Source organism: Aricia agestis, chromosome 14 (genome assembly GCF_905147365.1).
Source record: "Aricia agestis chromosome 14, ilAriAges1.1, whole genome shotgun sequence".
In the NCBI taxonomy this organism is placed as follows: domain Eukaryota; kingdom Metazoa; phylum Arthropoda; class Insecta; order Lepidoptera; family Lycaenidae; genus Aricia; species Aricia agestis.
The window spans coordinates 2,277,730-2,338,755 of NC_056419.1; the positions used below are offsets into that span (position 1 = coordinate 2,277,730).

Sequence of the window (61,026 nt, forward strand, 5' to 3'; positions counted from 1 at the left end):
CCCGCATAGAAACCTATTACAATCAAACGGTAACTTCATCATGCATAGATCATATTTTTGTACGTAACTCTCAAGGTCACAATATACATTCTGCAGTGGTAGGTACCGCGCCAGCTGATCACTGCATTATCGGATGCGCGCTGACGCACCCGGCCGATGGCGACCGCTCGCTGGTAGGTAAACAAGATCGACAGCTGATTAAAATAATTGATAACGATAAACTGAACAGCGAACTGCGCGCCATCGACTGGAGTGCGCCCCTTACTATGACTGACCCCAATAGTATTGTCGAATATATATCTGAACAGTTTCGAAACGCATATTTGAAATGTCAACGTACAGTCACTAAAAACTTTAGTAAGCGCTATAATTGTTTATGGGCGAATCAGAGATTAAAAGAAATGTGTCGAAAGCGTGATGAGTATTATGAAATTTGGAAAAAGGATAAATATAACTTTACTAAGAGGCTATGGTATAATTCTTACAGAAATAAAACTAATAAATATGCACAACATCTAAAAAATAATTATATTAAGTCTTCGGTTAGTGTTAATTTTACAAATACCAGGCTAGTTTGGCAAACCATAAACAACTTAAGCGGTAAAGCTTGTAACAGTATTGATAAAACATTATTAAAACATTTTAATTTAGAACCTTTAAAATTAGCTAATAAGTTTAACTCAGAATTTTATGATAGCGTACAAAAGATCTGTAGTTCATGCCCTAAAACTATATTAGACCCACAATCTTATGTGAATAACCCCGATTGTTGTATTAAAATAAAGAAAGCACGCGAGGCTGACGTTAGGTCAATAATCAAACAAATGAACCCTAATAAAAGTCCAGGATATGATAATATACGAACAAAAGATATACAAGTAATTTCTACTCAACTTACCCCGGTAATAACGCATTTAATCAACCGTTGCCTAGACACATGCATTTACCCTGACTTACTCAAAACTGGCACCATCCGACCCATTCATAAAAAGGGTAGACTCGATGATTACAACAACTATCGCCCGATTACAATATTGTCATGTTTAAATAAAATAATAGAAAAATTTCTATGCCAACAAATTAGTAAATTTCTCGAGTTGAATAATATAATAAATCCCAAACAATTCGGCTTTCAAAAGAAAAAAAGTACCACACAGCTGTTAAGTGCAATCACAGACGAAATTAATGAAAACTTAAATAATAAAAAACATATACTAGTTTTATTTATAGATTTCAGCAAGGCGTTCGATGTTTTAAATTACAAGATCTTGTTTAAAAAATTATCACAAGCTGGTTTGCAAGGACCACTCTTAGATCTGTTAAAAAATTATCACATTAACAGATTTTCAAGGGTAAAAATTTCAAATAAAATAAGCGATTCGATACCTTGTAGTAGAGGCACGGCCCAAGGTTCGAATATAGGACCCTTAGAATATCTCTTATATGTAAACGACATGATTAACCTGATGAGAGGTGCCTCGGTATACCAGTTCGCAGACGATACTTGCCTGTTAGCTAGTGGTAACAGTGTTTACGAAGCTCAAATAATCCTGCAACGTTGTTTTACAACGCTGTGTAAGTGGGCACACGACGTCGGTTTGGTTATTAATGCACAAAAAACAAAAGCGATACACATACATTCATCGCATAATAAAAGTAATTGCTATCCTAAAGTCATCGCTCATACTCACAACTGCCTACACGATGAGAACGTAATCAGCTGTGACTGCCCCCACATACAATTTGTTAACCAGCATATGTACATTGGTCTAATTATCGACAGCCGATTCAATTGGCAACAACACAAAGATCATGTTTGCGCTAAATTAAGGTCGATTATGGGTAAAGTAACCATTCTCAAATATAAATTACCTTATAGTACCCTGAGACTAATATACATGGCCCTTGCTGATTCGGTCGTTGGTTACGGTATCAGTAGCTACGGCAGAACATACACGACTTACCTACAGGACATATACGACCTGCAGGTAAGAATCCTTAAGTCAATTGTACCTAAAAATGTAAAGGTTAAGTATAAAAATGATCCAGAGGGTTTGTTTAGGTTTTGCAAGGTCATGAGTATATTTAATAAATTTAAATATTCAATTTTAACTGAATGTCAAAATAAAGATTTACTTATACAAAAAGTAAGACCGAAAACATTACGCGAAATTACATACAAAGATAAATATTTAACATTTCAATCTAACAATGTATACGGTTCTAGAACATTAAAAAATATGGTACCAGCAACTGTAAACAGCCTGCCATCAAAAATACAAGACATTCACCAACCTAAATTTATTAGGGCTTTAAAGAAGTATTTACTAGCAGGAAATGACTAAAAAAAATGAGATTGTGATTTGTGAGATGTATCTTCAAGTATATTATATTATATTTGAAGCTACATCTCATAAAATATGTTTAAAATATGTAATGTTACATAATATTTATATAGTAGGTACTTTGATGAGACACGTATACTTGTCCATAGTGGAGTTTTGAGTTTGGCTGGAACAGAAGGTTTCAAGACCTAATATTATTATGTTCTATTCTTGACACCGAAAGTTATATTAATTTATGTAACAGATAATTACTTAGTAATTTCACAACGTAGTCTCAATTTGTTTTGTTAATTAATTTCGTTATTATGTTTCGTTAAGTACAATTTTGTATCCAAAAAAGCAAATCGTATGTTTTATGCGATACAGTGCCCAGATAAACTGATCCGGTTTATGGCGCACTATTTTATGTTGTAAAAAAACTGTGTTTCTAATAAAAAAAAAAAAAAAAAAAAAAAAAAAAAAAAAAAAAAAAAAAAAAGTACCGTATGTCAGAAAGAATGTTCTATATTAGTTTCCATCTTTGAGTATTTCATCATTGGTTTCCATGGTTCATTTCGTCCTGAGAAATTCTGTTATTCGGTTTTAGTTTTTAGATATTATCTGTCTGAGAATTACGTACTGATACTTTTGATATTTAAATATTAATTTCCACCATTATTATTATTTACACATTCCAGGGCGTTGAATGACTCTTTCCCTGTTACAACGAGGCTCAGCCTACCTAGCATACGCCAACGAGATATCTCACTCGCGAGATAATTAAATTTTGACATTATGAGACGAGTAGTTACTCGTCTCATAATGTCAAAATCTCGACATTATCTCGGCCAAACTCTATAAAAATGTGTTATTTCAATGATAGATCTACGCGAGAAAAAATGTTTGTCATGCTAGGGTCAATGGAGATGAAGAGACAAACCATCAAACATCGAGAAAACATGTAGAGTGAGATATCTCCAGTATATAATAAAGTACTCTGTGGATATCTCGTTCAGTGTTGCAGAAATGACATTTATGAAATCGGTGTTGCTACCAACTAAAAATCGGGAGAAATAGGGAGATTGCTGCCTAAATAAATCAAATTATAACACGTGTTAAAGTTATTAATCATTAGCCTCCTTCTTGCTTAGACAATAGGCGTAGTTTGCATATTTAATATTACTGCTTGCCTGTAACCACCCAGCAAACTCCGGGCGTGTTTCCCACTCTTTTTTTATATTTTTGTAGTATATCTTTTTCTTTTTGTTTCGAACGTACCACTACTAGTGGTTGGAAAATCACTGTCTGGGTCTGAACTAGACATTTGATTTGCGTTAATACAATATGGGAAGTTGCGTATCTGACGAATGATGCGAAAATTAAAAATTGAAAAATGAAAAATTGAAAAATGAAAATTGAAAATTTGAAACCTGTCGCATTCATATCGACGTATTTAAAAAATATATTCCCCTACAATAATATTCAACTTTAGTGAGTATGAATTACAGCCTAAATTTGCTTGTTTATTGAAAGGCCAATCTAATGCCTTGCCCCTTGGGGAATAACCCTAACTTGGGGAATAAAATAATAATAATAAAAATGTTAAATTTGGTATTTGTTATGTTTGTTTGTAACAACAAACTACAAAATGAATATAAATTAAGTTTAATGTTCTAAGATTGAGTAAATCGGGAGATTATACCCTAAAATCGTTTTATCGGTATTTGTTTGCCAAAATCGGGAGATCTACCGATAAATCGGTAACTTTTACAACACTGATCTCGTTGGCGTATGCTAGGTTTTTTTTTTTCGAATATATACGCTATAATAAATACGCTAGCGGCCCTGTGTGAGAGGGCCGTTTCAGCTTCGTCGGTAAGGAGACTGCCGTTTTGCAGCCTTGAGGTTTAGTTCGAAAGGGGTCAGGAGACCCCCCGTCGCCCCCTAATGGGCGACGTAATCCGGATATTGGGGAATAACGGATAATTTATTTAGGGTTGGTACTAGGGGTACCGACCCCGGCCGCACACGCTGATGTGTGAAGCCGCTCGCGCGCGTAGCAAAACCTAACGGCGTACGAGTGTTTATCGCGATAGAGTAGCTCTGTTATTTTAATCTATTTGACTAGGAGGGCCGGCCCTCCCCCCTCCCGCGTGCGGTCGGGTGGACGCGCGCGCGATTGTCCTTATGTCGAGTAAATTGTCCGCAGTATTGATAGAGCTCTCTATATCAATGTCGCGAACGCGATTAATGTTTAGGGTGCCTAGTCTAGCGGAATCCGAACTCGTTCCCGGTCGCGGGTTCGGTTCCGTGTCAGAGTCGGTCAGTACGTCTGTACGTGTGTCCGTGTTAGCTGTAAGACATCGGGAGTCGGCGCCGGCGCCGTCTCCGGTGCGTGTGTAACGCGGGTGCGTGTGATTTGTGTTTACGTAGCTGTACACAGTACGTTACGTATTCTGTTATCCTGTCTACTGGGTCGGCTAAGATATACTTAGGCCGTTTATGGGGATTCCTAAACGTATTATAATTGACATCATAATCAACTGCCCCTCTAACTAGGGGGTTGGGGTAATCTTTGCCTCTCTCAAAGAATCTTTCTACAAGTTCTTTGATGTGGGCTTTAATAGTGATTAATTCGAAGTCCTCATATACGCGGGTGCTCCTGTTGCCATACGCAGGAACCGGTTTTGGACTTTCTGTAGATTATTCATCTGATCTTCACTTATGTGTGCGAAAGAGGCACACGCATAAGTGAGTATTGTTCTAACACAAGTTTTGTATAGCGTCAGCTTGTGCCGTAAGGGCATCTTACTGCGCGCATTTAGTAGTGCGTATAATTTGTAGAGTACAAATTTCGCTTTTCGGACCGAGTTTTTAATATGTCTACTGAAGGTCATCAACCTGTCTAGAGTTACTCCGAGGTATTTAACGTGGGTGACTTCCAGAAAGATGTTCCCGTGCAGACTGACAGGCTTCAATCGGATATTTGTTCGGCAAAACTGGATTGCTTTGCTTTTTTCGGGATTTACCTCGATTCTCCATTTAGAGAACCATTCACCCATCTGGGTGACGGCCTCTTGGAGCCATATTTGGGCGTTGCGGATATGTCTGCTGGCACAGAACAGAGCTGTGTCATCAGCAAACATGGCCCTATGCACCCTAGGGTGTCGGGGGATATCTGAGGTGTACAGATTGTATAGGGAGGGCGAGAGGACCGAACCCTGAGGGTCTCCGGCCTCTAAGTCTCTTAGGGAGGACAGTGCGCCTTCGACTTCTTCTTGAGATAGTTGCTGATAATCAGCACTAAGCTGTCGGGTATGCCGAGCTGATATAATTTGAAAATTAGGCCTTTATGCCAGATTTTATCGAAGGCTTATATATATATATATATATATATATATATATATATATATATATATATATATATATATATATATATATATATATATATATATTAAAAAAAAAAATAGTTTGTTATTATTTTTAGCAATATTCCGCGAAAACAACTTTCACCTTTAAGTAAATGAGTGAGTGTACGCATAGACATGCGTACAGCACCTCCCTCCTCCCACACTGCCTATGCGTACACTCGCATGCAAGAACTTGCAAACACCACCACCACACAAGCAATGATGTTGGCAAATCCGTGCAAGGCCCCTCACCACCATGCAGGTTGAAAACCTCGACGCGCGTTTCGCCCCAACACCGGAGCATCCTCAGGATGTGGACTCTACGAACAACGTCCGTTAAGGGACGTTGTTCGTAGAGTCCACATCCTTCGTCTCTTCGACTATATATATATATATATATATATATATATATATATATATATATAGTCGAAGAGACGAAGGATGTGGACTCTACGAACAACGTCCCTATATATATATGTTTCGGGGGCGATAAATCGATGTAGCTAGGAATCATGTTTAGAAAATGTCATTTAATTCGTGTTTTATCGAATACCGAGCAAAGTTCGGTCAAATAGCTAGTAACTTTTTAAGAGCCTATACCAGGCTGCAAATAATATATATGCAATTCAAGCATTACTTAACTATAATTTAATGTAGAAAAAATTATGTACTTCACAGCAAAATTAGGTAATTGTTGATGATGAAAAATGGTTACGTAATTTTTAAATTTCTCTGAGAGCTGCCAAGGTTAAGCACGAATCACTTGAAAATAGTTGATCCAAATAAAAATAAAATATACAGACGATGAACCGCAGCAGACACATGAAGATAATTTCACTCCTCACCAACTCGGAAACGTTGCCAAGACGTTAACATTAGAAGCACATTGTACACTATAACCGTCGCTGTGCATTTACTTCAAATTATACACTTACTAGCGACCCGCCCCGACTTCGCACGGGTATAAAATATATAGTCTGTCATTCATTGAAAAAGTAGTTTTTAATTATATTCATTACCTGTGGCCCGCATTGGTCGGTAGTCCAGGGTTGCCAGATGTCCCGATTTTGGCGGGACGTCCCGATTTTTTTCATCAAAATTAAATGTCCCGCGCGGGACTGGCTCAGTCCCGCGTTTCGGGGAAAATCCGAACGTACGTGCAGCGTGCTGAGAAAGAAAGGTGCGTAATGAAGATAAGAGTGTGGGAGGTAGAGGGGTGGATTTTCTTTGGCTACTTTTATAGCTAACTATTGTCACGAAAATGTTATTTTAGCGCCAATAAAAAGATAAAAATTCAAAAAACTTTTGATTTCATACCTTTTTTTTAATTTGTCCCGCTTTTGACTAAAGAATCCCGCTTTTTCACTCAAAAAGTTCCAAAGTCCCGACTTGGCTCAAAAAAAATTTGGCAACGCTACTCGGTACCGCCGCAAAAGCCATGTCCCGCAATTTTTTAAATCTGTAATATCTTCGAAAATATTCATTTAAATCATATTATGCTGTAAAGGGCCATATAGATCAATATTAAATCAATCATGTATTTAAAGTATTTAATTGAATAAGGATTATTGCCATATTGGTTAAAATCGCTCCGAAAATTAGCCATTATTCGAAGTTAAAAGTAAATGACAAAAAATGTTATTGTGGGATATCCATAAGAGATAGACATAATATACTATCGAGGAGTTTTCTGTAGACCTTTTTATAGTGTACAATACTTACTTAGTACTTACATTATTTTGATGAATCTCTTAGAGTTCAGCCTGCGTTTGCAATCTAATTATTTACGACATTACATTAGAAACCTCAAAATTAACAGTATTTCTCCACTCTTTAATGAATATTATTATACTTATAAACCTTCCTTTTTGATCACTCTATCTATTAAAGAAAACCGCATCAAAATCCTTTGCGTAGTTTTAAAGATTAAAGGGAACAAAGGGACATGAAGGGAAAAAAGCGACTTTGTTTTTAAATAATATTATGTAGTGGTCTAGTTATAAACCTTCCTCTTTAATCACTCTATCTATTAAAGAAAACCGCATCAAAATCCGTTCCGTAATTTTAAAGATTAAAGGGAACAAAGGGTCATGAAAGAAAAGGGGACTTTTTTTTTACTATGTAGTATATACGCCAGCCTGTGCGCGCAAGATGACGGCTACACCGCGAAAGTACAAGCAAATATAAACCGTTGCGCTGTCATTTACATACATATTTTGCTTGCAATATCGCGGTGTATCCGACAAACCACTTATTTGGGCGGGCGTAACGGGGAGGAAAGGAAGAAAACGGGGAGGAAAGTAAAGGAGGAACTATTAAAATTAAATTTTATTTTCAATTTTTACGTTTCATTGTCAGTGATTCAAATAAGGTGTTGTATTTTAAAACTTATATCTTATAAAGTAGAGAATAAAGCTGAATTTTGAATCGCTACTTTGAAATAGTTGCCTTCTCAATATATATGTATACATATATGCTAATCCTAACACTGTTCTAACTACTCTTATATACTATTTAAGGCCCATCTCCATTATCGTTAAGATACCCGCTTACAGCTGCGAGTCGTGAATTTGTGTGAAAGCTCGCTCATTTATCGTGGCGATTAGAATTGAACATTATAGGAGTGAGCACACTGAGACGGGCCGTGCCGGGGCTCAGCGTGCCGGGGCTCATCGCAAGAATCCGCCTCCATACAATTTGTATGGAAGCGGATGCGCGTATCGCACACTGCGTCGGGGCGCAGCGGATTTCCGCTTCCATACAAATTGTATGGAGGCAGATTTTTGCGATGAGCCCCGGCACGCTGAGCCCTTGCACGGCCCGTCTCAGTGTACTCACTCCTTTAATCCACATACTAAACATTATTTACGTTTAATCACTGACAGCTATAAAATTCGGTGTTTTAGAATAGTGTTATGCTTGGTTACTTTCCTAAGGAAATTGATTCAGGGCGCTTTTCCTGCCATGCGTGGCATAGCCGCATGCGAATACAACAATATGCTCCTGACCGCACGCGTGTTGCCCGTATGACATAAAAAAATTTATATGAAATGATGCGGGCAACTTTCATGCGGAGCAGACCCGCGCGCGGGCGATGACACGCATGACAGGACACAGCGTAATTTGGTCGTGCTACTACAAATTACTAAATAGTAAGTAGTTACTATAGGTACGAGCTAGGTCAAGTCCAGCCGAAAGGTAAAAACGATTATGTCTTTGATTCAATTAATAAAAAAAAGAACAAATTACGTATGAATGGTATGGTCTACCAGGATCTGATGGCAAATTTGGATGGCAAATTTTCAAAAAATATCCTTGATCATTGGATAAATTTTTATATTTGCATGTTTCACACGCAGAATCAGCCGCTATAAGGAAAAAAAAGGATGAAAATGCTTTATTCTAATTACCTCGGTATTGCTAGAGTCAATTTATTTTCTCACTTTTTGCCATCAGATTCTGGTAGACCTATAATGTCTCTGATAGTGCTTTGGGAAGTAACTAAGGAAAACGACATCAAGCCAAGACGTTTTCTTTATCGCTTCTTTGATCGGCGATTCTATATCGCCGATCAAAATGAATGGAATTGACAAAAGCGTTCGATAACATGAAGTCGACGTTCGACATTGTCTAATGTCAATTCCATACATTTTGATCGGCGATTTTATTAAGAATCGATAAAGAAAAAGTCTTGGCTAGGGGCACAGAATATATATTAGTAGTACCAACTAGGGGCTCCGTTCTTCCATCTGCCTAATGCTTATTATTCAGTAGTAGAGTTCCCGTTTTAACTTTTAAACCACGGTCCACGAAACCCTAAAAATGTTCACGCTTAATCTCCCACCTACAGATCTCAGTTAAAAAATAATTCTCGTAGCAAACTTCTCCGAGATGTGGCTCTATTTTCCACTTTTAGAACTATTCGTGAGTCATAGCGAATTCAAACCGTGTCGGGTAAGAATTCCAACTTCATCTACAATGATTTATTTATGATATTCCAGTACATACTCGTAGTTTGGAATAACTTGGAATAAATACAGTTTTATCTTACTACCCTAAAAGTTGAAGTTTGTTGAGAGTTTTACGTGTTAAATACTCTTAATAACGCTAACGTTAAGAGGATACACCAGGGGCTAGAGAAATGAAAAAAAAGTACGTGTAATATCTATAGCTGCCTCCCTTACCTCAAGCCTATACCGCAGAACGCGATAGAGACAACTGCAGAAAATCAACGATTCGTTGTCCCCTAGGATTCCTTCTCCAAAACTTAACCGATTTAAGTACTTTTTTCATTAAAGATGAAAGAAAAGCTTGAGCTGTGCTCATATGTTTTATTTATTTTTTTGTATAATCTAGCCAAATCTGTTTTCTGGATGTTTGAACACAGCGGAAAATTTGGCCATTTTTTTGGGTTTTTGAACGTATCTTATTTAATAATTAAATTATGAAAACATAGGGACATTGTATTAGTGGCCGTAGATATTCAGGAAAAAAATTATAACTCTACTACATAGCATTATCCAGGGAGGAAACAGGGGACAATGTTTGTATGGAAAAAAGGGCAGTGTGGACTCCTCTTAAAACCTCTCAAGCACGATGACCGAATACGCTGGCTTTCCCGGAAGGATACTGTGACCTCAAAGAAAAGTGGCGTGGAAAGTAGTTGATGTCTTCAGTAGAATGAGAGTAGACAGAAGTAAGCTAGTTCTTTTTACTCTGGTAGAATTATGGTTACTGGCTGCTGTAAAGAATCTCTCCTTAATTTAGTAAGATAAGCATCTTTTCAGGTAGTTTTCTTACCAATAACAATTAATTTCATCAGGTTTTAGGTATTTAGATGTTTATGCACCTATATAACACAATACTATGATTTTAAAGCCTATTGTATAGGGATAGTCTCATAACATTTGCCTCGAACATCGATTATATCATTTAACCATTCAATCACAATATATTATGTGACATTATTGTTATTATGTCTGTACCATAAAGTTAATATACCTTGCGGAAGGTATATTAACTTTAATTATAATATATGTAAATAAAGACCTAACCACCGTACTCAGAGACATTTAAATATGATTAACCTTGAATTACTATATATCTAAATAAAGACCTAACCACCGTACTCAGAGACATTTAATTATGATTAACCTTTAATTTAATGAAGTATGAGGCATAAGTCAATTTTTTAAATTAATTACATTTAAGTACTTAATTATTGTTCCACTCTGAGTACGGCAGCAAGTTCTTAACTTCACTGAATTGAAGTGAAGTATTTAGTAAACAAGCCTCGTATTTCTGTGGAGAATACACGATAAGAATACATCAAAACTGTAGGCAAAGAGACTTTCATGAGGGGAGATAAATTTTGAATATAGCTATGAAAAAATAACTCTTTATTTCTTATCATAAACAAGTCTTGTCCTCAGGTAATAACAAACAATGTGTTGATGATACAATTTAATATGTTAATAAACATGACATGTGATATGTTAGTAACCCTAACCCCAATATTGGATACACAGTTGCATAAAATGCTGCATCGCAGGTATATTGCAGATGAATCATTGCAGAAAACTCGTGTGGAACACTTAGCGCCAAAACCTGCGTTCTATTTTTAAATTTACTTTTTTATAGCCAGCCAGTTATTTTTTCTTTTTTAATTTACATATTTTCTCCCAAGCACTGAAATAAATCCAAAATTCCGAACCATAAACAATTTTGTTTTTTTTTTATTTGCTGTTGTTTAACTATTGATTGTGTAGTGTGTACCCAGAGTTAATGAATGTGGATGATTGATACGGGCAAAATCCTGTAGTGGTGATATAATTTGGAAGTGAACCAGTCGGGATCAACACAGATGCATATCAACAAAATTCTTCTTGTCCTTGAAGGTGGCGCCCCAGACACCGTAGTTCTTCTGCTCCTTCCTCGGCGGAGGGACAACCGGTAGACTGGTCACGGGTTTTCTGGAAAGAGAACGTGACATTTAAAATACATATAATATCATTGATGCTTAGCGTTTCTTTTTCTTATGAGGCTACAGTATTTTATTTAGCCAATACATTCGTGCCAAAGTTTGAGTAGCATAGCCTTTAGGTTATTTTGCTACCCTTTAGCCTTTGTTTGTCAAAAAGTTGCCAACCTCTGCTATAATAATAATAATAGCTCCCACACCGGTTTCGGTGACGATGGCCGGTTTCATTGAAATTTGAAACCAGGCCAACTACGCAGGAGTAATTTTATAGTGCCCAAGTATGTGCGCAGTACACAAGAGCACTCTCTTTCCTTTACTCTCATAACCCAGTGAGATCAGGCGCAGGACCGACTTTTTACATGCCCATCCAACGCATGGATCATCTTACTTGTCAGACAATCAGGTGATCAGCCTGCATTGTCCTAACCAAACAAAACAGCAAATAACATGTTTCCAACGCGGGAATCGAACCCACGACCTCCGAATCAAGAGCCGCGCTCTATACCACTAGACCACGGAGGCGTCATCGTCTGCTATAATATTATACTATCAAGCAATTTTTAAAACGCTAACGCTATACTGCTGGCTAATATTATAATGATTTTAATTTATAAAACAGGGAGCGTAGTACTTATTAATGTTATGTCTTGCTTAGTAATATTGAAACTTCCTCAAAGAGCAACTTGTAACTTATTTATAAATACCCTCCAAGGCCGGATCTTTGTTTAATTCAACGCGGGTAGGAAGCAAATGAGTTTCCCCTGGAAGTTCTAAGTTTTACGTCGTTGCCATCCAAAAACGAAACAGTTCATCTTATTTTTATGCTTTTTAGTATCAATGCTATAATGAATAAGCCTGCCGATGCACGATGTCTTAACCAAACTTGAAACAACTTTAAATAAATAAAAAAAACTAAAATTTTAATGTCGATTTTCGAATAATGTTTTTTATACACTTACTTCATAGGCGCGGCCACATCGAACTGCTTGCAGGCGATGGTGGCCTTGGTCGCTGTTTTGCATTCATCACCACGAGCCATCTTGACCGTTATGAGAGGGATGGATGATGAGGGAGAGAGACGGAAGACCAGTTGTCTATGGTACGTGCTGGATGTGGGTTAAGACGGCGTGCTCGAGACGGTTGCCCGTGTTAGCTCTGCGGCTCCCTTTTCTAGTGCATAAGTTTTTCTGGAGCCTGGAATTGAAAAGGGGAATTAAATTTAGGCTTTAAAAACGTTTTTCAGCCGCACTCAGAGACATTTAGAGCGCTTACAAACGAACGGCACTTGTCGACGGCACGCGTCGACGGCAGCCGTCAACTGTCGACGGCTACCGTCGACATTGCCATTTGAGTTGGTAAGAGTTATTATGTTCTGAAACTTAGGGCTCCCAAAATATGGAATGAATATTGTTGTTTTTAAGCGAAAAATCAATTTTATTGTTGATTGAAATCTGTTTTGTTGATACACAAATATTGTTCTGCAAAATATTAACAGTCGAAATCATTCCAATTTTAAAATTTACCAATTGGGCCAGTGGCTACCGAATGGTCGGCGTAACAGAGGCCGACCCAAGAAAAGGTGGCGCGACGAACTAGATGCGTTTGATAAAGAGTGGCCAACAACTTCACAGGATCGTGAACTTTGGAAAGAGAGAGGGGAGGCCTTTGCCCAGCAGTGGGACACTGTAGGCTGATAATAATAATAATAATAATAATAATTGGGCCAGTAGCCAAATAAAAATTAAAGTTGCCAATTTTTTAGGAATATGCTGATAGCAGGTCAATAATAGAGCTTATGCCAAAAACATTTTTGTCTTTCGTTCCCTTTTGGCCAAACCTTTGTCTAAAGTTATTTTGTTTTTAGGGTTCCGTAAAGGTAAAAACGGGACCCTATTACTAAGACTTTGTTGTCTGTTCGTCTGTCTGTCTCCAGGCTGTAACTCAAGAACGGTAATCGCTAGAGAGTTGAAATTTTCACAGATTATGTATGTCTATTGCCGATATAACAACAAATACTAAAAACTCCCATACAAGAAAACGTGATTTTTTTGGCTTTTTTTGCTCTAAGCACGGACGTAAAAAAAATACGGACGGATCGCCATTAAGAAATGAGTGAAGCACCCTTAATAAGCCAAGGAGATCATACGTACACATCTTACACACACACTCGCACTGTAATAAGCTGATCGTACCGCCATTACGCAATTAAACTGCATCGCGGTGACACGTCTTTGTCATTCATAAATAAAAATAAATATGCCATCTTGTGTTGTAAAAAAACAATACAACCTTACACAAAAAACATCGAGGAATAACCTTTCATAGGTAAGATAACATATTTTTAAAGTATTTTGATAAAATAATGTAAATATTAATTCAACTTCAACAGGTCAGTAATGTCCATAACAAAGTGGGGAAATTTTCCCCAAACTGGGGAAAATTTTAAATTATTTTTAAATAATTAAATAATTAATTTTATTGTCTTTTATTAGTATCATGTAAGTATTTAGCTTACTATTGACCAGTAATTAGGCAGGAGTACAATAATAGGGGTGTAGACAGTAAACGAAATCTAAAACAAATTATTGTTTTTTGAAAAAAAAAATTAAGGAATATATATTTCCCATACAAAAAACACAATTTTGGCCTAATGGTACGGAACCCTTCGTGCGCGAGTCTGACTCGCACACGTCTGTGACCGATTATTGTGTTCTTCCTAGTACTAATTTTCATACAGTTAATAATAATACAATCCAATAATAAAATATTTTATGCATTTTATTATTATAGGGATAAGGAAAACATGTTTTATGATATTACCATTGTAATAATATAAATAATACTGTATTATCAAACTTGTATAACTGGATGATGCAATCCTCACAAAAGTGTCATCAGATTCATTTAAATATTGTTTGTGTTTTCCCTTCCCATAAATGCATTATACATTTTAAACACAAGCTATAACTTAGGTATATGCATAATTTATATATTTTTGCCTATTCAAATCCATATAATTAATAAATACAACCAATAATAATTATGATCTTTATCTTTACAAAATCTGAGACCAAAAATTATAGTCATTCTGCAAACAAAAAAATGTGCCGGTTTTATCATTTTTTATTTACTTTTTTAAGTAATACTTAAGTATATCTAATTGAGAGTGTACCATAAACCTGTAAGGTTTGTCTGGTACAGCTTAGAAAGCTTTACGTGTGTGTAAAACTAAGCTACTGTACGTATGAAAGGTAACGTAAAGTAGTGTAGTTTACTGCATGCGTGTGCGTTTATTACCGCGGGCTAGCTTTTTATTTATATCTAAGTACTTAACGATATTCCTTGTTTTAGTAATAAAATGTATTAAATTTTAACATTATACTGTTAAAAGAACAAAGAAGATAATATTATTCAAAATTATATTATTTTAAGACTGTAGTACTGGCGCACCAAAATTTTTGCAAAGCTCGAACTCTACTTTTCTAAGCGGGTGACCCTTTTATTATTTATATATAAATTATATTATTAAATTATTGATGTGATCACGTATAAACACCGTGATCGCGGCGTGGTCAGCCCGTGGTCGGATTTACATATTTATATAAACCTGTTCATGGCTTATGCTATTCCAACTATAACATAAATTTCTCGGCCTCCTTGATTTACTTGTGTTATTTTTAAAAGTAAAGTCCCTGTTGGAAAGACGTATAAGAAAATACTGACCGATTTTGTAACTATTTTGTATTTTACCAAAAACTGAGAAAGATGGAAGTGCTCGAAGGAAGCTTTTGTCATACTCAAGCAAGGATTAACGATCTTATTAGTTACACACATACTATCCATATAAATAACATAAATAATATAATTATTTCTTTCCTTTTTGTTTTTATAAAATTTGACATGAAGCCGGATTTCCGAGCAATACACAAATTGTTAAATAAGTTACAAAGTGCGGGCAACACCTACTTAAAATGGTTATCGAGTAGAAAGTATGTAGGCAATTCTATCTGGGGGCACGGGGCAGTAAAAGATTTTTAATATTGATATGATAATAACTTACGTACTAACTTGAGACATAAGGTCCCCTAGGTAGGGACTGAATAAATTAACCGACTTGGTAGGTATTGCATGGATCTCATAAATTTTTACGGTATAAAAACTGAGTTGCGAGACTTGGTTTTTTTACAGGATGTTTTTGATGGGATTTATTTTACTTTTTATTATATATTATCTTTCTGGTCCCTTTTATATGATCGCAATAATTATGTTCATCAGCACTCACGCGCCGAACGCGCCGGATTTTAGACGTGAGAGAGCCATGCTTCGGCACGAATGGGCCGGCTCGAACTGAGAAATACCACGTTCTCACAGAAAACCGGCGTGAAACAGCGCTTGCGCTGTGTTTCGCCGAGTTAGTGAGTTTACCAGAGGCCCAATCGCCTACCCTATTCCCTTCCCTACCCTCCCCTATTCCCTTCTCTTCCCATCCCTATCCTCCCCTATTACCCTATTCCCTCTTAAAAGGCCGGCAACGCACCTGCAGCTCTTCTGATGCTGCGAGTGTCCATGGGCGACAGAAGTTGCTTTCCATCAGGTGACCCATTTGCTCGTTTGCCTCCTTATTTCATTTTAAAAAATTCGTTGCATCAAATGACGTGAAACCTCGCACATTCATCCGCACCGAACGCGCCGCATTTCGTAAACTATGCGGTGCGTTCGACGCGTACGGCGAATAATGTACGATCGTTTTGGTTTAAATAAAGATTTACTCGAATCGTCCCCGAACGCGTTCAATTCTTTTCTACGGTGCAATTTCGGACACAGTCACACAGTTTACAGTGTCATAAAATTAAGAGAAGAATATCAGATTTTTTTCTGTAATTTATCTTTATAATTTGAAATTAAAGGTTTTTGTAATTTAGTATCACTTTTATCATTTTCAATATTTTGTACGGGTAGAGTCAGTGGTATTGTGCCAAAATAAAACCTGCCTGTCTCGTTTGAACCGTACTAACTTCATACTTGTTTGAAGACGAATCAAAATCAAATAATTTTTACTTATTCAGTTATTTTTTTACTTTTTTTTCTGAGCATCGTAAATCCATAAAATTACTAGGTATATTAACTTTATGCGTAAATCACTGAATGGTAAATTTTTTATTTTTATTTTTTTAAATGCACAAAACACATAACGATCCTAACTAAACATAAATATTTTATACATTTAAATGTAAGATCTAGATCGCAACGTAACGAATATGTGCACACTTAAAATTAGCACATTTTTTGGTTTTTAACTTAACGCAGTACATTTGGACGTTACTATTCACTCATAAGTTGTAGAGGTAAATATGCTATGGAGGATGTCTTTGACGATTTTAATATATTTATTACAGTTGTGTTCAAAAATGTCCAACTTTAAGCTGTCTTTAGCTAATTCATTATATTGTCTAACAATACGTGTTAAAGGGTTAAAGTAAGAAATATTATTCTTGTAGACTCGACGTAAGGCAAATAAATTTGTACAATGAGCTGTACGTGCACTAAACTTGGTATTAAAACTAATTTCAGATAGTATCTCCGACGAATCAATAATGTTATTCACAATTTTATAGAATAAGAATAAGTCGACAAATATGCGTCTAGTTCAATTATTACTTTATTTTGAAAATTTTGAAATGCATAAGCCTGTCGGTAATTTCATTTCATTTCATTTTCAGGCTGATTCAGGCTGTGTTTACCTATATTATGTAATACATCTTTTCTCTATGTTTGATGGTTTGTCTCTTCATATCTATTGACCCTAGCATGACAAACGTTTTTTCTCGCGTAGATCTATCATCGAAATAACACATTTTTATAGAGTTTTGTCGAGATAATGTCCAGATTTTGACATTATGAGACGAGTAGTTTTTAATTATTTCGAGAGTGAGATATCTCGTTGGCGTATGCTGAGCTGATGACGCCCGCAACTCCGTTGCGCGAAAATTCGTTTATCGCGCGGGAACCGTACATTTTTCCGGGATAAAAAGTATCCTTTGTCCTTTCCCGGGACGCAAAGTATTTTCATGCCAAATTTCAGCACAATCGGTTCAGTGGTTTGGGCGTGAAGAAGTAAGAGACAGACGGACACACTTTCGCTTTTTTAATATTAAAAAATATGGATATGTATGTTAATTAAAAACAAATACACGCACATTTTTATGATCTTTCATAAACAGATAATGATGGTTTCTCTGTTTATATACATTCTAAAGTTACGGTATAAATATTATACCGTTTACAATAAAAATATAGATTTCATTCATACAATTTTCTTACTAGTTACTGCCAAAAACTTCTATAGAAGTCTTTGGTTACTGCCCCAAGATAGACGCCAAAGTTTATAAGTAAGTTCATTTTACATACTATATTTCTTTGAATTCTAAAATATTAAAGGAAATGTGCATTTGACTAAGCCACAAATATAATATAAAGTAATGAAATTTTATAGTTAGGGTATATAGTGAAGGACCTTAGGTTAAGCTATGGACAAGAAATAAGTAAGTCTAATAAAGATTACTGCTGACAATGGTGAAAAGGGATGAAAAGATATCAATTTACAGAAAGTTTTTATAAGTTGTAGTAAAAACTATAACAACAAGTTGTTTATTCATCTAATATTAGTCTAGTTTTCTAATAATGGGAATTATTGTGTAATGTGTGTTTTGATGGTGACTTTCACATGGAACGGATATCTAACACCGTTTTCTATATATTTTGAGGTTAGTTTTGTTATTTTGCTACAACTTGCTGTTATAATAATACGTCCGTTAATTGTGTAAGCTTTATAGCTTTGTTTTAAAGCTCTCTTTTTATGACTTAGAGTTACAAGTTTTCATTTAGAATACATAATATTATATGTTTTTGCCACTATCGAGGTTAGGGTGATTTAGGTGTGAATAACAAACATTTATTTCAACATTGATTGGATAATAACTTTTAAATATCACCATAAAGGTTAGCCTAATTTAGGAAAGTATTTTCTTCACAGTGTATGGTGTTTACTATAAGCAACTTTTAAAAACTAACCTATATATTAGAATGTGGAGATTTAAGTCTCGGGATATTCTTAATATACATTATTATATCCCGAGAACATTACTTGAAATACAAAGTATATATTTTGCTAACCAAAAAAAGACATGAAGTGGTAATATGCATCCCCACATTAGACTATCAATTAAAACGCTTCAGTGGTTTCAATGTTTTAGACAGACACACTGAACATTTTAAATCATGGATTTTGTATTCAGAACAGTTTTACTTTTTTAGTTGGTTCTTTGACCCTAACCTCAGGGTTAACGATTGTCGCTTAGCAACAAAAGGTGTGTGTTAAGTGTGCTGTGATTACACTTTAGTAAAAAAACTAAAACAAAACTAACCTTGGGAGAAATTTGTCGGTGATCGCAAATTTTCTTTTCAATTTTGTCATTGACACATAAATTTTGGTAGGTAATGTTAAAACGACACTCCGAAAAGCAGCCAATTGGTTAGAGAGCTCGAACAAACTGTGGACAGGCAGGCTGAACCGGTATATATAAGTAACCTTACGTCACGAATCACGATACAAGCTCGTCCCGTGGAGGTTTCCATATCATGCGGCCTACACCTGATCTATTTTGAAGAAAAGAATTCCCCTTTCATTGACGTAGAATCAATTCCAATTAAACCCACTTTTTTAGTATTGTCATCGGTATGTCCTAATATCTTACTGATGCTGCTTAAAAGCTCTCCTCAAGATTAAAATTCATTGTACTATTATTTCTCTCGTCGATATTATTTTAAGTTTTCCTCCCTTACTTTACAAGATATTATCACAGTGCGTATAACTATTCATGGTCGGTAATGTGACTATTGTGTGTGCAATAATACAAAGATAAGAAGACATTGTAATTGTATATTTCTTGCTGGTAAATATTTAAATTATTAGCAAAGAGGTTAAAATATTTTTTCGTTTTAAAATCACTATGTACGAGCATTGGCTTGCCTATTGAGGCATGATGACTATTTTTTTTTTATCTTGAAGGACACTTAAAAAATAGAAACATCGTTGAAAGAATGACTCTGATAGCTTAAAAATTCACCAAGTTATGACAATTCAAATATCTCATAAAAAAGACCTGCCCGAAACGCTCCATACAAAGTGCTACGAAAGACTGACGTCAGTCTTTCGTAGTTTGTACGCATCGGGAGACAACTTTGTTCGACAGGTATATTAGTATTGCGTTTATGAAAGTGGTTTCATAACAAAAGTTGCTTTTAATTGCATAAGTTATCGAATTGTATACAAATATTAAGAAATTTAATTGAAAAAAAATCGACTTGAATATCCAACTTTAAAGGCGCATACGGCATAACTAAAAAAATACAAATGCTATCAAGCTGAAATTTTGGAAACACTTATTTTTCACCGTCATTTCTTTATTTTATTAACAAAATTCGCTAATCTTTGACCTTGTCATCATCCCTATTGTAGGTGCAATATCTTAATATGATAGATACTAATTGGTAGTCTTGTCATGTAGATCTTATAGCACGTTCGTTGTAAGAAGGCCACCGTAGAGGATGTAATGTTATCTTCCTTCGAGAGGAACCCCAAAAAAAATAGATTAAAAAAAAACTTCCTTCCAGATCTTCAATATCCTAAAAGTTCACATACCACCAGCAAGTGTAATCAATTTTAAAATGTTAAACTTGATGGTACAACAAATTTAATGTCGTCTTATGAGACGGTGCAGAGCCCCTCATGTTTCCTCCTTATTATTTAAAACGACCACCTGTAATAAGATTTTGAAGACACCGAGAGAACACTTTTCATGGCTCTACATTATATTGTATCTCGTCAAATCTGTTTCCTTCTTCGTGACAACGATTACTTTCAAGTCATATCGTTGTTAAAGTCGTATAGCTAAACTATCAGATTTAATAGGCTCCTAGTAATATAAAACCAAATCAAGAGCTTGCTATCACCTACGGTGAACGTGTATAAGATCACGTAGACATAAAGCGGCTAACGACATCCGTGGGAAAACTACATTCGGAACATCGGAAATAGTGGGGATAACTTTTGATCTTGCTCATCGGCTTATAGAGAAAAATATAAAATGCATACTTAATCATATCTATTTCCGGGGGAGGCTCCCGAACGAAGCGCGCCACGTCGCCGAAAGAGACTTTACGTGATAAAGTGTAGTGTGATTGTGTGTGTGAATGTGTAAATAATATATATTAGCATAAAATTGTTCGGCGTGCATCCGTTGTCTGATTGCCATAACACAAGTTTTACTTAGCATGGGATTATACGACGTGATGTACGCTACCTAGCTTTTATACTATTGTATATTATTGTATGCTTAATAAAGAATTTGAATTTGAGTATGTGTTCTCTATACCCAAATATTCACCTCATGTTTTACTTAATCATACTTTAAATTCGACAATCTTGTATATTATGTACCTACGGGATTTTATTTGAAATCTGAGCAAAGCACGTGATCATTAAACAAACTTGCAGGCACCGTACACTTTTTCGCGATATATGCAACTAACCTATACCTACCCTTTCCCGAGGCTAAAAGTATCTTCAGACAAGATTTTACTTTCATGGTTGACCATGATAAAGTCACAAACATATAAACATAAAAAATGGGTATGTACTTAAACAACTTGTATTCAAAAACACCTTGCGTGCGTGCTAAACCGTAAGCCAAATCCCATATTTTTTCTAAATTGTAATAATTTATCGAATGCAAATTGACTAAATATCCTGTGTAAAATTTTCCTCATATTCGAATACCGTAACTCACGCCCCGGACACGCCTCTGCCACTCGTATAATTTATTAAAAAAGTGGATTGCATAATGCTAAGCGACTTACACGTGTGTTTCATAAGTTTGGAGTTTGGACGCATGCTCGCCCGACTAGTTCTAGTCACTTTTGGTTTTGAACTCGCTGTGACCTTGATTGATGGTCACGTAGGTCTTAGAAGATAGATAGATAGATAGATATATTATTTATTGTTCACATTAAATTATGTACAATCAGTTACTTAAACTAAACATAGGAAAATAAATGTGGACAAGGGCGGCCTTATCGCTATAAGCGATCTCTTCCAGCCAACCCTGCAGGAAAGGATAAATATTAAATCTAAAAAAGTATGCGGGGTAAAAATTACAGTTATTTTTTTTTATGAAAGAAACGAGCAAACGAGCAAACGGGTCACCTGATGGAAAGCAACTTCCGTCGCCCATGGACACTCGCAGCATCAGAAGAGCTGCAGGTGCGTTGCCGGCCTTTTAACAGGGAATAGGGTAATAGGGGAAGGTAGGGATGGAAAGGGAACGGAATAAGGGAGGGTAGGGAAGGGAATAGGGTAGGGGATTGGGCCTCCGGTAAACTCACTCACTCGGCGAAACACAGCGCAAGCGCTGTTTCACACCGGTTTTCTGTGAGGACGTGGTATTTCTCCGGTCGAGCCGGCCCATTCGTGCCGAAGCATGGCTCTCCCACGTCAAAATAGTAATAGTTAAATTTTAAATAACAGTAATAACTGTCACCAATGGATTTAATTATTAAAATACTGAACTGATCACTACACTGATCAAGTGATCACAATGCACTTAAGAGGATACACTAGGGCCGTTTTTCCATACAAACGCTGTCGTCTGCTTCCTCCCTGGATAATGCTGGTAGAGTTATAATTTTTTTCCTGAATATCTATGGTCACTATAAGCATGTCGCTATGTTTTCTTTCATTTCATAATTTAATTATTAAAAAAGATATGAACGTTCAAAAAACCAAAAAATGGCAAGATTTTCCTGTGTGTTCAATTATCCAAACAACAAATTTGGCTAGATTACATAAACAAAAAAAATAAAACATAGGGACACAGCTCAAGCCTTGCTTAAATTTCTAATGAAAAAAGTACTTAAATCGGTTACGTTTTGGAGAAGAAATCAGGGGACAACGAATCGTTGATTTTTTGTTCTTTTATTAGAATTTTTATCGTGTTGTCTCTATCACGCTCTGCTTGAGTTTAGGGAGACAGCAATAGATAGACAGCAAATACTTGTTTTTAAATTCTCTAGCCCTTGGTGTATCCTCTTAAAGTAATGTAATTATTAAAATAAATATTAAGCTTTTGTTAAGTGTTCTAGTTTGTTCTTTCGTATGAAACTTTCCATTCCTAAGACTTCGTTCTTCTTAAATAAGAGATGTTTTAGAAGAGTAAGGTTAAGGTTTTAAGGTTTTCGAGTTAAGGTTTTCAATGTTGATTTTGTCATTACTGATGGTCTACATCCCAGTCTTATATTAGGCTCTGGTAAAAGTGTCCACTTTGTTCTTTCGTGTGATACATTTTATTGTGTCATTTTGTTCCTCGACTCAAGAGCTACGAACTCAAGAGATGTTTTAGAAGAGTAAAGTGTTGATATTCAATGTGCGCCTCCTAATTTTTAAATAGATTGAGTTTTCCTCTAGTTTTCTTCTTTATTTATTGTGTGTGATGCGTTTAATGATCAAGATATAAAATGTTCTCTCATAAAACACTGACATTTAAAAAGAGAGCGTCGATGGACAATAATTTCATTATCCGAAGCTATAGCTTCGAACTAACTCCTTTTCGTTCTTCGCAGGTAAGAAAGTAATAAATGTTTAAACGCATAGCTGTTTAAACATTACGTTATATCGATTATAGGCAAAACAGTGTGGGATATGTGAGTGGTGGCCAAAAGAAGATCATCCGACCGAGCGAGGTGTTATGCTCGGTCAGGCCGGAGCCCACGTGATACATTTCAGCTGTCGTATATATACCGACGCGCTCAGAAAACTTCAATAGCGCGATGCAGGAATGTTAGGCGAATTGTGGGTACCGCCACAACAGTTCTAAAACTCATTTTTGTAGTGTTCCGTACCCAAAGGGTGAAAACGGGACCCTATTCATGAGACTTCGATGTCTGTCTGTCCGTCTGTTTGTCTCCAGGCTGTATCTCAAGAACCGCTTTAGCTAGACACACATGATTTTCACAGATTGTGTATATCTGTTGCCTCTATAACAACAAATACTAAAAACAAAATAAAATTAATATTTAAAAGGGGCTCCCATACAACAAACGTGATTTTTTTGGCCTTTTTTGCTCGATATCAATAATGGCAACAGGAAGGCACTTGATATTTTCACAAAGACCATAATTATATGTCTACTTCAATATTTAAGAGTAATATTGAAATAAAATAAAAAATTAAGTGGGCTCCCATACAAAAACACAATTTTTGGTCTATGTTTGCTCTACAGTACGGAACCCTTCGTGCGCGAGTCCACGGAATATCGCGAGTCCGACTCGCACTTGGCCGATTTTTTTTCTACAAAACAAATGTTGATTTTACCCATTTCCATTAATTTTCCAGACTTCAATAATCATGATGATCCATGTCAAGTACATTACAACTGGTATAACCAGTTAAGCCCTACACACTTATCCCTAACAATAACAGCTCTTTAACATACTGGTTTCTGGTACTGACGTTACTTTGTAGAGATTATCATCATCATCATCATCGTCATAAGTAGCTGACGCACAGGCATAGCCTACGTGATTTTTGGCAAGTTTTCCCCGAGAATATGAATTAAATTATGTTAATTCATTAGTAAATCTACTTGATTTTAGACAAAACTTGCTTACGTTTTATAAACGTGCAAATAAGAGGCAGGTCATTTTATTTTAAAGGTTAGCTTGTCCTGCTAATTTGAAGGACAATATCTCGGATTTTGTTTACACTGGTCCCAAGGGGGTTTTGAGACGTGGGAGAGCCATGCTTCGGCACGAATGGGCCGGCTCGACCGGAGAAATACCACGTTCTCACAGAAAACCGGCGTGAAACAGCGCTTGCGCTGTGTTTCGCCGAGTGAGTGAGTTTACCGGAGGCCCAATCCCCTACCCTATTCCCTACCCTACCCTCCCCTATTCTATTCCCTTCCCATCCCTACCCTCCCCTATTACCCTATTCCCTCTTAAAAGGCCGGCAACGCACCTGTAGCTCTTCTGATGTTGCGAGTGTCCATGGGCGACGGAAGTTGTTTTCCATCAGGCGACCATATTGCTCGTTTGCCCCCTTATTTCATAAAAAAAGGGCCATATCACACTGGCGGTTTGTGGGTGAATTGGTGGAACGCACAGAGTTGAACGGGTCCCTTACATCTAGCGAGCGCATCAAACCGCCAGTGTAGAAGCTTTAAGTGTAAGATTAGAAAGAAAAACATTAATTATTATCACAAGCCTTTATTCTGCTTCGTAGGATCTCTTCCTAGAGAGGATAGTAAAAAGAATGATATCTCTTTACTCCATGTAAGGTTTGATGACGACCTGCTCGACCCTCTTCACTCGTCGGCGGTACAGCCACTCCGCTATCAGCACCGCCGATGCTGACATCACACCTGAAAGTTAATAAGGGTGGGTTGGACCAGAGCCGTGGTTATAGTTACAGTTATGGTCAAAGTTATGGTTATAGTAAAGACTAACTTTAACTTTAACCTTAACTTTGACCACAGAATTTGACAGATGACAGCTGTAGCCCTACCATGAGTTTAAAGCTATAGTATTTTTCGATACTCGATACCGACTGGCGACTACCGTAAATTTTTAGTATGGCAAATTTTTCAGCGGTTACTTGCGGAACTAAAATCGAAATACTAAATATTTACGTAGTCAGTATCGAGTATCGATTGATACTATAGCTTTAAAGTCATGGTAGAGCTACTGGTCCGACAAGGCTTTAAATGAACGTGGGTGGGGGCGCTGCTGGTAAAGGAAAACTGTCAAAAGTGGCGTTTTTGTATGATGACAGCGTTAGTTCCTTCTTTCGCCACGTTCATTCAAAGCCTTGTCGAGCTCAAGGATATCGTTAAATATGGCGTCTATTATTGACTTTAACCAAAGATTTGACATTTTGCATTGTAGTTAAAGTTATAGTTAAAGTTACAGTTACAGTTAAAGTAAGTTGGTGCAATCCACCCTAAGAGTACAAAGCAAAGTATACGCCTTTTTTTGAAAGTGAGCTAATTATTATAGCGAATTTATTTCTGTTAAAGCAGGGCTTCCCAAAGTTATTTTGTCTACTGCCCACTTTAAGAACAATTTTTGTTTTAGCGCCCCCTTTGTTTCAATTTAAAATGAATCCAGATGAAATAAATCACTTTAGACCTTCAGCGACCACAAGGGGGTGTTATCGCCCACTTTGGGAAAGGCTGTGTTAGAGTAATGCTGACTGTCTGCTTGATTGTCTGTCTCTCTTTATATTTGTCTATAACCTATTCAATGCTCATGCTCAAACCACTGAACAAATTTAAATTAAATTTGATGCGAAGCTGAAGACTTTAAGCCCTCAGAATGACATCTAACATTTTCAATCCAAAAATAAAATTCATCTAATTAGTTTCATCCTAAAAAAACGTGCTCGCAGTTGAGGGCATCATTTGCTTCCAAATAAATATACTGGATTTATTTAGAAGTAACGTCTACTTCTAAATAAATCCAGTATATTTTGCGGATTAAATCATTCAATCAAATAATATTTTATTTACTTTTTTTGAACGTCGGAGCTATGGTGCCTAAACCGGTTCGGGGACTAACCCGGCGACAAGAATCGGCGGAAGAAACTCGCACGGGGCCATCTTTTATCAAAAATATGAATAATTCATCATTTCACAAAATAATATTACAACAATATTATGACTTATGTATATCTATAATTACAATAAAATTATAATAGCCTATATGGGGCCACCCTATTCCCAAGGGCCACCCAATTCCCATTATCTCATCACACAGCTCGAAGATAGGAGCCCTGGATGTCACTGAGGCTGACGGTATGGTTGTTTACTTCTTGCGCCACGCCAGGTGTGCGCCAGCAGCGGTCGCGCTTCGGCGGGTAGGTTGATGATCAAGTGGCTATCAACCTACCTGCTGATGAGTCCCGCTTTGTGTTAAATTTCGGGCAAGCACTCATACAAATTACCAGGCCATCTACTAGTTACCCAGTAATAGCACGAAGAAGGATCCCTGCATGTCGCTGAGGTTGACGGTGTGGTTGTTGACCTCCTGCACCACGCCGGATGTGCGCCAGCAGCGGTCGTGCTTCGGCAGGTAGGTTGATAGCCAGGTGGCTATCAACCTACCTGCCGATGAGTCCCGCTTTGTGCTAAATTTCGGGCAAGTACGCTCATACATAATATATACCAGACTATCTCATCAATTACCCAGTAATAGCACGAAGAAGGAGCCCTGCATGTCGCTGAGGTTGACGGTGTGGTTGTTGACCTCCGGACCTGCACCACGCCGGATATGCGCCAGCAGCGGTCGTGCTTCGGCAGGTAGGTTGATAGCCAGGTGGCTATCAACCTACCTGCCGATGAGTCCCGCTTTGTGCTAAATTTCGGGCAAGTACGCTCATACATAATATATACCAGACTATCTCATCAATTACCCAGGAACAGCACAAAGAAGGAGCCCTGCATGTCCCTGAGGTTGACGGTGTGGTTGTTGACTTCCTGCGCCACGCCGGATGTGCGCCAGCAGCGGTCGCGCTTCGGCAGGTAGGTTGATAGCCACTTGGTGATGAGTCCCGCTTTGTGCATGTGGTTCAGCCTGGATCAGTAATTGTGAGGTTTGAATACGGCATCGATTAATTAATCAATCAATCATACATTATGTTTCAAGGAAACCATGTTATCGGCTAGGAAGCTCCTACGTTAAGAACGGGTATTAACTAGCTAATAGCTCTATCAATATTGTATTCAGACCCTTACTCTTTATTGATGACAGGCAGATACGGGCTTCCAGCCGGCACGATCATTGCAATCTTCTCGTCTATGAATTCTTCTGAACCTAAGGAGACATTCAATTAATATGGTGATTTGTATAGTAAAATGTAAAAAGGCGCTAGAGTTAAATAGACTTCGAATTTAGAACTGGAGCTCTTGCAATAAGAGATGTATCTTCTTGTGTAGCAAATTGGTAATGAAATCAATATCTGTGTCAATTTTCAATTTTTACTGATATTTAAAAATTGAGCCATAGCGTCTCTTAATAAGCAGACCGTAATTTATATGAGAAGTAATTAATTGCGTATGCCATTTAAAAATTTGGTTTGCAAGAAATAACAGCTAATAAATCATTTTGGTCAGCATACAAAGATTATGTTAGCAATAATTGAAATCAGGCTGCAATTCGTGTTCTGTAAATAATCATGACAGTGGTCAGCAATTTAAACACATAACTGGCAGCGAGTTTTGTTATGTATCTGCAAAATAAACAGTCACTCGGCAGAATAATTACTTGGTCGGCAAGATTATACATTCGGTCAGCAGAGAAAACATTTCAGTATTTCATTATTAATTTATTCATTTTATTAATTAATAAAGACTTACAGGAGGCCCACTTACCACAGATACCGAAGTGAGGGGACCGGGGGGGGGGGGGGGGGCTCGGGGGGCACAGCCCCCCCGCCAAAACAAAAACAAACACAATCCAGAAAGTCCAAAAGTAGGTTAGGTTAGGTTAGAACTTAGAACACAACACAGAGGGAGCCGAGCGTGCTGCGGCAGCAGCCGGCGACCGTCATAAAACAAAAGGGGGGCTCGGGGGGCCCCCCGCCAAAACAAAAAAATAAATCCAGAAGTTTTTGCTTATTCTCTGAGTGCTTACCAAAACTTTATTAAGTATAGGCCACTCATTGCAGCAGTCAAAAAAAAATACTGCTGTTCAGAATGATATATATTGCAGACTGATTTATAAATATTTGCTGAACACAAATTGCTGTCATCAATTTTAGCTTACCAATTACATATTTCTGCTCACAATTTTTCCAATACTTTGCTAATCGTTTAAATAGCACCCAATTTATATTCATATAATCTATAAGTACCTGGATGACCGAGCTTTGCTCGGTATAGCAAACACTCATTGACTTCGTGTTACTTAATAACGCCATCTGCTGGTCGTTAAAACAATTAGTCGCCAACAAAATAGTATTATTATTCGCCAATAGATGTCAGGAAGAGTCATATTTTTCAGTTTATCGATTATCGATAAAACACGAATAAAAAGACATTTTCTGAAAAGGATTCCTAGCTAGATCGATTTATCGCCTCCGAAACCCCCTATATACTAAATTTCATGAAAATCGTTGGAGCCGATTCCGAGATTCCAATTATATACAGTATGTAACAAAAATAAGTGATAATACTTTAGGGTGTGTGCGTGTTCCTTGTAGAGAGTTCACTGTGAAAGTAGCAGCTCTGAAAGACGAAAAAATTTTTTCACTTTTGTATGGGCAAGGGTCCGAGCGTCACGAGTTACCCCATACAAAAGTGAAAAACAATGTTGGTCTTTCAGCGCTGCTACTTTCACAGTCAACTCTATACAAGGAACACGGACACACCCTAAAGTATTATCACTTATTTTTGTTACACCCTGTATATATATATATACAAGAATTGCTCGTTTAAAGATATAAGATTATGATCACAACAATTAGTACTCAAAGTAAGAACACTATTTGTGAAAAAGTCCGCAAAGTTTTAGGGGAATCTATGCGGTAGGTCGAGGCCTGCCCTAGACAGTCTCCAAGCTAAAGTACTCACTGATAGAGAAGTCGCACATATCAGTCCTAAGCGTGTGTGCTCGCATGAGGTATGTGAGCCGCATGCGCCAGTCGATGATCGCGTGTCTTTCATCCCGAACACGCTGCAGCAACCGCTCGCCTGTAACGCTGATACTCATCATCATCGATTGCCTAGCCTAGATATGTTAGCAATGTGGATGAATAATGCTACTATTCTGAATTATATTAAAGTTTTTACAGCTCGGGAGAAAGTTACTACTCATCGTCATCGACTGTATAGTCAATTAGCCACTAGCCTGATACGTTTATGTTTGAGAGAATAATATTATTGGTGTCTTAATCCTGAGTAGCGCTTTTTCAGATTGTGGGACATGCGTAGTGGCCGCAAAGAAAGATCTTCCAATGACCGAGACCATGGTCAGAAGCCCACCGACGGGCGACGTATAATAATATAATCTCAGAAACTTCGATAGCGCGATGTAGAATGCAGGATTATGACGCTAGTTGTGTACCGCAAGATGTTTAATACTTCCAAAGCTTTAAGACTCACTAACAGTATTAACCGCTCTTAAAGCTATGGCCTGTCTGAGTATTTCGCTTGTTTGGATATTTATTTCTACTTTTTTTGACACGATGGCTAAAAAATTTAAAGCACAGAATCTACAACAGAATTAATAAGTACTGTGTTTAAACAACTCACTGGACGCGACGATGGCTTCGATGTTGTTATTGCCCTCTGTCAGCTCGGCTCCTCTCAGTAACGCTACGTACTTCGGCTGGTCAGAGTTCTAGAAGAGAAAGTATACAATGTGTCCCAACACCGGTGTCCGATTCTTTAATATTATGGTGTATGGCATATTTTATTGACAAATTGGCTCCCAAATTTTTTCTCTCTCTCACGGTTGTAAAATGGCAGCCATTTTAGTTTTTCTGGGGCTTTCACAATAATCTGACCAATGCTCCTCATGTAAAGGTATCATTTGATAGCTATGTGATAATGTGCCCCACATTGTATAACGTGAAAACTGAAAACGTGCTGTTCTCATCACCATTTTGCCTTCCATAAGATTTTTTTTAAATAACAGCATACCTTCAACTCCATCTCCAAGTAAGATCCCTTGGTGATCGACCACGTATAAGCGTTATTCTCCAGCAGATCGCTCACAGTGGTGACAGGCACCTCCAGCTTGGGGAAGGTTAGAAAGGCAACCAGGTTGCCGGAGTACGTGGTGACTACCACTAGCACGACCAACCACCATGTGCCTACCACGAGACGACCACTGTCCGCTCGGGGGAGGTACATTCCTCCTGAAAAGTGAGGTGGGGTTAAGTTTGTTCAGTAAGAGCTCGCTGTATGGGAATACAAAACTGCAAATTCGCATCGCATCGCAAATATTTGCGTTTTGTCGCAAATATTTGCGATATAATAAAAATGACATTGTGATGCGAATTCGCACGAATTCGCAGTTTTGTGTGGGAGCCCTATGGGTGTAGTTTTTTGGCTACCTTGTATGGTATGTAGCTAGCTGCACTCATAAAAGTGTGCAGTCTGGAATCTAACAAGTTGTCGTTGGGAATACTGATTTCTTCCAATACAAAGATCCTGTTTTAGACATCACCTGTTACCACCAAAACGCAACCACTATAATTTTAACACACCATAATGAGGGCTTGAAATGTGTCCAACGGAAACTCATTTCAGTGACTTCGCTATCTGTCTAACCATCAGAACTCAGAAGAGTAGAACTTAGAAGCCGGACACTTCTGGTCGCCTGCCGCTGCCTGTTTGTCTGAATTCTGGTGCCGTCTATCTGTCTGTGCATAGGAATCGCCTATATTTGTCCTGTTTAAAACTACAAAGGTCCTAATTTTAAGGTCCAAAGATCATAATACTGACCCTGCTGCAGCAATGCCCCGTAGACGTACCACAGACAATTATGTATAGTGGACAGACCGCCCCGTCTGGTCATATCCATGGCGTCGTAGTACGGACTCAAGCGGTGGATGACGAATAACACTGGGCCCATGAGTACCACCGCAAAACCGAGGCACAGCCATGTCTGAAAAACAAAGTAACTACATTTTGTGGCTCTCTAGTGCTAGTTTAGTAAAAAATCACACAATCATTTTGAAAGAAAATTTCTTGAATCAGATGGTTACGTCCTTTCTCAAATTATTCCCATACCAAAATTCGTGCAAACGGTTCAGCGACTCGAGCATAAATAATTAGCAAACAAACAGACACTTTCACTCACAGATTATTATTATTATTATATAGAATAAGGGGGCAAACGAGCAAACGGGTCATCTGATGGAAAGCAACTACCGTCGCCCATGGACACTCGCAACATTAGAAGAGTTGCAGATGCGTTGTCGGCCTTCTAACAGAGAATACGCTCTTTTCAAGGTTTGCAGGTCATATAGTTCCGGAAATACTGCTGGTGACAGTAAGATACCGGCAAAACAGATTGAATGACCAGCTCATCTCTTTGGAAGGTACGGTGCCAAAACCAGAAATACACTCCAAGGTCGTTATCCCTCTGTTTTCGCCAAAGTTTAAAATACTTAGGTACATCAGTAGTGAAAGGCAGGAGGAACAACAGCGCCCGGCTGAGCTCCCGCGGCCGCGCCACGATGAACGCGTACAGCTGCGTGCTCACCGCTATCGTGTAGTTTATACCTGAAAAGATTAGAACTTATCTTAAAGCCTATCCTGACTAGGACTATGATGACTATAATAGCTACAGCCTATTCGGGGTTGTGTCATCAGCAAATGACCCACACTTGGGTAGGGAGTTGCAGGGGGTTTCATCATTCCGAAACTATGCAGTAAGCGGGGAATCGAGCAGCATGAGGATTTCGTGGGGAAACGCCTAGTTTTTCCCACATACCCTGGCTGATGTCTCCAATCCTGAAGGATGGCGGAAAGCATTTTCCTGTGAAAAAAACTAATGGGCATCGCATCTCGAGTACCAGGATTTAGAAAATCCGTGTAAGTTCTTAATTAAATGGTTTTTTAACTAAGCTTGCTAAATAAATATGATTATGGAAGAAGTAATATACCTAATGATGATTCTGCGAAAGATTTACCTGCAGGAGGATCAGACAGTATGGTGAAAGGTGCTGCTGCTAGCGCAGCGTGACCCTTCGCTATTGCAGATGACGTCAGGGATGAACTGATAGTGTTCATCTGAAATTGATAATAGTACAAGCATAATCTTGCTCGCTTGCTTGATTTAAATTCTAAATGGACAGTGGATACCAAACAAAAATAAAAATAGAACAAATTAAATCTAAAATCATTTAAGCATACTTTAAAGCTGAATGATAAACTTTTGAATACTATATTTAAAACATGTATAACTCACGCTTGTCGTTTCATTGGAGATGTTGTATTTAAAATTGGTGGGAAGAACGATGCGTATCCTAAAAACAATTGCAATGTAATAATAATAATAATAATATCTATGGACGCTTCACACCACGTCAGTCTGGCCCCGTGGTAAGTACCTGAAGGACTTGTGTTACAGGTACCAGACAACGGAAATATATTTAATACTTTTATTCTATAGATATTACATATATTTAAGATTTTTATTATATGATACACATATTTAATACACATCCATGACCCAGGAACTTTGAAAACTTTTTGTTCCGTCGGCAGGATTCGAACCCGCGACCCCCGGCTTGAGCTACCAACAGCCCACCAACTGAGCCACAGAGGTCGTCAATGTGAACAGTGTGACACGAACTGATGTTAAAACCGTATTATTCGACTTGGGCCTTAGCTCTAATGGGTAAATTTTTTTTACGTCCGTGGTAAAATGTTGAAGAAAAAATTAACATACGTGAAGTTTTTGCTCTTAGCCAGTTGGTTGACGATGTCAAAGAATAAACCGCTGTAGCTTGTAATAGCGCCAGAGGAGTTCGTTTGTAAGATCGTCCAGGGAGGGCTCTGAAAAAGAAATAGCTTCGTCTCTCCTAAATTGATCTAACGTATTTTAGAGCTGAGATGTTTATGATACCTTAACGTGATCATACATATTTAATACCGGCTATAATTAGTTTAAACTTCAAAACATTTCAAATGATGTCTAATTAAATATGTTGATTGTTGAGGCTGAAATGGTTTACTATCGTCGTATCTTTGTTCTTTGGCCTTTCAATCACTCAAGCAGTAGTATGGATTTATATTGGACCATGCAGCATGGTATTTAACGTAAACCGTAAATGTATGTTATTTTAAAGTCCACGTGCTTCTTTTAGCACTCACATGATAAGTCAGGATAGGTAACTCCTTCCCTCGAAACCCGTGGTGGACATGAGGAAAAAGAACGTCGCGAAAGTTGACGCCGTCTGTCGTCCGCCAGTAACCCACCTGAAAAGTAACTAATTTCTTATCTCAATTCATGGGCTTAAAGTAGCTTCCTTCTGGACAAAAATCCGAATACAATGAAAAGGCGTTTCCACAAAGGACTTTCGACGCTATATCTACCGTGTCGCTCTTTGATATATTTTAAACTAACATTAGGATTAGTCGAATTAACCACATGTTGCTGTGTTCATCCTGCGCATTAATAAATCTAGTAGACGACTTATCGATTAGTAAGACCTGTATTAACTCAATCTTCATAAAGGCAGTAATTTACCAACAACGGTGTTGACATGCCTGGTGTAGCAAAAACATTTCATCACTCAAGTACTAAGGTATGATTTTAAATCGACACCGAAGACCGCGGTAAATGCAGAAGTCAGATATCTTTCAAAAAAATTACCTCCAGCAGCTCAATCTCATCAATGGCAGTAGATCCGTTGGCGTGTTCACGGTACGTGACGCCCCACGTGTCCGCCGCCAGTGCGCGCCAGCTGCTGCAGTTGCCGCACGCGCTGTGACCTGACAGGTGGAGCTGCGAGAAAGAATATTCTCTGTTTGAACTATATATACAATATTGCGTCGTATCGTTCTCTTGAAGAGCGACGTCATGTTGTCACGGTGAGTTGCGTCTACGTTTGGTCTACGGAGTAACGCATTGTACCATCGAAAAAATTGATTCATAGGCAGTTGACGGAAGGGTTAAGTCATTTACCAGCTTATGTCAATTCAATATGGATACGTGGGAGAGCCATGCTTCGGCACGAATGGGCCGACTCGACCGGAGAAATACCACGTTCTCACATAAAACCGGCGTGAAACAGCGCTAGCGCTGTGTTTCGCCGAGTGAGTGAGTTTACCGGAGGCCCAATACCCTACCCTATTCCCTTCCCTACCCTCCTCTAATTCCTTCCCATCCCTACCCTCCTCTATTACCCTATTCCCTCTTAAAAGGCCGGCAACGCACCTGCAGCTCTCCTGATGCTGCGAGTGTCCATGGGCGGCGGAAGTTGCTTTCCATCAGGTGACCCGTTTGCTCGTTTGCCCCCTTATTTCATTTAAAAAAATGTTAGCTGTGATGGGTCGGATGGGTTTGACGTAACGCGACCATTTTACTTAGGTCATAAACTCCTATGATAGTCCATAGCTGTGTTGAGGGATGCATCATAACGCGACACCGTAGTGCGTCATTCACCCTCCCCTTTTATCTTCTATCCATCGTTTAGTCAACAATTACAAGTACCACAATACAGCGGAGGCGGAACGTGACTTTTCTCTAAATCAAATCTAATGTTACCTTTCATACTCAAATACGAGTCAATATGTGTAGTTAGAGGCTTTACTTTGGCTGCCTCATAAGCGTAACCTTAAGAGGCAGCCAAAGTAATACATATCCTAATTACATAATATTATATTAGAAAATTAAGCTCTCGCAGTCTAGTACAACATTTACCCTACCCGCAGTATACCTAAAACCTCAATAGGTATTATAGAAATACCTGCATATGCCTCAACATGGTGTCCCTCCTCTGCATCTTCGTGGGTTTGATCGCCTCCCACTCCTCGTCGGAGACCAGCGCGGCCACATCCAGCTCCTCCTGCACCGCCGCGTCCAACGCCGATACGAACGCGCTCATCAGCTCGTGACAGAAACAGGTGAGACTGTTCTAAAACAGAAGGCTGCGTTTCCACCAGAGATGTTTTGCGAGGAATGTGTTTTTAAGATCCAATAGGATCGCTGCGCTGAGCGAGGTCACGTCAATAAAACGATTCTATTGGTTCTCAAAAACACATTCCTCGCAACACATGACACATCTCTGGTGGAAACGCAGCCTTAGACCCGTGGTTTTTAAAATTATCGACGTAAAGGACTATACTCATGTTTCTTAAACCACCACCACTTTTGAAGCTTATGTTACATTTATTATTTGTCGAACTCGTCACTCGTACCTAAGTCATATTGAGCGTGAGCTGTTGCATCGTACGTTTTAGAAAGGAATTTCAGAGAAATTAATGAAAACCTATTGTCACTGCGATCTTTCGTTCGCTGAAACTTCATGTCTTCCGTTAACGCCATTAAATTGTCCTTTTACCAATGGTACTGGTTACTAGTGGTGGTTACTTCCAGATAGGTTATATTGTGTGTATACAAGGGGTAACACACTAATTGATCGTACTTTAGGGTGTGTATGTCTTCCTTATATAGAGCTTCACTGTGAAAGTAGCAGCGCTGAATAAGCAAAAAGCAGAGTGAAGTCTGATTGGAGTAAACATAAATTGAATTAAGAAAACCTAACTCACCTGGCACTCTTTGCTATTGTCCGTCGCGTTATAAATATACGCCATATTCTCTCCCTCGTACACCTCGTATATCAGGTTGGAGAAGTTCCCGGTTCTGGAGCTAGTGTCGGATATGACGTATAGCCACTGCGCCTGGGTATGTGACATGAGCAGCTCCCTAGCGGTCTCCGCGAGAGTCGTGATGACGTCAGTTGTGACTATTGCTATGAAGTTCTCGCCTGGAAACGGGCATTATGTTCAACTGAACATTTACCCTACAAATCAAGGAAAACTAACTAGTTTTCCTTGATTTGTAGGGTAAATGTAAACAGGAATAATTAGAAACTTCTGTAAACTTACTTACTTGTAAATTATTATGATATCTGAATTATGATTAAAGGCTTTCTGGTTTTTGCCTAACCTTAGATTGGGTTCCCAATTTTTGTATTCAGCGACGATAGTCACAAGCCGGTCAAAGAAGGAGGCTAACTCGGCATGTGTTTTCTATGGCGTCCAAGTATGTACCCTATTTGGTTAGATAATATCTGAAGCCTAACCTTAATAAGCATTTTTCTTACCTGTATATTTCGTAGGAATGTTCGACAGCACTCGATGCACTTCTTTCCTTCGCAGATATTCGTTAACTTCATGTTTCATCTTGAATACGGACACAGAGGTCGAAGGTACGTCCTCATCCTCAACCTGTGATGTCAGCGACTGGATCACACGAGACACCATGTCTCGACCTGAACAAGTGACAAAACGCACGGAATATGCGTTATTATGGAAGATGGCTTGACTCGCTTAAAATGAAAATCTAACTAGCAATTCGACGACATGACAGAAAATTGGTATGAAATGGCGTTTGCTTTGTTTTACCAGATTTCGCCAAATAAGTGAGGAGTCTTCAAGCTATGTCTCTCAAACTTATTCTGGATTTAAAAAAAAGCAAGCAAAATTTTTAATGGCCATTGCGTAACTGTTTCGTATACTCCTTAGAAACCCCTTGAGAAAACTCACCAAGAGTATCATCGTGTAGAATCACCGCCGCCTTCCACTGGAACGTTTTGGTCGTCCGCAGATCCAGCAACAACTGCGGAAGCTCCTGCCCAGCTTCAGCAAATGTGACGGTTATGGCGGAGTCCATGGGCAGACGCGGACAATCCACCTCGGTCAACGCGAACATCAGCATCTGTTCCTCTTCAGCTCGCTCGAATAGCGACCACGTATCCTCGCATGACGCCACGCTGAATATCGCTAGGTAGCCTGCGATAATTATGCTATTGACGCCATCTCCAAATTAAAGACATTTTTGATAATAAAAGTTAAAGAGTTTGACATACTGTGGATCCCATTTTAAAGCTTCTTTCAAAACAAGATTCAAAGAAAGTTTAGATGTTTCCTATTTATACAGAGTGTTAGGTTTAACACCGTTATTCTTAAAACCAAGGACGTTGAAATAATAGCTTAAAACCATCAAATGAGCCCGTCAAAACGAACAACTTTTTCTATGAGAACAATGCTGGGAACTCAAAAAAATCCGCCTTCATACCCATACAAATTGCCGATCCGGGCAATTTGTATGTGTATGAAGACCGCATAAACCTAACAACCTGTAATACCTATAATTAATATCCTGATTTCCGAAAACCGTCTTCTTGGTCGAGCTGGCTTTAAAAGACAGTTATCCACTTAGTAGAATTTAATCATATTTAAATTACAGCCTACAGGTACTATCAGAGAAGACAGATTGCGGATTTTGGTCGCGTTTTGTCAAACCCAATCGACGCGGAAGGATGACGATATTCCGACCTAATAACTTAGGTCCGTCAACTGTCTATGAATCAATTTCTTTGATGGTACATACGAGATGTTTCCACGAGCTATCACTTACCTTTCTTCAGGTTAATAGCAGTCCATGAGAAGTAGTGTACCACCACCCCGCCGTGCTTCAGCTCAACTCGCGCCAGCTCCCGGATGTAGTCCTTCAGCTCGTCCAGGATGCTCTGATGCTGGTCCCCTAGGAACGCCCGGTCTAGGATCACGGCTGGGAGACGAGGGGAAAATTTTATTGATACTAACTACTACTAAAAAATAAAGGAACAAAAAGTTTTCTCTGAATGTGAACAGGATTAGGAAATAGTATCTGATACAGCCCTAGATTTATAAATAGGCCGTTATAGACCTGCACGGCCTAGGGGCGGCAGCGTCCATAGAATCTCTACAGATTACATACATAGATGGAAATAAAGTGGTCTACTCTCATAAAAAATACAAATTCGGCACTGTTCTGATAGATATAGCGCAGAAAAGATCTTGCAGATTTATTGATTAGTAACTCATCCATTTAATTCGTGTTAAAAGTAGACGCTACGTATGAACAAATACAGAAGGAATGAATGCCGAAATCATGACCTTCCATTTTCAAACTGACTAATCCGGTTAAGCTCAAGATGTATTTGGATTCGTCGTGAAGCGTGCAAATGAAAGTTACACTAGACACAATATCATAGTCGATTTTTTTAAGAAATAGTAATGTTTTAATGTAGTACAATATTATAATATTATGTCAACATAAAGTCTACACACCTATCGAGGAATTCGCCGTGATCAGAGACGGGAAATCCTCCCCGGCCGAGCATCCGATAACACACACAAACACCAGCCATTTCATCCTGCACTATCGCTTCTAAAGCCTCATCCAATCCTGTCATAGTTTGTAATAATCCGCTTCTTAATTATGAAAACCTAATCAAAAGTAGCACGCCACTCCATTGTATGTGTGATGTGTAGTGATAAAATTCAATTAATGAATTTTCTTGGCAAGGTACTCTAACAAGAATATTATACATCATGTTCCTTTTACCCATTTGTAAAAAAGTTTTTCAGGCATATTATATTGCATGTAACTATAATCGTTTACGGCATCTGAACTGCCCCGGATGTTTCCGTATCCTATCGGCCCACCCCGCCACGGGGCAGTGCAGTTACCGAAAACGCTACATGAAAGTTTTTTCTACTATTTATTCGAAGTTTAAGAGGATACACCAGTCTGCTTAGCATACGCCAACGAGATAATTAAAAACTACTCGTCTCATAATGTCAAAATCTCGACATTATCTCGACAAAACTCTATAAAATGTGTTATCTCGATGATAGATCTACACGAGAAAAAATGTTTGTCATGCTAGGGTCAATAGAGATGAAGAGACAAACCATCAAACATCGAGAAAACATGTAGAGTGAGATATCTCGTTGGCGTATGCTAGGCAGGCAGGGGCGAGAGAAATTGAAAATAGGTATTTGAAAATGTATTGCTGTCTCACCAATCTCAAGTCTCCCACCGCAGATACAACGCGACAAAAGTAGAACTTTTGTCGCGTTGTATCTAAAAAATATAAAAGAACAGAAAATCTTCGATTCGTTGTCCGCTGATTCCTTCTCCAAAACTTAACCGATTTAGGTACTTTTTTCATTAAGCATTAAAGCAAGGCTTGAGCTGTGTTCCTATGTTTTGTTTTTTTTTTTTGTTTTAGCCAGTTTTGTTTTCTGGGTGTTTGAATACAGAGGAAAATCTGGCCATTTTTTTGGGTTTTTTACGTTCTTATCTTTTTTAATAATAAAATTATGAAAAAAAAGAAAACATAGGGACATGCTTATAGTGGCCATAGATATTCAGGAAAAAATCATAGCTCTACCGGCATTATCCAGGGAGGAAACAGGGGACAACGATTGTATGGAAAAACGGCCCGTCGTCCATGGACATTCGCAGCATCAGAAGAGCTGCAGGTGCGTTGCTGGCCTTTTAAGAGGGAATGGAGTAATTGGGGAGGGTAGGGAAGGGAATAGGGCCCTCCCCTATTCCTTTTTCCTTATAGGGAAGGAAATAATAGAGGGTAGGGAAGGGAAAAGGGTAGGGGATTGGGCCTCCGGTAAACTCACTCACTCGGCGAAACACAGCGCAAGCGCTGTTTCACGTCGGTTTTATGTGAGCCCGTGGTATTTCTCCGGTCGAGCCGGCTCATTCGTGCCGAAGCATGGCTCTCCCACGTTAAACGCTCTTACTCTATAAGTGTGATATGATACCTACTTTATACTTTCCAGTTTCCAGTGTAGGTAACATGAGTATCATAATATTTTTTTCTATGAATCAGCACTCAGCAGATAACCTGGATCATGCTGTATAGAGTTTCTGAAAAGAACGCGTGAAAGGTCGCGCGGTAATAATTGAGTGGGACAATTACGTCGCTACAGCTGAACCTTGCTCCGTTACTCAATTTTCTTGTCTCCAGATCCATTTAGGTCAGGGTTTCAGGCCACATACAATTTTTCTACACGAATCTGTGGAAGTAGTTCATTAATTGGCTGCTGGATTCCACACCGCCATTTTTTCCATACAAACGCTGTCCCCTGTTTCCTCCCTGGATAATGCTAGTAGAGTTATAATTTTTTTCCTGAATATCTACGGCCACTAATACAATGTCCCTATGTTTTCTTTTTTTTCATAATTTAATTATTAAATAAGATATGAACGTTCAAAAACCCAAAAAAATGGCCAGATTTTCCACTGTGTTCAAACGTCCAGAAAACAGATTTGGATAGATTATACAAAAAAAGCAAAACATAGGAACACAGCTCAAGCCTTTTTTTAATCTTTAATGAAAAAAGTACTTAAATCGGTTAAGTTTTGGAGAAGGAATCAGGGGACAACGAATCGTTGATTTTCTGGATTTTCTGCAGTTGTCTCTATCGCGTTCTGCGGTATAGGCTTGAGGTAAGGGAGACAGCTATAGATATTACACGTACTTTTTTTTCATTTCTCTAGCCGCTGTGGTATCCTCTTAAGCATTGGTGTTTCATCCCACATAAAATCGGGTTTTGAGTTAATAATGCAGTTTTATTCTTTATAACATAAGGTTTACGACAGTGAAATCATTTTTTTTGAAAACCCACTGTAACATATTCTAGAGTACAAAAATGGTTAATGCTTATTCCTCTTAGTGAGGTTTTGTATACAGCATTTATGTACTTTGTTTCTAAAATGATTTGCGCTTAAACCGCTGAACCGATTTTGATAAAATTTTGTATGCGGATACTTTGAATCAATTAAAATGTCATTAGATACTTTTTGTCCCGGAAAATGTACGGTTCCCACGCAGTCAACAACAATGAATTTGGCATAAGATATCGATATTGAGTACATGTAGATATTACGTAAGGTTTTGGAGAAGGACATGGGATAATATTTAAACTCATGTCAGATTTAAATATTTCTTTGAACGACCAGTACTTCTTCCAACCATTTGCAATTCTACGGTTGACTTCTTTTGTGGTCTGGTTTTCATGGGAGATTAGTTGTCCAAGGTAGATGTAATCTTCTACGTATTCGAGAGGTTGATCGTCAACTTTTATGGTGATTTGCTTGGAGTTTGTAAGTACTTTGGTTTTGTCCTTATTCATGCTGAGGCCTACTTTTTTGCTTTCTGTATCAAGAGCTTTTATCATTGTTTCAAGGTTGTTTGGGTTTTCTTCAAAGATATCGTCAGCAAATCTTAAATGTTTTAGCTTTTCTCCGTTCACGTTAAGGCCCATACTTCTCCCAGTCTAGTTCTCGAAAGATGGTTTCCAGTACAGCTGAAAATAGTTTTGGAGAGAGGGGGTCGCCCTGTTTTGCGCCTCTTTCGATCTGAAATTTGTTTCCTATTGTTTCAAGTCTTATTCTGGCTTCACTATTTAGGTATATGTTTTTGATGATATCAATATAAGTTACGGGTATGCCTTGCTGGTCTAGGCTTTTCCAGATCGCTTCATGACTTATGCCGTCAAAGTACATCGTACGTACGCACAAAATTATCGTATGTGTACGATAATTACTATCGTACGGTTCCAAACCCTGGCCGCGCGCCGATCACATGTTACCGACTTGTAACATCACGCTGTATTTATAAACAGTAGTATAAGAAAAACAATAACTGTCCCCTCCACACTCATAAGATAGACCGCGCGCAAGAGAGACGGACAGACTTTTTGGCGTGATGGACCACAATTAATTAAAATTCATAATATTATTTCAATTATCCTTGGTGCGAAAAATCTAAATAATAAAATAACAAAAAAAGGATATGGACGAACAGTCCAAACCGTAAAATCGACGAAAAATCACAGGTAAAACGGGTAAAACTTTGGAATTCATACTAGCGGAAGTTTTGCGAATGCGCACATTTTTGCGGCTTGTATTTTTAAAGAGAACATTTTTACACTTTAAACGTTTTTATTTGTAAGGCCCCATCCCCACTCGCGCGCGAACCGTGTGCGACGCCGCGGCGCCGCGAAATTCCTGCGAAGCATGAGTGAGAGATCCGATTCGCATATTATGTTTCGCACTTCGCGGCCCGTTCCCCGATTGTTGTCGGTTTTCTGTTCCACGACAAAGATAATTTTTTTTATCTTTATTTTAATAAGGGCTTTTGCCATACAAGACATGCCAGCATTGCTTAGTGAACAGAATATAATTAATTCTACTTTATACTTTATTACTATATTTTATTTTATTTATTATTTATTTACTTTGTTCAATATTGTATACAATGATACTACAGAATACAAGAAATCTTGCCTCAAAAACTACAAAGAGTTTATCTGGACAAGATGATATTTACTTTATAATATTGTAAAGGCGAAAGTTTGTTTGGATTGATGGATGTATGGATGTTTGTTACTCTTTCACGCAAAAACTACTGAATGTATCTTAATGAAACTTTATAATAATATAGCTTATACATCAGAATAACACATATGCTACAATTTTAACTGACTTTCAAAATGGGGGAGGTGTTATGTTCGTTTTTTTATATTCAACGATTACTCCGCCGTTTGTGAACCGATTTTCAAAATTTTTCTTTTGGCGTACAGAGTGTCATCCCAATTTGGTACTATACTCACAAAAGTGGTGATCTGATGCTGGGAGCCATGACTAATCGAGGGAACTCTTTAAAATTTATATGGAAACATGTGGTGACTTCGGTTTCGTGGGAAGTAGTCTAAGCATATGCAATCAACAAGTAAGATTTTGCACCAAGGTATACCATGATTAGATTGGGAAGGTGCTGAGAGAACTCCTTTGCATTGCTTTAAGAACGGAAAGCATATGCTACTATGCAAATTACATTCATCATCACTACCATATTATATTATACCTTATAAAGTTATATGCATCCCATGATTATGAATCTATTATGACCCATTGGTACTTTTCATAGTCATTTAGATCAAAATTCGATTTTGTCAAGCGATTTAAAAAATATTTATTTGTTTGATTGAACACGTTAATCACAGGAACTATAGGTCCGATAAAAAAATATTTTAGTGTTAGATAGCTCATTTATCAAAGAAGGCTATAGGCTATTTTATCACGCAAACTAATAGGACTGAAGAAACAGAGGAAATGTGGTTAAAACGGAAAATTATTAGCAAGGGTTTATCTCACGAACTACTAAAGCAATTTTGTATGTTATCTGTGCCAACAGATATAGAGTAGACGTGAAGAGAGATAAGCTATTTTGTTGCGAAAAAATATACGATTTCCGTAAAATTCCTAATAATTTACGCGAGCGAAGCCGCGCGGGACATCTAGTTTATAATATAAAGTAAGATAAATACGGCTCAAGAGTGCAAACTATAGTGCGTCAAGAAAGTGTAGAAATTAAAAATTAAACATTGCGAACATGTCGCGAACTTTGCGACTGTGGATCAGTAAATTTGGCAGAATGCGCGATCCGCGCCGCGTTCCGCGGCGCGCTGTCGCGCGCGAGTGTGGATCGGCAGTAAGGTTTTTGTACCTTATATTAGGATGAACATGACTAGTGATTGGACAGTACTAGTCATTGGACAGAGCACAAAAACACTATATTTATTAAGGTTGCTTTAAAAACTACCTGTTTTTCTTAAAAATCAGGCGTTTTATTACTTTAAAAACAGGCAGTTCTTAGAGCAACTTTAATAAATGTTGTGTTATTATGCTCTATCCAATGACTAGTACTGTCCAATGTACTAGTTATTTACCCTATGTGATTTACAAAATATTATTATGTTCAGCGTCTACTCTTTTTTGATTAAAAAAAACTAGGCCTTTCCTAGCCTACTTTCCAGGGTGACCATATATGGCAGGTTCCTGCCATTTTGGCAGGATTGGCGTCTTATTTTGGCCTGTGGCATGATCGGTGGACGTTTTAAAAACTTGGCAGGTTTTGGCAGGATTGGGGTATGAAAAATAAATGTTATTTTTGCATCAAAGAAGTCAGTGATTTATTAGAATCGGGTGGTAGTCATTCAAATTAATATTACCAAATAAATTTATTTTCTTTCTTTCTTTCAAATTCTGTTTTAAGTGTAGATAATTTTTGGGGTGCAATAGGCAGTATGCGAAATTCTTAATAGACAGTATAATTATTGTTACGTTAGTAACATAGAATATCATTCAATGATATTCTATGTTACTAAAGAAACTCATTGGTATAATTTTAAATGTTTCAAAGGGATTGTTATGCTTACCAACGCTTCATGCGAAAGAATGTTCTCCCAAATCAATACAATAACTCGGAACCGTTTTTAGGGTTCCGTACCCAAAGGGTAAAAACGGGACCCTGTTCATGAGACTTCGATGTCTGTCTGTCCGTCTGTCTGTCTCCAGGCTGTATCTCAAGAACCGCTATAGCTAGAGTTCTGAAATTTTCACAGATTGTGTATTTCCGGTGCCGCTAAACCAAGCAACCGAAGCAACAAATACTAAAATCAAAATAAAAGTAATATTCAAGGGGGGCTCCCATACAACAAACGTGTTTTTTTTGCTCGTAATCAATAATGGCAACAGCTAAACACATACCCCCTTACTAATAAATATAAGCTATGAATAGTTATACAGTGTGTCACTCAAGTGACATTTTTAATTGGATTGAAGAAGACAAAATACTGTATAACTATTCAAAGCTTATACAGCGTTTATTAGTAAGAGGGTTTAAATTTATTATTTAAAATTGGACGTAGTTATGCAGAAATGTTCCAATCCCAGCTAGTTGAAACCAATATAAATACATTTTTGTGTTTTGACTCGGCATTTTTTTGTTTAAACTAGGATAATTCAATACTGTAGGTTTTATTCAAGTATTTCAATAATACTGTTTTATCCATAAACCTATAATGCTATATATATATAAAATCTATGGTTTTATCATAATAGTATTATTTCGAAATTGCTTTTAGAAAAATCGTTTTGGAACGTTTTTGAAAAAATATTTTTTGTATGAAGTAGCACTCAGTATATTTTGTAAAAATGTTCCACATTTTTTAATTTTAAATAAATACGACTTGTTACGAAATAAGAAAGTTTATTGTGAAAAACTTAAGACTAACAAGAAATCGGTCAACATAAAAAATCTAAATCATCAACTTTTGCAATGAACGAAGCTTTAGCAATGAAATGAAACAAAAATATATTTGAAAATAATAAACTTAGTCAAAAAAAGCTGATGATTTATTCATCAATAGGCTACTTAACCTATACTTATTCAATTTCATCGATGATTGAACAAATGCATATTTCTAGTAGAACTTGGCCTAGGAAACCTAAATTTAGCACATAAAAAAAATTCAATAAAGTATAAAATACAAAAAATATGACGTCACACTATGGGGGACAGTGTTGTGGACAGTGTTTTCGGCGCCATTTAAAAGGCATATTTTTCAATCAAGATTTTAATGGGTTTCTACTGTTTAAAATATTAAAATATACATTTTTTGGTGAAAATGGATGATTAAGAAGCGATTAGCATGAAGAAAAGAAATAGCGGAAATAATAAATACACTTTGATTATTAGACAAATTGAGTGCTCAAATGCATCCTCATATAATTGATTTGTTTGAATCATCTATATACATATTATTATAAAACAAAGTCGTTTTTTTACTTCATGTCCCTTTGTTCCCTTTAATCTTTAAAACTACGCAACGGATTTTGATGATTCCTTCAGTGTTAGATAGCCCATTTATCGAGGAAGGCTATGGCTATATTTTATCACGCTAAGACTAATAGGAGAGAAGAAATAGAGTAAAATGTGAAAAAACGGGGAAAATTATTTGAAAGGGCTAACTTGAGGCCCATTTATTGAGGAAGGCTATGTTTTATTACGCTTAGGGCCTGTTTCACCACTTCCTGATAAGGCTATCCACCGATTAACTTGACAGATCAAGTATAATGGAGAATCTGTCAAAAAAGTTGTGAATAGCCTATAAGGCACTTTATCAGAAAGCAAGGGCGTCGCCAAGGGGGGGGCACATGTGCTGTCGACTTTACCTACAATTCATACCTACTTTTCTCATTTATAGAGAGTGAGTAAAGTATGAATTGTAGACTGTAGTAGGTAAAGTCAACTTGCCCCCCCCCCCCCTGCGCCATCGGCTGGCGACGCCCTTGTCAGAAAGTGGTGAAACAGGCCCTAAGACTAATAGGAGAATGTTGAAAAAACGGGGGAATTTATTTGAAAGGGCTTATCTCGCGAACTACTGGAGCAATTTTTATGGTATTTGGCACAGATAAGAAGTAGACCTCGTGAAGGATCATAGGCTATCGATTTTAATAATTTTTCATATATTTATATATATTTTATACCCGTGCGACGACGGGGCGGGTGGCTAGTTTAGAATAATTTTAGACTATAATATTATTTTTATACAATAATACTTAGTATTAGTAATATACATACACACATTACACATTCACGCGAATCATATTTCGTTCAATGTAAAGCCTGACAATGACCGGCAAATTGTAAAAAACGTACGAAAATTTGAATGTCCGGGCTACCGTGGTACCGTAACATCCAATGAAACATTATTTAATTTTAACGAAACAAGGTTTTTTTTTCGTATTTTTAAAACGATATTATAACATTGGAACATTAATTTTGCAATTATTTTTAATTCTTAAAAAAGATTAAAAAGCATAGAAACATTATTTTTAAGAAAAATAAATATTTTATATTTTTTTTATAATGTTCCTAAAGTATTTGAACAGTGTTTTCAAGAAAAAACATTATTTCACAATATTGTGTAAACGTTCCAAAAGAATTGTAACATTATTTTCAAGAAAAATGAATATTTTGTAATTTTGATAAAATGTTCCAAACGTATTGAAACATTATTTTTAAGAAAAGAGACCATTTTATAGTTTTGTCAAAACATTCCATTGTTTTCCCGGTGAAATAAAATAATATTGTTTATTAAAATGTTTCTTGCGGATTAATACATTTTTTATGACTTGCATATTGCATTAATCTGACAAAGTGTGGGTTGGAACGTAATGTCAAAATAAAATATCTAAAACTGTCACTTGAGGACTGAAACAGATTAAGGAAACAAGTAGAAGATGTAAAAATACGCAGATCTGCATTTTTGTATTTAACTACGTCCAATTATTATTATTAATAATAAAATAAATATTTGATCCCATAAAAAACACAATTTGCCTAAGTGCTTTCTGATTTCTCTCTGTAACGGTACGGAACCCTTCGTGAGCGAGCCCGACTCGCACTTGGCCAATTTTATAAACAAACATGTTGCATCTATTTTGCATGAATGGTGAGCATAGTGATTGCAAATTTTCCTTTAAACCTACAAAATAAATTTTGAATCGCATGAACAAATCTATGTATAAAGATGAAGAAATGGAAGAAGACGGTGCGAATGTTTACTCTTATAAAAAAATGCAATATATTATATTATGTGTATTTTTACTTTTCTTACTTTAAAACAACAGTAAATAAAGATGGCACTATTAAGGCATTTTTTACTGCAGGCTTTGGCAGGATTTGGCAGTTTTTTGACCAAAGTTTGGCAGGATCTGTAATTTAAATATGGTCACCCTGCTACTTTCAGAGCAAAGTAACCACTCTTCAAGTACTGTAGTGCCTGGGACAAGATTTAAATGTCCGTATGGTTGCCCGTTAATACGGCATTCTCGCAACATAGTCAGTCTTGTCCAGAGTAAAGAAGTTAAGAGTACGTCTGGTACCAACCCTGTGCGGGTTTCCTCACGATGTTTCCTTCACCGTACGAGCGTCCGTATTGAGATCAGAAAATGTCTCATTAGTACACGCCTCCACCCGGGATAGAATCTGTACCCTCTGCGAGTGTGAAAAGTCTACTCAGCCCCCAGGCCAGGCCACGGACGTTCTTACATGTACTTTGTAAGTATAGTCTGACATAAAAGTAAAGAAATTAAAAAGTGGCAACATCGTAGTGTCATCCCTTTTTTCTAGATTGATTTGAAAGGGATGACACTACGATGTTGCCACTTTTTAATTTCTTCACTTTTATGCCAGACTATTATACGTCGTTTATCATTCCTCCCACTTTTAGTTCTATCCGTTTTTACTATTGACTTTATCTAGACTTTGGAATTTTTACAGCGCCACGCGCGCATAAATAAATGCAATGGGCAATGGTTTTTTTTTGCCATAACGCATTTAAAAAATCTTTTTCTCAACTGTCAATAATGAATTAGTGTCTACAAATCTATACTAGTAATCTGTGATTAGTGTCAACTACAGCTGATTGCCGACGTAGTGGTTTTTTGTTAAAAATATAATTTGTTTATCTAATAGTTGTTACATTTTTATAAGTATTATTAATCTTTTACATGTAAAAGTACCATAATTCCTATAGAAATGGGTCATCAATATCAGAAAATCTTCGTCACGGTCGGCACAACAAGGTTCGACTTACTCTGCGAATATATTCAATCTCCTCTAATTTTGAAAGCTTTACAGAAGCTCGGGTGCAAGGAAATAACTATGCAAATCGGTAATAGTGACATTGAGCCTGGGACATACGAGCTAGAAGGTGTAAAACAGTGCCTTTATAGATTCAAAGATAGTATAGAAGATGACATAAGAACTGCCGATTTAGTTATAAGTCACGCTGGTGCTGGAAGCTGTTTAGAGGTTTTAGACGCTAACAAACCTCTGTTGGTCGTAGTGAATGAAGATCTAATGGATAATCATCAGCTTGAGCTAGCCGAGCAACTTCAAGTGGACGGTCATCTTTACTACTGCACATGTGATACTTTAGAAAGCACATTGGACATGGTTGATTTTAGTCTACTTACATCATTCCCTAAGCCTGATCCCTCACATTTTATTAAGTTCATGGATAATGTGTTTCAAATAAAGTGTAAAGATACTTGAAGTTTTCTTCTTCTCTAATTTCTAGCTCTAATTTCACCAAAAAGGCAAAAGCATAAGTAATATTGCAAACATAAAGTTACTATGATTGTTCTTCATTCATTTATAACTGGATTAAAGGAGATAGTAATAGAAATAATCAAAATAGTTGTTTGTGATGTTGTGCAAGTGTAAGAATTCAATTGTATAATATGTATTTTGTTTGTAACTAAAAAAAAAAGAGCTAGCCGAGCAACTTCAAGTGGACGGTCATCTTTACTACTGCACATGTGATACTTTAGAAAGCACATTGGACATGGTTGATTTTAGTCTACTTACATCATTCCCTAAGCCTGATCCCTCACATTTTATTAAGTTCATGGATAATGTGTTTCAAATAAAGTGTAAAGATACTTGAAGTTTTCTTCTTCTCTAATTTCTGGCTCTAATTTCACCAAAAAGGCAAAAGCATAAGTAATATTGCAAACATAAAGTTACTATGATTGTTCTTCATTCATTTATAACTGGATTAAAGGAGATAGTAATAGAAATAATCAAAATAGTTGTTTGTGATGTTGTGCAAGTGTAAGAATTCAATTGTATAGTATGTATTTTGTTTGTAACTAAAGAAAAAAGAAGTAAGACTGGTGCTTAGGTATTTAAATTTTATTGTTCAAACACAATTTCTTGTATATGAAAAAAGCAATATAAAAGGTACTAGCAATAATTTACAACTGTTAATTCAGATCAATAATAATAAAAGATTTTATTTATATAATTTGTTATATTTAAAAGAAAATTACGAAATTCTTATTTATTTATACAACTAAGTTTACACTAATTTCTTAGCCTCAAAGAAACTCTTCAAGTGACGCATTTGCCAGTAGCCAATGCCGAGAAGGACCCCAGTCTGCAGCAGACTCCACCACAGGACTCGCTGGTTTGTGCTTTCTGACGTCTGTCTGAATCTTTCCTCTCGGTGCTAGAAAAATTTTAAATTGTAAAATAATAAAACAATATCTTTTTCATGTTAAATAAGACTACAATTTACAAACTAGACTAGAGTTTTATGCTTTATAAGCTTATTATATCTATCTCTCAAATTGGTTTGTGTAAATTATAAAAAAACTAGCTGTTGCCCGCGACTTCGTCCGCGTGGACTTCAGTTTATAGCGCGCGGTGTCAATAAAATTGGTGTCAAAAGCTTTTTAAAACCCTGGTACCCCTTAAATCAAAATACCCAGCCGTGTAGTGTGCACATAATATGATTTTTTTTAATTAAACTTTTTTATACCTTTTAAAGCTTATTTAGCTTTACACAACTTAGCTGCATAATGCATTACACAACTTTAGCTTTGCCCAATAGCCAATACCCATAGGCCATTAAACTATTTAGTATTTATTATTGGTAGACTGTTGTTTCTGATTTCTATGTTGGTACGTGAGTTATTTAATAACATGTATAACAATCGAAAGAATCGAAATCCTAAATCGACATGGTACCACCTCTTATAGAAATACATATGAGCAAGCGATAGCGCGATCTAGGCGACTCTTGGCGCCATCTGTTCCAGTTTTTGGAACTAACTTAATTTGAACAAATTTACGCATAAACACCCCCTTACAACCCCTTTTTCCAGTAAGAAGTAGCCTATGTCCTTTCTCAGGCTTTAGACTATCTGTGTACAAAATTTCATTACAATCGGTTCAGTAGTTTTGGCGCTGTTGTTTTTGAATTTGATATCTAAGTTGGTAGGTGAGTTATTAGTTAATAACGTGTATAAGAATCGAAATACCAAGCTTAACATGGTACCACCTCTTATAGAAATACGCATGAGCAAGCAATAGCGCGATCTAGGGGACTCTTGGCGCCATCTATTTTGAGTTTTTGGAACTAACTTAATTTGACCAAATTTACGCATTTTCACCCCCTGACAACCCCCTTTTTCAGTTAAAAAGTAGCATATGTCCTTTCTCAGGCTTTAGACTATCTGTGAACAAAATTTCATTACAATCGGTTCAGTAGTTTTGGCGTGAAAGCGAGACAGACAGACAGACAGACAGAGATACTTTCGCATTTATAATATTAGTATAGAACGTGTATAACAATCGAAAGAATCGAAAAACCTTGCTTGACATGGTATCACTTCTTATAGAAATACGCATGAGCAAGCAATAGCGCGATCTAGGGGGCTCTTGGCGCCATCTATTTTGAGTTTTTGGAACTAACTTAATTTGACCAAATTTACGCATTTTCACCCCCTTACAACCCCCTTTTCCATTTAAAAAGTAGCCTATGTCCTTTCTCAGGCTTTAGGCTATCTGTGTACAAAATTTCATTACAATCGGTTCAGTAGTTTTGGCGTGAAAGCGAGACAGACAGACAGACAGACAGACAGACAGACAGACAGACAGAGATACTTTCGCATTTATAATATTAGTATAGATTACCCTTTGGTAACTTTGTTCCTTTGTGATCTGGTGGACCTGATCCAAGAGCTGTCTGATCCTCAGTTGTAGCTCTGACAGCTTGTCTTTCTGTGCAACATTAGCATAGTCCACTGCATGCTCGCCAACTTGAATGTCAAGATGAACCTGTACATAAGAATAAATATTTTAAATAACTTTTCAATGCCAATGAGTGTTCTTTTCTGTAAAGAATAAACTTAACATTAAAATATGAATGTAGATAATTATGCTAATAAGGTGGTTATTAGCATAGTATAATGTGTTTAAAAAGTAATTCACAATGTGACTTGATTAAAAATTCGATTGTTACTTTACTAAGGTTCTTCATAATCATTGTTTGACCCAAATAGTGTCTATGTAACATAAATTCACTTGTTCAAACATAGCCTCAGAAGACAAAACCAATTAATTTGTGGTTTAATGCTCTTTTAAATATAGCAACATAATATGCTCTTATTATTTCATACAACTACTAAATATAATAAATTACCATTTAGTATAAACATGAGCAGTAAACATTTTTATTACTTACTCTTATCTGTGATCCACTGAACCAGGAGGAACTGTTTGAGTACATACAGATCACGTGCTCTCCGGGAGTGGTAGAAGTGAAAGAGATCATTCCCTCAGAGGAGTAGACGCGGGACAACACAACTCTGTCATTTGGATCCCGAACCTCCACATGCATCCCTATTCCGGGAGCCGACTTCATGAAGCCCCCGGATCGGGGGTCAAACAGCTCAACCTTGTAGTTCACTGAAAGGATATTATGTGAAATTAAAATATATTCTTCCGTGGACCGTGGTAAGGGCTCAAACAAGTTGCCTTGTCTAATGTCTTACCCAGTACTGTCGTGTCGTCGGGAATTTCTTCGATGAAGCATTTTCTTTCGCCCTCTGCTATGTGAAAGTACAAAGCTGTACTAAAATCTATTAGCAGAATTAGGAAAAGTAACGAATACATACTAAAATACTTCATTTTTATAAAAATGTAGCCGCAAATCCACAGTTTTACGAGACCAATCTGACATTGACACTTGACAATACTCACACGTCATCTCACTAATGTCAAGTAGGTGCAAGTCGAAGTTTAAAAAAACAAGGAAAATAAAACAAAGTCTCTCTTTTTGTTGTTATTTATTACATTACTCGTTTGATGTCTCTTTCATAAGTTTTTAGTATTTTATCATTTTTAGGTACGGCTAGGACTTAGGAGACATTCTACAGTCTGGCATAAAAGTGAAGAAATAAAAAAGGGGCCATATCCTAGTGTCATCCACTCATCCCTTTCAAATCAACCAAAAGAGGCCCATTCACGGCAGGACTGCACGACAGTCCTGCCGTGAATGGGCCTCACTGATTGGTTCACACTCGGTGTTTCCGGCCGGCAACACCGAGTGTGAACCAATGATAAGGAATCAGATGGAAGCGACATAAGTACAAAAAAGTGTGGCCGGCGCCATATTGCCTAGAACTAAACATGGCGGTCTATAGTGATGGGACACTCGGTTGATTTTTCTCGAGGATATCGATAAACTAAGATGTTATAAGTGAGCGTCCTGTTATATTATATATTATATTGATATCAATTTTTTTTATGTTATATAAAAAAATCATTTTTGCCTATTTTGTCTCTATTTATTAAAGTACATAGAGACAAAATAGGCAAATATGGTTTTTTTTTACATAGGAGCCTCCTTAATTTTAATAAAACTATTTAAGGACATCAATCACGTTACATTCATTTTGGACCAAAAAATGAAAGTGCCAGCCAGAAAGAAAAAGTACGATATTCGGATAGAATACATAATTTCTATCATTTTTTACTATGACGTCCAATCTATGTGCATAATGGTTACGTCGTAATAAGATAAAAAATACAATATTTTTAATTTCATTCTTTGGTGATAAAAAAGGTTGGAGTGTCATTATAATATAAAAAATATTATAATGACACTCATTATAATATAATAACTTAAATAATAATTATTATTTAGGTTGCCATTATTGATATCGGCCAAAAAAATACCAAAAAATCGGACAAATACTAGTTGTACTCGCGCACGAAATGTTTACATCAATTATTATTATTATTAAAGTATGTATACAACTGAGGTTTTTGTGAACATTTCAAGTGCCTATTTTTTTCGCAATATATCGAGACCGATATTGATATTTTTTCAAATATCGATGTATCGATATATCGATATTTTCTTTCAATTTCGACATCCCTATAATACGACAATTTGGCAGTATATGTACCTCGGAGCACCGGAACATAAAATGGCGGACCGGCCACAGTATTTTGATTTGGTAGAGACCATTATGCCGAGTCCACTTATAAAAGTCAACACTTATAAAAGGCCCATAACCCATTCAATGCAGGACTGCCGTGCAGTCCTGCCGTGAATGGGCCCTTTAAGAAAAAAGGGATGACACAACGATGTTGCCAGACAGTATTTATTATATATTATTAATTATTGTTTGCAACTTGCATGTATAATTTAAAAAAAGGTGAGTTGTTTTTTTTTTTTTACTTGAGTTTTTTTTACTTTACAAATTGTCATTTGTCAAATGTTTAGTTTGACAGATATGTGATTTTCGAATCGAGCGTGTTACGTGTGATGACGTTGTTTTCCTAAAATACAAATTTTACGAACGAATAAAATGAATTTTATCGATAATTTAACTTAAAAAGTAATAATTATACCAAACCTTTTCTTAAAAACAAACAATTACACCCTTATTTTTATAAACAGAAGACATTACAAAAATATGGATCCCTTCATTATTGCTGCAATAATAAGTGCTATTGTGATAATTATTCTATCTATTGCCTTCCTGAGAGTGTCACAAGTTAAACCACAAGGTGAGTGACCTGATAAATAAACTATAAACATTCCTTGCCCATTCATTAATATTAAGAAAATAAAACACATCTGTTATGATAGCTCAATTACTGGCACTTTATTTAGGCATAAATTAAATTATTCTTCTTATCCAGTTCCTATTGCAATTATTATAGTTTATTGTTATTTTTGAATTATGTGCAATTAAAGAGCTTTTTATTTGACACCTCCATTGTGGGCATAGCAGACACAATAGATTTTCAATTGTTATGCGGCAGCCGGCTGCCGCTTGGGGATTGCTGGGTTAAGGTAGTTCTTAATCCAGTTGTGACCAATCTTCATAGTATATTTAATGTTTATTACAGGAGGCAGGCCTAGGGCCGTAGCTCAGAGAGATGGAGGGCCAGGGAGAGTGGCCGCTGTGCGAAATCAACGAGCTCGGATGAGAGCTAATGGTGATTACTTATTTTATCCTTTGCTTTTGTGGTGGTGCTTCTGTTTTTATTTTAAGTTGCCAAACAATTTGGTTAAAAGAAAAAAAAATAACATTTTTGTAAAGCAGTTATTGAGTTACAGCCTGGATAGACAGACTGACAAACATTGAAGTTTCAGTAATAGGGTCCCGTTTTTACCTTTTGGGTGCAGAACCCTAAAAAGAAATGGCCAACTCAACGTAATATACTTAAATGACCAAAAACTCACTTTTTAATTATTAATTCAATCATAATTAAACAGCGGCAAGACATCAAGCTGCTTTAATAGAGGAAGAACCGGGCGCTGCTGATGATATTGAGGATGAAGAAGTCCAGGACAACCAGAAAGTGGAATTTGATGACAAAATGGGAGCTAAGGTATGAACTATAACATACAGTCTTACACAGTAACTTTATAATATTCACTATTTAGTAATCTATGCTTTAACCATTTATGTATTTATTATGTTTTCCTTTGTAAATGTTAAGTGACACCGATTTTATATTATCTATGAGTTATGACCGACTTACAATTACAGAACAGATAAAAGAAATGCCTAGGATTATAATTAATCTTTTATTTTTTCTTTCTACTTTAAGTAACTTTAGTAAGGCATTAAATCAGTTATAAATTTTCTCTTTTTTCATGTTATGTTTTTCTGTTCTTTGTTAGCCAGCTTTGAATATGAACAACTAACAAGTCCAGTTTTCTTTTCACATGTGTTTTAAACTCTATAATATAACATGTAACCATATTACTAATTTCAGAAAAGAGCAAAACTAGAGGCAAAGATGGAGAAACAGAAAGCCAGAGAAGCGGAGGTACAACTTCGTGAAATAAAGAAGAAACGAGAGGAGGAACAGGAGGAAGAGAGAAGGAAGATTGAGGAAAAGAGAGAGGTATATAGTTTCTTTTGTTTAGAACCTTTAAGTTATTGTACTAGCTAACATTTTAATTATTAGGCTGACCCCACATTAGGCGTGCGCGTTCATCGGGCGTTTTAGCTATAGAACAGCGTGAATCGTGATGCTTTTGCAGCGCACTCGCGTCTCGTTGATCATATGCCTGAGGAATGTGCAGTGTGCACGCCTAACATGGGGTCAGCCGTAATTCAGTGCTATGTTAAATAACTATAGTTATATAGTGCATTAAGATTTTGTCGTAAATAAAAAAAAACTGAAACAGAGGTACAGAAAATTTTAATTGCGTTTTTATTTTTTATAACTAGGAGGAAGAAAGAAAAACAGAAGAATTGGCTAAAAAGGCCGAAGAAGAGAAGAAAAGACGCGAACAAGAAGAGTATGAAGCCTTGAAAGCAGCTTTTACTGTTGAAGGGGAAGGCTTTGATGAAAACGAACAGGAGGACCAAGATAACCAGTTGAAAAACTTCATCAACTACATAAAGGTGATTTATCAATATATTTAAATTGAAACTAGCTGTATGATGTATCTTGTACATAATAATGTCTATTTGTGAGTTATGACACATAAAATAATATCTAAAAACTATAAATTTTATTGTCATCAGATGATAAAGCTTAAACTGTACTCGGCGAAACATGGCGGTAGCAGTCATTGACTCCCTGTCAAAAACTTGTCATTTTCTGTACAAAGCAACAATTGACAACATCCGACACTCCATTGTCAATCGCAGTTTATATAGTAAATTACAAGTTTTTGACAGGGAGTCAATGACCGCTATCGCCATGTTTCACCGATTATAGTAGTGGTTTTATTATATTATCGTTTTTTTTTCAGGAGCAAAAAGTTGTAATACTTGAGGATTTAGCAGCACACTTTAAAATGAAAACACAAGCTGTGATTGACAGAATTTCAGAGTTACAAGCTTCAGGAGACCTTACCGGTGTGATAGATGACAGAGGGAAATTCATTTATATTTCACAGAAGGAATTAGAAGATGTTGCTAAATTTATTAAACAGAGAGGCAGGGTATCTATTGCAGAGTTAGCAGAAAGCAGCAATGAACTTATAAACCTCAACCCCGTTACAATTGCACAGGCATAAACTTATTTTTATAGATGTTGATATATTTTAATAAAAAGAAAATGTAAATACAAACTGTTTATTAAAAGAATTATTAATCTTCATTCATTTCACTTCCAAACATATCAACACCCTTCTCCAGAAGTAGAAGAGATGATTCCTTGATTCGGTCCAATACCTCCAGGAGTTTATTTTTAGTAAATACATTATACAACCCCCTATTTTCGGCAGCAAGGTAATGGCTTATCTTTAATGCTTCCCTATGGTTATCAATATCATCATTACTTTGCAAGATTTTTAAAATTAGAACTGTAACTTCAGGAATGCAAAGTCTTCTTAGAGATTCCAACTGCTTTAATCTTTCCTCTTTTTCGTCAGTTGAAAAGTTTTGTGATGATGAGCTATCACTTTCGTCTTGCAGCCATCCTCCTGGGAATAACAGGACATTGTATAATAGGCTCTTGGTATGGCGTGATTGGTGAAGAATGGCATTCTTCCAGTGAGCCTTCTGTTGTTCTACTTGTGCAGTTCTCTGCTCATGGTGTACTTTATCTGAAAATGAAGCTCCTGGGGGTAAAGGTTCCACATCCTTGGGCTGACCACTGATGAAATGTCTATACCAGGATGCAAAAGCTTCCAGTGCCTCCAAATATGACTTCAAACATAAATGCTCTCGAACTTCAGAAGTGCTGGTTGGAATATCATTGAGGAAATTAGGAAACAAGTTCCTAATGTTTTTGATACAAGACATTGCAGCTTCAGTGTTACCAATCAAGATTAACATTCTCACCATATCATTGTTTAGCCACAATGCTTCTTGGAGTTGGTTCTTTATTAAGGCTAACCATTCCAAAGATGCTATTCCTTTAGCAATCATTGACTTATCTTTCTCAACTGCTGTAGTACGGGTGCAACTGTTGTCTATATTCCCATAACCTTCTTGGATATCAGTTATAGCTTTTTTAATAGCAATTCGGGCTGAAGCTGCGACATCAATACCAGCAATGACTCCGGCTTTAACAACACCTTCTTTGTGGTCACGCTTTATGGTTTTGTCCATTAATTCTGCATACAGCTCTGTTTGCTTAGCAGCTGGTACTGTGGATGTATAATAAGCTATCAACTCAGGCCATTCGCAGGATCCTTCAGACAATCCAGAGATGAGTTGTGTAACATATTTTTCCAGAATCTGATCTCCAACGTCATGTTGAGGGTCTTTGCCCATCTGTCTCAAGACAAGAGTTAAATGTGCCAGGAATCTTATGAAACCTTCTTCTGAATTGTGTAACCATTGCAGCGAAGCTTGCATTACACTTCTCACATTACCCAGCATCAAATGCCTCTGACAGGTTTGATAGTTTGATTCTCTCTTTCCATCCATCAGAGCTTTAACAGCACTGAAAACATTTTGTAGTGACAGTTCATCCACATGTAGTTCACTTTGTAATAACTCCAGAACTTCAGCAGATGTGGTGTTAGCCTCAGCGGTGAGATGATGTTCATGTAGGAATTTATCAACCCTTGTCTCTATTTGAACTCTCAAATGGGCCCAGAGTAGGTCTTCCCAATTTCCCTGACATGCTGGAAGAGCACTTGCCAAGTGCCCACATAATACTCCTATGGTTGCTCTGTAATAAACATTCTCTGCTGGGTTATTAGCAATACCTAGGGCACACCATTTCCATAAGTCTCGGGAGGAATTTCCAGAAACTTCTAAGGCTCCATTGACCTCCTCGTTAGGAGTATAATGTAGGAGCCTCCAACCTTGTAGTGCAGCCCCGCGCCACGCCTGACCAGCATTAATGCACAGTGAAATAGCTTCCTTGAATTTGCCACATCTAACCTCGGTAAATATCCTTTTGCACAGATCATTGTCATCTTTTTGATCATTTGAATGAATAGACTTATTTTGTCTCCTCGGGGCATCCGGGTCCATACAAGTTATCATTGCTTTATTAGAATCCTTATTAAACAAACTGGCTCCAAATAGTAACTGGTGAAGTGTATTTTCCCACTGTATATTGTTTCCAATAACTGGGGCAGCCGTTTTAGTAGCCTCCTCCTGATAGGCTGCCGTTGCTTCGAGCCAATCAACTAGAAGTTGTAGCAAACGCAACTCGGAATCACACTGAAATAAGCCGTCGACCAAAACTTGCTGTGATAATGTTGGCGCTAAAATCACATCCTCGATTGCAGAGGGGTGCTCCGAGATAGAGTCGCTATATAGACAATGTAGCAGTTTCCACGTATTGGCTTCCTCCGCTAGCCAATAATTTTGCGCGCTGTACCGGTTCCAGGGATCAACGAGCTCTAATGAGTCACAGCAGACTTGGGCTAACCTCGCTAACGTATCCAGTACGTGACTTGGGCGGCTCGACTGTATAATCTCAAAAAAGGCTTCGGTTAGCCCGTCTCCAGCGTTGCCCTTACCCAACAGGATTGACGACTCATCTAAAACTTGTCTCAAACTTGTATCATTCAATGTTTTAAATATGGATGTTTCGTTGAGAATTGGCGAAATGTTCAAAGTATCTTCTCTTGTGAGTAGTTGCCTTGTGCGTTTATTCTTCGGAGTATGTTGTGTAGAGTTAAATTGGAACGTTCTTTCGACATTCATCGTTCTAAATTTCTATTTTAATAATATTAAACTTATATACCGAATAAATTACAAAGTTTTTTTTTTTTTTTTTTTTTTTTTTCTTCTATTTTGGCAACTTGACACAAAGGATGCGTATTGTGCCACAGACAGGGTAAAAAGGTAAGGAACGGCGGAAGGAATAAAAGGAAACGGAATTTGGAAGAAAGTTAATTAAAACAGTGTGGTAAATAATTAAATTCTACAATAAACTAAATGACATATAACTTATTCTAAATATTAATATTATTTAATGATAAGTAATTAGATATACAATTATATACATATTTATCATTGGAAGCAAGTAGTATATTTACAGAAGTAGGAAATGGAATAGGGATTAAAGACAGTTTATTATACAGTTGGGAATGATCATGGAGGGAACACGATAGGATAATGTGGTTTAAGTCACCTACTTCTCCACAGTCACATAAATCATCATCTTTAACGCCAATTCTCCTAAGATGCGTTGGAATGCACATATGACCCAGTCTCATCCGAATAATTGATGTTGTTATATTTTTAGAGAGGAATATTTTAGAAAACCAGGGCTTAGTAGGGATCTCTGGTTGAATTTTACGATACTGTATAGCTTTTGTTTGACTACTCAAGGCCCACGACTTATTCCAAGATTTCAATAGGGAACTCCGTGCCAGAGCAGCCAAATCATGCGCATAATTATTAAAAGGGAACAAATCACCACTGAAAACAGCCTCTTTTGCCAATTTGTCGGCAATTTCATTGCCAACAATACCGCAATGGCTCGGTATCCATATAAATGTTATTGAAAAGCCTTGAAGTTTACATTGATATAGAAGGTTTCTAACTTGAACAATAATTGGATAACAATTTTTTGATTTAAAAGGAAATTTAATCAGGGATTGTAGAGAGCTTAAAGAATCTGTGAATATTAGAGTCTCTTTAAGCCTGCCAAGTAAAATATACTCAACAGCCTTAAAAAGGCCGTAACACTCTCCTGTAAAAACAGATGTTTCAGGCGGAAACTTTACTTTTTGTACAATATTATATTGTAAATGGTAGACACCAACTCCAACACAACTATCTGTAGTATCCTTAGATGCATCTGTATACATGTGGTGGTAACCCTGCCAATTGTTATTCGTGATGTACTTAAATATATTGTTAGCAAAATATGTATCTGTTTTTTGAATGCCAATGTCAAGTCTAATATCTGGCACAAGCGTTAGAGCTTCATATACTGAATCAAATAATGGAAAAGTTTGAGAACGAAAAGTGGGGGCGTCAATTACTAAGAATTTACGATAACTAGTAAGAAGTAAGGGATGAGATTTATGATGCCAGTATTTATTATTACTATGACACAGTTGAA

At 37.1% G+C, this 61,026-nt stretch overlaps 5 protein-coding genes and 1 long non-coding RNA gene across 7 annotated transcripts; 2 read left to right on the forward strand and 4 right to left on the reverse strand.

Moving 5' to 3' along the window:
* Positions 1 to 12,673: 12,673 nt before the first annotated feature.
* Positions 12,674 to 19,329, reverse strand: LOC121733685. Its single transcript, XR_006036594.1, has 2 exons — positions 19,139 to 19,329; positions 12,674 to 12,908 (listed from the first exon to the last, which is right to left on the reverse strand). It is a non-coding gene; the product is annotated as an uncharacterized LOC121733685 (long non-coding RNA).
* Positions 19,330 to 25,091: 5,762 nt separating this feature from the next.
* LOC121733580 (ionotropic receptor 93a) lies at positions 25,092 to 38,763 on the reverse strand. Of its 2 annotated transcripts, XM_042123875.1 has the most exons (19): positions 38,621 to 38,763; positions 37,926 to 38,078; positions 37,052 to 37,297; positions 36,610 to 36,777; positions 36,053 to 36,270; positions 35,251 to 35,418; positions 34,155 to 34,286; positions 33,653 to 33,757; positions 33,228 to 33,334; positions 32,745 to 32,802; positions 32,467 to 32,566; positions 31,950 to 32,056; positions 31,274 to 31,436; positions 30,467 to 30,684; positions 30,077 to 30,164; positions 29,396 to 29,515; positions 27,560 to 27,638; positions 27,238 to 27,398; positions 25,092 to 25,189 (listed from the first exon to the last, which is right to left on the reverse strand). In XM_042123875.1, the coding sequence occupies exons 1-19, from the start codon at positions 38,703 to 38,705 to the stop codon at positions 25,092 to 25,094; spliced, it is 2,574 nt and encodes an 857-aa protein (XP_041979809.1). In that variant the 5' UTR covers positions 38,706 to 38,763. The 2 variants fall into 2 exon arrangements, 1 of the variants encoding a protein (XP_041979809.1); XR_006036579.1 differs by lacking the exon at positions 25,092 to 25,189 and having other exon boundaries at positions 27,276 to 27,398; positions 29,396 to 29,523.
* A 9,904-nt stretch (positions 38,764 to 48,667) lies between these two features.
* On the forward strand, positions 48,668 to 49,472 carry LOC121733558 (UDP-N-acetylglucosamine transferase subunit ALG13 homolog). The gene has a single exon (XM_042123843.1). The coding sequence runs from the start codon at positions 48,751 to 48,753 to the stop codon at positions 49,267 to 49,269; it is 519 nt and encodes a 172-aa protein (XP_041979777.1). The 5' UTR covers positions 48,668 to 48,750; the 3' UTR covers positions 49,270 to 49,472.
* Positions 49,473 to 50,075: 603 nt separating this feature from the next.
* On the reverse strand, positions 50,076 to 52,752 carry LOC121733557 (transmembrane emp24 domain-containing protein eca). The gene is made up of 4 exons (XM_042123842.1): positions 52,557 to 52,752; positions 52,247 to 52,470; positions 51,697 to 51,840; positions 50,076 to 50,227 (listed from the first exon to the last, which is right to left on the reverse strand). Exons 1-4 carry the CDS (start codon positions 52,690 to 52,692, stop codon positions 50,078 to 50,080), a joined length of 654 nt encoding a protein of 217 aa, XP_041979776.1. The 5' UTR covers positions 52,693 to 52,752; the 3' UTR covers positions 50,076 to 50,077.
* Positions 52,753 to 54,320: 1,568 nt separating this feature from the next.
* LOC121733556 (DDRGK domain-containing protein 1) lies at positions 54,321 to 57,085 on the forward strand. The gene is made up of 6 exons (XM_042123840.1): positions 54,321 to 54,584; positions 54,927 to 55,017; positions 55,298 to 55,413; positions 55,804 to 55,935; positions 56,265 to 56,441; positions 56,795 to 57,085. Exons 1-6 carry the CDS (start codon positions 54,489 to 54,491, stop codon positions 57,059 to 57,061), a joined length of 879 nt encoding a protein of 292 aa, XP_041979774.1. The 5' UTR covers positions 54,321 to 54,488; the 3' UTR covers positions 57,062 to 57,085.
* Positions 57,086 to 57,105: 20 nt separating this feature from the next.
* On the reverse strand, positions 57,106 to 59,710 carry LOC121733555 (nuclear pore complex protein Nup107). Its single transcript, XM_042123839.1, has one exon. The coding sequence runs from the start codon at positions 59,655 to 59,657 to the stop codon at positions 57,135 to 57,137; it is 2,523 nt and encodes an 840-aa protein (XP_041979773.1). The 5' UTR covers positions 59,658 to 59,710; the 3' UTR covers positions 57,106 to 57,134.
* Between the last annotated feature and the right edge of the window lie 1,316 nt (positions 59,711 to 61,026).

Coding starts and splice junctions, on each gene's coding strand:
- LOC121733580 (XM_042123875.1), bottom strand. CDS start 38,705: ATGAAATGGCTGGTGTTTGTGTGTGTTATCGGATGCTCGGCCGGGGAG. Junction 33,335..33,652: donor TACCTATCCTGACTTATCAT/GTGAGTGCTAAA, acceptor TTTCTTTTTCAG/AGCCCTCCCTGGACGATCTT. Junction 29,516..30,076: donor CGAAGCCATCGTCGCGTCCA/GTGAGTTGTTTA, acceptor TCAGCGTTACAG/GCGAGCGGTTGCTGCAGCGT.
- LOC121733558 (XM_042123843.1), top strand. CDS start 48,751: ATGGGTCATCAATATCAGAAAATCTTCGTCACGGTCGGCACAACAAGG.
- LOC121733557 (XM_042123842.1), bottom strand. CDS start 52,692: ATGAAGTATTTTAGTATGTATTCGTTACTTTTCCTAATTCTGCTAATA. Junction 51,841..52,246: donor TCAGTGGATCACAGATAAGA/GTAAGTAATAAA, acceptor TCTTATGTACAG/GTTCATCTTGACATTCAAGT. Junction 50,228..51,696: donor AGGAACAAAGTTACCAAAGG/GTAATCTATACT, acceptor AAATTTTTCTAG/CACCGAGAGGAAAGATTCAG.
- LOC121733556 (XM_042123840.1), top strand. CDS start 54,489: ATGGATCCCTTCATTATTGCTGCAATAATAAGTGCTATTGTGATAATT. Junction 55,414..55,803: donor ATGACAAAATGGGAGCTAAG/GTATGAACTATA, acceptor TACTAATTTCAG/AAAAGAGCAAAACTAGAGGC. Junction 55,936..56,264: donor AGATTGAGGAAAAGAGAGAG/GTATATAGTTTC, acceptor TTTTATAACTAG/GAGGAAGAAAGAAAAACAGA.
- LOC121733555 (XM_042123839.1), bottom strand. CDS start 59,657: ATGAATGTCGAAAGAACGTTCCAATTTAACTCTACACAACATACTCCG.